Below are 72,089 nucleotides of genomic sequence, written 5' to 3'. Positions count from 1 at the left end.
AGTGCTAAACTTGCCGGGTGTCTAAATAGCTGGCCTGTGATGGCTGGGCTATGTACTTAGAATATTGCAAAATGTGCTTTCACCAAAAAGCTATTTTAAAATCGGACATATCGAGTGCATAGAGGAGTTCTGTATCTATAATTCTTAAAATAATTGTTATGCTTTTTGTGAACGTTTACCGTGAGTAATTTAGTAAATTGTTAGCAAATTCCCCGGAAGTTTGCGGGGGGTATGCTAGTTCTGAACGTCACATGCTAATGTAAAAAGCTGTTTTTTTATATAAATATGAACTTGATTGAACAAAACATGCATGTATTGTATAACATAATGTCCTAGGTGTGTCATCTGATGAAGATCATCAAAGGTTAGTGCTGCATTTAGCTGTCTTCTGGGTTTTTGTGACATTATATGCTAGCTTGAAAAATGGGTGTCTGATTATTTCTGGCTTGGTACTCTGCTGACATAATCTAATGTTTTGCTTTCGCTGTAAAGCCTTTTTGAAATCGGACAGTGTGGTTAGATAAAGGAGAGTCTTGTCTTTAAAATGCTGTGAAATAGTCATATGTTTGAAAAATTGAAGTCTTTGTATTTTTGAGGAATTTGTAATTCGCGCCACGCCTATCATTGGATATTGGAGCAGGTGTTCCGCTAGCGGAACGTCTAGATGTAAGAGGTTAATAGACGCTGTGGGTACGACATCGCCGATGCACTTGTTAATAAACTCGCACATCGAATCAGCGTATTCATCAATGTTGTTGTTCGCCGCATTGCGGAACATATCCCAGTCCACGTGATCGAAGCAATCTTGAAGCGTGGAATCCGATTGGTCGGACCAGCGTTGAACAGACCTGAGGGCGGGAGCTTCTTGTTTTAGTTTCTGTCTATTGGCTGGGAACAACAAAATGGAGTCGTGGTCAGCTTTTCCGAAGGGAGGGCGGGGGAGGGCCTTATATGCGTCGCAGAAGTTAGATTAGAATATTCCACCTGATGTGGAATAGAGTTTCTTTGAGCCAGGAGAGATTGACATGCATATTATTAATGTTTGCTCTCTTTGTACATCCAAGGGCCAGCTGTGATGTCCTTTTCTGAGCCAATTGCAATTTTTCTATGTCCCTCTTTGTGGCACCTGACCACACGACTGAACAGTAGTCCAGGTGCGACAAAACTAAAGCCTGTAGGACCTGCCTTGTTGATAGTGCTGTTAAGAAGTTAGAGCTGCACTTTATTGTGGACAGACTTCCCCCAATCTTAGTTATTGTTAAATCAATATGTTTTGACTATGACAGTTTACAATCCAAGGTTACTCCAAGCAATGTAGTCTGCCCAAATTGCTCAATTTCCACATTATTTATTACAAGATTTTGTTGAGGTTTAGGGTTTAGTGAATGTCCCAAATACAATGCTTTTAGTTTTTATAATATTTAGGACTAACTTGTTCCTTGCCACCCATTCTGAAACTAACTGTTGGTATTTGTTAAGTGTTGCAGTAATTTCAGTCGCTGTAGTAGCTGACGTGTATAGTGTTGAGTAATCAATCCGCACACATAGAAAGACTGGCTTTACTCATAGCCAGCGTTATGTCATTAGTAAAGATTGAAAAAAGTAAGGGGCCTAGACAGCTGCCCTAGGGAATTCATGATTCTACCTGGATTATGTTGGAGAGGTTTCCATTAAAGAACACCCTCTGTGTTCTGTTAGACAGGTAACTCTTTATTCACAATATATAGCAGGGGGTGTAAAGCCATAACACATACGTTTTTCCAGCAGCAGACTATGATTGATAATGTCAAAAGCCCCCACAGTCTTTTTATCATCAATTTCTCTCAGTAATTTGTGTATGTTGGTGCCGGAGGGGATGGCTGCAGTCTTATTGGCTCTTAACCAAACATGCTATTTAGTTTTTTTTTCTTCGTTGTTCTTAACTTGTTTTGTACATAATGTTGCTGCTACCGTCTCTTATGACCGAAAAGAGCTTCTGGACATCAGAACTGCGATTACTCACCTTAGATTAGACAAAGAGTTTTTCTTCAATGAGTCTGACGGGAGGGATATACTAAAGACACCAGACCAGGCCCAGATCCCTGTCATTCGCTAGAGAAGGAAACAGAGATTTCACAGAAAAAGATCAGGGTGCCTTGTGAGGATCAGGCGACGAGTGGCTATTCTGCTTTTGCATTCCGTCCTGCTAGCTAATGATCAATCGCTGTAAAATAAATGGGACGAACTGAAAGCACGTATATCCTACCAAGGTGACATTAAAAACTGTAATATCTTATGTTTCACCGAGTCGTGGCTGAACGACGACATGATTAACATACAGCTGGCGGGTTACACACTGCATCGGCAGGACAGAACAGCAGCCTCTGGTAAGACACGGGGCAGGGGCCTATCCATATACGTAAACATCAGCTGGTGCATGATATCTAAGGAAGTCTCGAGGTTCTGCTCGCCTGTGGTAGAGTATCTCATGATAAGCTGTAGACCACACTATCTACCAAGAGAGTATTTTTCGTTGCTGTTGTCAGGGAAAAATTGCATACTTACCTGATTTGTTTGACATTAATAGTAAACAGTTATATATTTAACTAAGAGTAAGACTGGCCTGCTAATGCTGAGTTTTTATGGTGTCTACTCTAGCTTCCTCCAGTTAGTCTGGGCGTCTGGTTAAGGAAATGGGTTTTGCTAGGGATAGCTTGAGCTGACAATGACTTGGTGATAAAAATCTTAAAGCTGGCATTCTATACACAAGATGTGGTATGTGTGACCTGAGATAGAGATAGCCTGGAAGAGTTTAGAACAATGTCTCATTGTCTCATCTTCCTGGCATCTGGAAAACTAAGCCGGGTTGGAAGTAAAACAACATCCCGTACACATAACCAAGAAATGGCCCAAGGTGGCTTATGGGAACGGTAGAAATGACAGACTGACCATTTAGGGCCTATATAAGATCTCTTTTTTTTCATTATCAGTTAAGCTCTCGGCAACACAACCTAGAGTGTACGGTCGACGGTTTCATTATTGCAATCATTAATCTATGTTGAATAAAGATGATTGTTTGACATATTGTCCAAGTCTCTCTCAGTACTGAAATTTCCACTACACTGTCTACATACCACCACAGACCGATGCTGGCACTAAAGCCACACTCAATGAGCTATATACCGCCATTAGCAAACAGGAAAATGTTCATCCAGAGGCGGCGCTCCTAGTGTCCGGGGACATTAAATGCAGGGAAACTTAAATCAGTTTTACCTAATTTCTATCAGCATGTTAAATGTGCAAGCAGAGGGAAATAAACTCTAAACTACCTTTACTCCACACACAGAGACGCGTACAAAGCTCTCCCACACCTTCCATTTGGCAAATCTGACCATAATTCTATCCTCCTGATTCCTGCTTACACGCTAAAATTAAAGCAGGAAGCACCAGTGACTTGGTCTATAAAAAAGTGGTTAGATGAAGCAGACGCTACGCTACAGGACTGTTTTGCTAGCACAGACTGGAATATGTTCTGGGATTCTTCCCGATGGCATTGAGGAGTACACCACATCAATCACTGGCTTAATCAATAAGTGCATCGAGGAAGTCGTCCCCACAGTGAATGAACATACATACCCCAACCAGAAGCCATGGATTTCAGGCAACATTCGCACTGAGCTAAAGGGTAGAGCTGCCGCTTTCAAGGAGCGGGAATCTAACCCGGAAGCTTATAAGAAATTCTGCTATGCCCTCCGACTAACCGACTAACTGAAACATGCATGAGAGCATCAGCTGTTATGGAAGACTGTGTGATCATGCTCTCCGCAGCCGATGTGAGTAAGACCTTTAAACAGGTCAACATTCGCAAGGCTGCAGGACCAGACGGATTACCAGGATGTGTACTCCGAGCATTTGCTGACCAACTAGCAAGTGTCTTCACTGACATTTTCAACCTCTCCCTGTCTGAGTCTGTAATACCAACATGTTTCAAGCAGACCACCATAGTCCCTGTGCCCAAGAACACTAAGGTAACCTGCCTAAATGACTACCGACCTGTAGCTCTCACGTCTGTAGCCATGAAATGCTTTGAAAGGCTAGTCATTGCTCACATCAACATCATTATCCCAGAAACCCTAGACCCACTCCAATTTGCATACCGCACCAACATATTCACAGTTGATGGAATCTATATTGCATTCCACACTGCCCTTTCACATGTGGACTAAAGGGACACCTATGTGAGAATGCTATTGATTACAGCTCAGCTTTCAACACCATAGTGCCCTCAAAGCTCATCACTAAGCTAAGGACCCTGGAACTAAACACCTCCCTCTGCAACTGGATCCTGGACTTCCTGACGGCCGGCCCCAGGTGGTAAGGGTAGGTAACAACTCATCCGCCACGTTGATCCTCAAGACAGGGGCCCCTCAGGGGTGCGTGCACAATCCCCTCCTGTACTCTCTGTTCACTCATGACTGCACGGTCAGGCACGACTCCAACGCCATCATTAAGTTTTCCGATGACACAACAGTGGTAGGCCTGATCACCGACAACGGTGAGACAGCCTATAGGGAGGATGTCAGAGACCTGACCGTTTGGTGTAATGACAACAACCTCTCCCTCAATGTGATCAAGACAAAGGAGATGAATGTGGACTACAGGAAAAGGAGGCTCGATCACACCTTCATTGTCATCGACGAGGCTGTAGTGGAGTAGGTTGAGAACTTCAAGTTCCTTGGCGTCCATATCAACAACAAACTAACATGGTCATGGTCTAAGCACACCAAGACAGTCGTGAAGAGGGCACGACAAAACCTATTCCCCTTCAGGTGACTGAAAAGATTTGGCATGGGTCCTCAGATCCTCAAAAGGTTTTACAGCTGCACCATCGAGAGGTTGCATCACTGCCTGGTATGGCAACTGCTCAGCCTCCGACCGCAAGGCACTACAGAGGGCAGTGCGTACGGCCCAGTACATCACCGGGGCCAAGCTTCCTGCCATCCAGGACCTATATACCAGGCAGTGTCAGAGAAGGCCCTAAAATTTGTCAAAGACCCCAGCCACCCTATTCATAGACTGTTCTCTCTGATATAGTACGGCAAGCGGTACCGGAGCGCCAAATCTAGGTCCAAGAATCTTCTAAACAGCTTCTACCCCAAAGCCATAAGACTACTTAACAGCTAATCAAATGTTTACACCCACTATTTGCATTGCCCCCCCCCCCCCCCCCCCCCCGCGCCTTTTACGCTGCTGCTACTCTCTGTTATTATGTATGCATAGTCCCTTTAATAACTCTACCTACATGTACATGTTACCTCAATTACCTCAAAACCGGTGCCACCGCACTTTGCCTCTGTACCGGTACCCCCTGTATATAGCCCCGCTATTGTTTTTTACTGCTTGTCTTTTATTATTTGTTATTCTTATCCCTTACTTTTTTTGGTATTTTCTTAAAACTGCATTGTTGGTTAAGGGCTTGTAAGTAAGCATTTCACTGTATTCAGGGCGTGTGACTAATAACATTTGATTTGAAGTGCTTGTTGAATGTCCTTCAGAAAGTCTGTTGTCTGTTTGTTTAATGTAAAATAGCATTGTATCTGGTCAAACACAATTTTTTCCAGAAGTTTACTAAGGGTTGGTAACAGACTGATTGCTCTGTTATTTGAGCCAGTAAAGGGGGCTTTACTATTCTTAGGTAGAGGAATTACTTTTGCTTCCCTCCAGGCCTGGGGGCCCACACTTTGTAGTAGGTTTAAATTGAAGATGTGTCAAATAGGAGTTGCAATATCGTCCGCTATTATCCTCAGTAATTTTCCATCCAAGTTTTCAGAACCTGGTGGCTTGTCACTGTTGATAGACAACAATCATTTTTTTCAACTCTTCCACACTCACTTTACTGAATTCAAAATTACAATTCTTGTCTTTCATAATTTGGTCAGATAAACAGTGCCTTAGGAAGTATTCAGATCCCTTGACTCTTTCCACATTTTGTTAAGTTACAGCCTTATTCTAAAATTGATTCAATATATTTTTCTCTGCAATCTACACACAATACCCCATAATGACAAAGCAAAAATAGGATTTTAGCAATTTTTGCAAATGTATGACCTTATTTACATAAGTATCCAGACCCTTTGCTATGAGAGTCGAAATTGAACTCAGGTGCATCCTGTTTCCATTGAACATCCTTGAGATGTTTCTACAACTTGATTGGAGTCCACCTGTGGTAAATTCATATGATTGGACATTATTTGGAAAGGCACACATCTGTCTATATAAGGTCCCACAGTTGACAGTGCATGTCAGAGCAAAAACCAAGCCATGAGGTCGAAGGAATTGTCCGTAGAGCTCCGAGACAGGATTGTGTCGAGACACAGATCTGGGAAGAGTACCAAAAAATGTCTGCAGTATTGAAGGTCCCCAAGAACACAGTGGCCTCCATCATTCGTAAATGGAATTAGTTTGCAACCACCAATACTCTTCCTAGAGCTGGCTGCCCAGGCCAAACTGATTAATCGGGGGAGAAGGGCCTTGGTCCGGGAAGTGATACTATGTAATTAAGGTCTTTAAGTTTTCTATTTTTAATACATTTGCTGAAGTTTCTAAAAACCTGTTTTTGCTTTGTCATTTTAGAGTATTATGGGTCGATTGATGAGGGGAAAACAACTATTTAATCAATTTTAGAATAAGGCTGTAACATAACAAAATGTGAAAAAAGTCAAGGGGTCTGAATACTTTACATTTACATTCTTCACATACAGTGCATTTGTAACGGGAGAAAAGCTGTACCAACAAAGTTACTGTTGAAGTTTACATACACTTAGGTTGGAGTCATTAAAACTTGTTTTTCAACCACTCCACAAATTTCTTGTTAACAAACTATAGTTTTGGCAAGTCGTTTAGGACATCTACTTTGTGCATGACACAAGTAATTTTAGCAACAATTGTTTACAGACAGATTATTTAACTTATAATTCACTGTATTACAATTCCAGTGTGTCAGAAGTTTACATACACTAAGTTGACTGTGCCTTTAAACAGCTTGGAAAATTCCAGAAAATGTCATGGCTTTAGAAGCTTCTAATAGCCTAATAGACATAATTTGAGTCAATTGGAGGTGTACCTGTGGATGTATTTCGAGGCCTACCTTCAAACGCGGTGCCTCTTTGCTTGACATCATGGGAAAATCAAAAGAAATCAGCCAAGACCTCAGAAAAAAAATTGTAGACCTCCACGTCTGGTTCATCCTTGGGAGCAATTTCCAAACGCCTGATGTTAGCACGTTCATTTGTACAAACAATAGTACGCAAGTATAAACATAATGGGACCACGCAGCCGTCATACCGCTCAGGTGTCACGACTTTCACCGAAGGTGGCTCCTCTCCCTGTTCGGGCGTTGCTCGGCGTTCGTCGTCGCCGACCTACTAGCTGCCACCGATCCCATTTTCCTTTTCATTTAGTTCTGTCTGGTTTTACACACCTGTGTCTTGTTTTTTGATTTCGGTGGGTTTATATTTCCCTGCAGCAGGCTAGGCTGTGTGCGGGATTATTTTGCTGTAGGCAACATGTAAGGGGTGCGTGCCTGCACCACGGGCATTGTTTGTTGTTTGTACGGTATGTGTTTACCGTGGACATTTGGCTTGTGGCATAACGGAGTTGAGATTTCTCCCCTGTATGTGTCGTGGTGTTTTTCGGATCTGCCAAAATAAACTCTGGATTTTCCTGGAACCCTTCTACTCTCCTGCTCCTGATTCCACACACCCCCCTCCATCGAGAGGCATTGTTACATCAGGAAGAAGTTCTGTCTCCAAGAGATGAATGTACTTTGGTGCGAAAAGTGCAACTCAATCCCAGAACAACAGCAAAGGACCTTGTGAAGATACTGGAGGAAACAGGTACAAAAGTATCTATATCCACAGTAAAACGAGTTCTATATCGACATAACCTGAAAGGCTGCTCAGCAAGGAAGAAGCCACTGCTCCAAAACTTCCATAAAAAAGCCAGACTGTGGTTTGCAACTGCACATGGAGACAAAGATCATACACTTTGGAGAAATGTCCTCTGGTCTGATGAAACAAAAATAGAACTGTTTGGCCATAATGACCGTCGTTTCTGTTTGGAGGAAAATGGGGGATGCTTGCAAGCCGAAGAACACCATCCCAACCATGAAGCACGGGGGTGGCAGCATCATGTTGTGGGGGTCCTTTGCAGCAGGAGGGGCTGGTGCACTTCACAAAATAGATGGAATCATGAGGTAGGAAAATTATGTGGATATATTGAAGCAACATCTCAAGACATCAGTCAGGAACTTAAAGCTTGGTCGCAAATGGGTCTTCCAAATGGACAATGACGCCAAGCATACTTCCAAAGGTGTGGCAAAATGGCTCAAGGACAACAAAGTCAAGGTATTGGAGTGGCCATCACAAAGCCCTGACCTCAATCCCATAGAAAATTTGTGGGCAGAACTGAAAAAGTGTGTGCGAGGAAGGAGGCCTGCAAACCTGATTTAGTTGCAGCAGCTCTGTCAGGAGGAATGGGCCAAAATTCACCCAACTTATTGTGGGAAGCTTGTGGAAGGCTACCCAAAACATTTGACCCTAGTTAAACAATTTAAAGGCAATGCTACCAAATTGTATTTATTTTATTTATTTCACCTTCATTTAACCAGGTAGGCAAGTTGAGAACAAGTTCTCATTTACAATTGCGACCTGGCCAAGATAAAGCAAAGCAGTTCGACAACATACAACAACACAGAGTTACACATGGAGTAAAACAAATATACAATCAATAATACAGTAGAAAAATAAGTCTATGTACAATGTGAGCAAATGAGGTGAGATAAGGGAGGTAAAGGCAAAAAAAGTCCATGGTGGCAAAGTAAATACAATATAGCAAGTAAAACACTGGAATGGTAGATTTGTAGTAGAAGAAAGTAGAAATAGAGATAATGGGGTGCAAAGGAGCAAAATAAAATAAATAAATACAGTAGGGGAAGAGGTAGTTGTTTGGGCTAAATTATAGATGGGCTATGTACAGGTGCAGTGATCTGTGAGCTGCTCTGACAGCTGGTGCTTAAAGCTAGTGAGGGAGATAAGTGTTTCCAGTTTCAGAGATTTTTGTAGTTCGTTCCAGTCATTGGCAGCAGAGAACTGGAAAGTGAGACGGCCAAAGGAGGAATTGGCTTTGGGGATGACCAGAGAGATATACCTGCTGGAGCGCATGATACAGGTGGGTGCTCCAATGGTGACCAGTGAGCAGAGATAAGGGGGTACTTCACCTAGCAGGGTCTTGTAGATGACCTGGAGCCAATGGGTTTGGCAACGATTATGAAGCGAAGGCCAGCCAACGAGAGCGTACAGGTCGCAGTGGTGGGTAGTATATGGGGCTTTGGTGACAAAATGGATGGCACTGTGATAGACTGCATCCAGTTTGTTGAGTACGGTATTGGAGGCTATTTTGTAAATGACATCGCCGAAGTCGAGGATCGGTAGGATGGTCAGTTTTACGAGGGTATGTTTGACAGTATGAGTGAAGGATGCTTTGTTGTGAAATAGGAAGCCAATTCTTGATTTAACTTTGGATTGGAGATGTTTGATGTGAGTCTGGAAGGAGAGTTTACAGTCTAACCAGACACCTAGGTATTTGTAGTTGTCCAAATGTTCTAAGTCAGAACCGTCCAGAGTAGTGATGCAGGACAGGCGGGCAGGTGCAGGCAGCAATCGGTTAAAGAGCATGCATTTAGTTTTACTTGTATTTAGGAGCAGTTGAAGGCCACGGAAGGAGAGTTGTATGGCATTGAAGCTCGTCTGGAGGGTTGTTAACACAGTGTCCAAACCAGAAATATACAGAATGGTGTCGTCTGCGTAGAGGTGGATCAGAGACTCACCAGCAGCAAGAGCGACATCATTGATGTATACAGAGAAAAGAGTTGGCCCAAGAATTGAACCCTGTGGCACCCCCATAGAGACTGCCAGAGGTCGGGACAACAGGCCCTCCGATTTGACACACTGAACTCTATCAGAGAAGTAGTTGGTGAACCAGGCGATGCAATCATTAGAGAAACCAAGGCTATTGAGTCTGCTGATGAGGATGTGGTGATTGACAGAGTCGAAAGCTTTGGCCAGGTCGATGAAAACGGCAGCACAGTATTGTTTCTTATCAATGGCGGTTCCGATATCGTTTAGGACCTTGAGCGTGGCTGAGGTGCACCCATGACCAGCTCTGAAACCAGATTGCATAGCGGAGAAGGTGCGGTGGGATTCGAAATGGTCAGTAATCTGTTTGTTGACTTGGTTTTCGAAGATCTTAGAAAGGCAGGATGGATGGATATAGGTCTATAGCAATTTGGGTCAAGAGTGTCCCCTCCTTTGAAGAGGGGGATGACAGCAGCTGCTTTCCAATCTATGGGAATCTCAGACGACACGAAAGAGAGGTTGAACAGGCTAGTAATAGGGGTTGCAATAATTTCGGCAGATAATTCAAGAAAGAAAGGGTCCAGATTGTCTAGCCCGGCTGGTTTGTAGGGGTCCAGATTTTGCAGCTCTTTCAGAACATCAGCTGAATGGATTTGGGAGAAGAAGAAATGGGGAAGGCTTGGGCGAGTAGCTGTGGGGGGTGCAGTCCTGTTGGCTGCAGTAGGGGTAGCCAGGTGGAAAGCATGGCCAGCCGTAGAAAAATGCTTATTGAAATTTTCAATTATAGTGGGTTTATCGGTGGTGACAGAGTTTCCTATCCTCAGTGCAGTGGGCAGTTGGGAGGAGGTGTTCTTATTCCCCAATGACTTTACAGTGTCCCAGAACTTTTTTGAATTTGTGTTGCAGGAAGCAAATTTCCTTTTTCTAGCTAAGGCTAGCTTTTCTAACTGCCTGTGTATATTGGTTTCTAACTTCCCTGAAAAGTTGCATATCACGGGGCTGTTCGATGCTAATGCAGAACGCCATAGGATGTTTTTGTGTTGGTTAAGGGCAGTCAGGTCTGGGGAGAACCAAGGGCTATATCTGTTCCTGGTTCTAAATTTTTTGAATGGGGCTTGCTTATTTAATAAGATGATGAGGAAGACATTTTTTTAAATAACCAGGCATCCTCTACTGACGGGATGAGGTCAATATCCTTCCAGGATACCAGGGCCAGGTCGATTAGAAAGGCTTGCTCGCTGAAATGTTTCAGGGAGCGTTTGACAGTGATGAGTGGAGGTCGTTTGACCGCTGACCCATTACGGATGCAGGCAATGAGGCAGTGATCGCTGAGATCTTGGTTGAAAATGGCAGAGGTGTATTTATAGGGCAAATTGGTTAGGATGATATCTATGAGGGTGACAGTGTTTACGGCTTTGGGGTGGTACCTAGTGGGTTTATTAATAATTTGTGTGAGGTTGAGGGTGTCAAGCTTGGATTGGAGGATGGCTGGGGTGTTAAGCATGTCCCAGTTTAGGTCACCTAGCAGCATGAGCTCTGAAGATAGATGGGGGGCAATCAGTTCACATATGGTGTCCAGAGCACAGCTGGGGGCCGAGGGTGGTCTATAGCAGGCGGCAACGGTGAGAGACTTGTTTTTAGAGAGATGGATTTTTAAAAGTAGAAGTTCAAATTGTTTGTGTACAGACCTGGATAGTAGGACAGAACTCTGCAGGCTATCTCTGCAGTAGATTGCAACACCGCCCCCTTTGGCCGTTCTATCTTGTCTGAAAACATTGTAGTTAGGGATGAAGATTTCAGAGTTTTTGGTGGACTTCCTAAGCCAGGATTCAGACACGGCTAGGACATCCGGGTTGGCAGAGTGAGCTAAAGCAGTGAATAAAACAAACTTAGGGAGGAGGCTTCTAATGTTAAACCTCTCTAGGATATGTCGTCCCACCTAGTCAACAGCCAGTGGAATCGAGTGGAGCGATATTCAAATACCTTAGAAATGCTATTACTTCAATTTCTCAAACATATGACTATTTTACACCATTTTAAAGACAAGACTCTCGTTAATCTAACCACACTGTCCGATTTCAAAAAGGCTTTACAACGAAAGCAAAACATTAGATTATGTCAGGAGAGTACCCAGCCAGAAATAATCACACACCCATTTTTCAAGCTAGCATATAATGTCACAAAAACCAAAACCACAGCTAAATGCAGCACTAACCTTTGATGATCTTCATCAGATGACACTCCTAGGACATTGTGTTATACAATACATGCATGTTTTGTTCAATCAAGTTCATATTTATATCAAAAAACAGCTTTTTACATTAGCATGTGACGTTCAGAACTAGCAAACATACCGAAAACTTCCGGTGAATTTACTAAATTACTCACGATAAACGTTCACCATTCAAAGAGTTTTAGAAACTTTAGGGTGTTTTCTATGCAAATCAAACAATTATATGCATATTCTAGTTTCTGGGCACTAGTAATTACCAGATTAAACCGGTGCGTTTTTTATCCGGATGTGAAAATACTGCCCCCTACCCTAGAGGTTAACATGCATGAAACCAAGGCTATTACGGTTAGAGAAGTCATCAAAAGAGAGTGCCTGGGGAGTAGGAGTGGAGCTAGGCACTGCAGGGCCTGGATTCACCTCTATATCACCAGAGGAACAGAGAAGTATGAGGATAAGGTTACGGCTAAAAGCTATAAGAATTGGTCATCTGTGACGTAGAGATGACAAGGAGCAGTAGAGCAGTAGAGAGAAAAAGGAGCAGGTTTCTGGGGGCGATAAAATAGCTTCATGGTATAATATACAGACAAAGGTATGGTAGGATATGAGTACAGTGGAGGTAAACCTAGGCATTTAGTGATGATGAGAGAGATATTGTCGCTAGAAACATCATTGAAACCAGAAGATGTCACAGCATGTGTGGGTGGAGGAACTGAGAGGTTGGATAAGGTATAATGAGCAGGGCTAGAGGCTCTACAGTGAAATAAGCCAATAAACACTAATCAGAACAGCAATGGACAAGGCATATTGACATTAAGGAGAGGCATGCTTAGCCGAGTGATCAAAGGGTCCAGTGAGAGTTAGATAGCTAGCCGAGCCATAGGTAGCAAGCTGGTAGGAGATGGAGGGAGGTCTGTTTTTAGCCACCTCGTGCGATTCCGTCTGTATATTAGTGGGCTTCCGTGTGGTAGGGGGGACCAGTCCAATTGGCAAAATAGTTAGTTATAGTGGCCCAAGAAAATTGTCCGATAGACCTATTCAGATAGCAGCCGATAAGACAGCTAACGATTAGCGGGCCGCAGATGGGCATTCGGGTTACGTCGCGACGGAGGGGCCAGTTGGATAACTCCCTCGGGCAGATAACGTCGGTGGTCCAGTCGTGAAGGACCGATGGGGCTCCGCATTTACATACACTCAATACAAATTGAGTGTATGTAAACTTCTGACCCACTGGGAATGTGATGAAAGAAATAAAAGCTGAAATAAATCATTCTCTCTACTATTATTCTGACATTTCACATTCTTAAAATAAAGTGGTGATCCTAACTGACCTAAGACAGGTAGGTTTTACTAGGATTAAATGTCAGGAATTGTTAACTGAGTTTAAATGTATTTGGCTAAGGTGTATGTAAACTTCTGACTACAACTGTGAGGGGGGGTGGGGGATAGGCCAATTAAAGTTTAAAAAAATGAAAGGGTAACATGTTTCTATGAAGTGCTGAATTTGAGGTCAGGTACTGGGACTGGACACATGCTGAAACTCTGAAGACAGGAGCAGTAGCTTGTCCTATCAATAACACTTCCTGTATTATGTGTGTTATAGTCCAGATGAAATGTATTTTCTGCTGTGAGAATTTGCTTGAATTCGAATCTGTGTTTTCTGTTGTTGTGTCTACAGGTGCTTATCGTGTGTCTGTGAAGACAGGAGGCTCCATCACCATCTCATGTCCCTATTATCATTATTATATCAAACATTTGAAATACTTATGTAAAGGAGATAATTTTGACAGTTGCTCCCCTGTTGTACATGCTAAACCTCATAAGGGCACAGCTAAGGCCTCAGTCTCTGATGACATTAACCAGCTAACCATGACTGTGACAATGACTGATCTGGAGCCAGAGGACTCTGGACGTTACTATTGTGCTGTGGAGGTCAATGGTGGACAAGATGTCAGGGCAGAATGGTTCCACCTATCTGTCATACCAGGTAAGATCCTGCAACTCTTCCATATGATTACATGACTGGTGTTCTGATTACATTTACTGATATCACTATTATTGTTCAAGTAGGAATGAGGACTGTTGGTATATGTCTACTTTCTGTTCTTTATCCATCATATCATCATTATGATATTTGTGGTCAGTTGTTACAAAAAAAACACTTGATCACTCAGGACCTTCTTTGGTGTCTGTACCATTGTGTTCAGGTACTCCAGAACTCTATGTGGACCAACAGGAGGTGACAGGAGTTGAAAGAGGGACTGTCATTGTAAATTGTTACTATAGTAACACTGGAAATAGGAAGTGGTGGTGCAGTATTGGTGTCAATGGTTCCTGTGTGGGGGGGGATTCTGGGACAATAGATGGAACATTAGTGACCCTACAGCAGACCACTGATGCCACCAGAGGAAACATCTTAATGGTGACTATGAGTGAACTCAAGATGGAGAACACTGGCTGGTACAAGTGTGGAGTGGGAGACCTTATAATGCCTGTTCAAATCACTGTCAGACAACAAACCACCACACAAAGTATCACCACTATGACCAGTGAGTAGAGAGCAATCAGATACTGTAGAATTAACTATTAACCTGGTTTTATCCAGTCTTGCTGGCTGATCATCTAAAACAAATTGGACTTTAACCTGATTAAAAGCCTTTGTGAGTACTTAGCGGTCCTAACATTGGTTTGAACTCAGCAGTGCTAATACTAAGTTAAAATCCACATGTTGGTGTAAATGAAATAAGCTAGACAAGAAGGTCATAGATTATCCACAATGTCTTGTTACAGTTCTGTGTATCTTGGGTACACCGGTCATAATTCCATTGTTTTTATCTCACAGCGACCAAAGCTCCAACCACTGAACATTCCTTTCTCTCCAGCTGCTGAGCCTGTTCAGACTGACAACACAGTCCAAGGACCTGAGGGGGACAAGGAGAAGGACACCATGAGGTAATTATCACCCATTCAGCTGTATTTCACACTTACTCTTCCAAATGGATGACAATAGAAATATGAATAAAGGTAACATTTTCTGGTTTTGACACTAGCGTTTAGGTCACAAAAAGACCCTCCTTAAACGTTTTCACACAGAGTATAGGTCAAGACACTGTTAGAGACATTTACCACTGCCTCATTTCTCTGTGGTTGTAGAAGTAACAGCACTCTATTATTGGATGGTGAAGTTTTACACATAAAAGGTGTGAAGATCTGAACAAATGTTTCCATTTTCTCTTAGCAGTATAAAAAACATCAGAATTGTGTTCTAATCTATAGACTGTATTTTAAAAGAAACGTTCTCTCACCATCAGTTCCATAGATCTAAAAGTCCTACTGATTCCTCTGGGAATGTTGGTGGTGGTGATGTCTGGTGTCCCAGTCACATGGAAGATGTGGCGAAAGTATAGTAAGTATTCATTCTATAATGATTTAATGAAAAAGTGATCAGTTTGATTTTGGAGATATTTTCAGGAGACAGTAAATATTTTCCTTAAAGACAACTGTATTAGCATATGTTATAACCAATGTATCTTGACATAATTGGAGAAGACTCAAAAGTATTACTCTATGATGAATGTATGCAGTATTATTCAAGTATATCTGAGGTCTCTAATACCGCATCTCTTTCTTTATTCCAGAGGACAATAAGGCCATGGACCAGACAACAAACACCTCAGGGGTAGGCTACACTCATGTTCCTCTCATCTGACTCAAGGCCTTGTGGGTAATCCACTGTCTGTGAAAAATGAAAGACATGGCCATGGACAGGACATCAGATGGACTTAAATCACACAGTAACTCTTCAGCTACAGCTTAATGTCCATTGTAACTGTACAATTTAGACATGGTAACTGTATTTTTACAGTCAGTGCTACATACCCAGGACTGTTGAGACAGTGTGATGTCAGTTTGTCAAAGTGGTTTGCAGTGTAGAGCTAATAATAGGATCTGTTGAACAGTCACTGGTTAAAGTACCACTCCAGATATTTCTGAACTATTCCAATTGAAAAAGGATAGTCCAAGCTTAAATACAGTAAAATACACATACTTAAAGGTAAAAAAAAACATGTTCTAAATAAAATAGTATTTTGTATTAGTAGTTTTCTGAACTGTTCTGAGGAAAAAACTTGTGCAGGACCCATTTGCTGCCAATGGTGATGTGACGTACAGCACTGTTGTCACCAAGAGGAGGAACCAGCTAAATGTACAGACCAAGGTAAGGCTGCTATTCTGATCACTATGATGTTAATAGATTAAGTTGTAGCTGTGTTGTACTGTCGGCTATGTAGCAGACTGGTGCATGAGGATAAATTATAGATGAAGTCACATATTTGTTAGACAATTTAAATGTCTTACGCTGTAAACATTTTGGAGTTTTAATGTCTTTATCAAATCAAATTTTATAGGTTGCAAACATATATTTAGCGGATGTTATTGCAGGTGTAGCGTAATGCTTGTGTTCCTAGCTACAGCAGTGCAGTGGTATCTAACAATTCACAACAATAGACACAGATCTAAAAGTAAAATAATGGAATTAAGAAATATTAGGACGAGCAATGTTGGAATTCGGAGTATAAATATATGTGTGTGTGATGGGATGTATATACATTATGGACAGTATGTCGATAGAATAATGACTATATCTGTAGAATATGTGGGATAGAATAGTATATATACAGCAATAGTGGAATAGGATGGCATTGACTAGAATACAGTATATACATTCAAAATGAGTAAAACAGTATGTAAACATTATTAAAGTGACCAGTGATTCCATGTCTATGTACATAGAGCAGCAGCCAAAAAGGTGCAGGGTTGTGTAACCGGGTTGTAGCCGCTAGTGACAATGACTAAGTTCAGGGCAGGGCACTGGGTGGATTTCACCCAGTGATGGCTATTTAAGAGTCTGACAACCTTGCGATAGAAGCTGTTTCAGCGTCTTGGTCCCAACTTTGATGCACCGGTACTGACTTCGCCTTCTGGATGGTAGCGGGGTGTACAGGCCGTGGCTCGGGTGGTTGATGTCCTTCATTATCTTTTTGGCGTTCCTGTGACATCGGGGGGTGTAGGTGTCCTGGAGGGCAGGCAGTGGTGTGCCCCCGGTGATGCGTTGTGCAGACCGCACCACCCTCTGGAGAGCCCTGCGATTGCAGGCGGTGCAGTTGCCAGACCAGGTGCTGATACAGCCTGACAGGATGCTCTCAATTGTGCATCTGTAAAACTTTGAGGGTCTTATGGGCCAAGCTAAAAAAAATTCAGCCTCCTGAGGTTGAAGAGGCACTGTTGTGCCTTATTCACTACACCGTCTGTGTGGGTAGAACATTTCAGATTGTCAGTGACGTGTACGCTGAAGAACGTGAAGCTATTCACTTTCTCCACTGCGGCCCCGTCGATGTGGATGGGGGCGTGCTCCCTCTGCTGTCTCCTGAAGTCCACGATCTGCTCCTTAATTTTGTTAACGTTAAGGGAGAGGTTATCTACCTGGCATCACTCTGCCAGGGCCTTCACCTCCTCCCTGTAGACTGTCTCATCATTGTTGGCAATCAGGCTACTATTGTTGTGTCATCTGCAAACTTGATGATTGAGTTGGAGGCGTGCTTGGCCACACAGTCATGGGTGAACAGAGAGTACAGGAGGGGGCTGAGCACACACCGTGGTGGGGCCCCTGTGTTGAGGATCAGCGTAGTGGAGGTGTTGTTTCCTACCTTCAACACCTGGCCCGTCAGGAAGTCCAGGACCCATTTGCACAGGGCGGAGTTGAGACCCAGAGCTAAATGATGAGCTTGGAGGGTACTATGGTGTTAAAGGCTGAGCCGTAGTAAATTAACAGTATTCTAACACTGGTATTCCTCTTGTCCAGATGGGATAGGGCAGTGTGCAGTGCTACGGCGATTGCATCGTCTGTGGATATATTGGGGCGGTATTGAATTGGGTCTAGGGTGTCAGGTAAGGTGGAGGTGATATGATCCTTAACTAGCCTCTCAAAGCATTTCATTATGACAGAAGTGAGTGCTATGGGGCAAAAGTCATTTAGTTCTGTTGCCTTTGCTTTCTTGGGTACAGGAACAATGGTGGACAACTTGAAATAAGTGGGGACAGCAGACTGGGAAAGGGAGAGATTGAATATATCTGTAAACACCAGCCAGCTCGTCTGCGCATGCTCTGAGGACGCGGCTAGTGATGCTGTGTCGGCCGGCAGCCTTGCAATTCTTTATGTCCCTATTCCATTGTTTCCAAGCTGTAGCCTGCATTCCATTGTCACAAATTGTCCCTCTTCACCTCTCTACCTGTGTGTGTCCCTCTCTTCTAGGTAGAACCTGATGATAATGTGGTCTACAGCTCACTAGCCCTACAGCTGGACCCATTTCCTGCCAAAGGTGATGATGATGTGACGTACAGCAGTGTTGTCCCCAAGAGGAGGAACCACCTAAATGTACAGACCAAGGTAAGGCTGCTCACTATGATGTTAATATATGAAGTTGTATCTGTGTTGTACTGTCAGCTATGTGGCAGACTGGTGGGGTTATAGATGAAGTCACATATCAGGGTTATTGTCCTACAAGAGGAACATCAGGAAACAAACAACAGTCAGACATAAATAGCACCACCCACCTGTCCATAGGAGGAAGATCCATGGAACTGTTTAGAGTTGTGATAGTCCCTGGGATGAAACTCCTCCTGAAGCTCATTCAGGAGGTACAGGATGGCTGTGTCATCAGAATACTTGAACAGGAGGGTTTTGGTCTGTGATTTGTCAGTCATTGGTGTATAAGTTGTAGACACTGAAAATGTGTTATTCTGTAAACATTTCTGAGTTTTAATGTTTATGTGTCTCTTCCTTGTGTCAGCATATTCTGCAACAAATGGTTGAAGTGTTTCCAAGCAGTCTACCTACATTCCATCATCACGAATTGTCCCTCTTCACCACTCTACCTGTGTTTGTCCCTCCTCTCCTCTAGGCGGAACCAGATGATAATGTGGTCTACAGCTCACTAGCATAACACCACACAGGTCAGTGTTGACTTATCTTCTCTCTCATGTACCTACACAGATGATGCTAATCTCTCAACAAAGAAACAAATAGACAAGACCATACATTACTACTGTATGTGTACAATACATCACTCTTTAGTCTCACACTTTTTTATCCTTATAATACAGAGAAGCTGACTACATTGTTATCATTATTTCTATAACATGCCTGTATTGTGCGCCAAACTACTTTCTTTCCAGCAGAGGGCAGCAACACAGCAGTGACTGACAGTGAAGATCTTGGTCCCAAAGAGCCCTTATCCTGGAAGGACATCCCACTCCCCCTCCTGTGTCACAACATGAGTCATGACTATCTATCTGCCTCCAACATGCTTCTTCCCACACCTCCTAACCCACCTGTCTCCTTGTTGTGTCCATAAACTACTGAAGACAGTCTGCTGTGCTTGTTTTGATTATCACCACATACACTATATACAATAGTATATGGACACCCCTTCAAATTTGTGGATTCGACTATTTCAGCCACACCCGTTACTGACAGGTGTATAATATTGAGCACAAAGCCATGCAATCTCATTAGACAAACACTGGCAGTAGAATGGCCTGACTGATGAGCTCAGTGACTTTCAACGTGGCACTGTCATAAGATGCCACCTTTCCAACAAGTCAGTTCGTCAAATGTCTGCCCTGCTAGATCTGCCCCGGTCAACTGTAAGTGCTGTTATTGTGAAGTAGAAACATCTAGGAGCAACAATGGCTCAGTTGCGAAGTGGTAGGCCACACAAGCTCACAGAACTGGACAGACGAGTGCTGAAGTGTGTAGCATGAAAAATCGTCTGACCTTGGTTGAAACACTCACTACCCAGTTCCAAACTGTTAGTAGAGAGCTTCATGAAATGGGTTTCCATGGCCGAGCAGCCGCACTGTCACGGTTGTCGTCGGTGAAGGAGGACCAAAACGCAGCAGGTATGTGCAGGCTCATCTTGATGTTTATTTGCTTTCAAAATGAACATACAAAAATAACAAAACACAAACGATCAACAAAAACAGTCTGGTAAGGCACAAGGCGAAACACAGAACAATCTCCCACAAAATACAAGACAAACACACCCAACTAATATAGGACTTCCAATCAAAGGCAACACCAAACAGCTGCCTTCAATTGGAAGTCCAACCCCAATTAACTAAACATAGAAATACCTAAACATAAACCAAAACCCGTAAATACTAAATCAAACACCCTTTTAACAAACACACCACCCCGAACCACATAAAACGAATACCCTCTGCCACGTCCTGACCAAACTACAATACTAATTAACCCTTATACTGGCCAGGACGTGACACGCACACAAGCTTAAGATCACAATGTGCAATGCCAAGCGTCTGCTGGAGTGGTGTAAAGCTCGCCGCCATTGGACTCTGGATCAGTGGAAACACGTTCTCTGGAGTGAGGAACCACACTTCACCATCTGGCAGTCCGATGGACGAATCTGGGTTTGGCGGATTCCAGGAGAACGCTACCTGCCCCAATGTATAGTGCCAACTGTAAAGTTTGGAATAATGTTCTGGGGCTTTTTAACCTCTATGGGCTAGGTGGGACGCTTGCGTCCCACCTACGTAACAGCCACTGGCAGCCTGTGGCGCGATTTTCAAAACGTTAAAAATCCTATTACTTCAATTTCTCAAACATATGACTATTTTACAGCTATTTAAAGACAAGACTCTCGTTAATTTAACCACACTGTCCGATTTCAAAAAGGCTTTACAACGAAAGCAAAACATTAGATTATGTCAGCAGAGTACCAAGCCAGAAATAATCAGACACCCATTTTTCAAGCCAGCATATAATGTCACCAAAACCCAGAAGACAGCTAAATGCAGCACTCACCTTTGATGAGCACTCACCCCCCCCCTCCTCCCTCTCTGCGGATGACTTCGTCAACCATTTTGAAAAGAAGGTTGACGATATCCGATCCTCGTTTGCTAAGTCAAACGACACCGCTGGTCCTGCTCACACTGCCCTACCCTGTGCTTTGACCTCTTTCTCCCCTCTCTCTCCAGATGAAATCTCGCGTCTTGTGACGGCCGGCCGCCCAACAACCTGCCCACTTGACCCTATCCCCTCCTCTCTTCTCCAGACCATTTCCGGAGACCTTCTCCCCTTCCTCACCTCGCTCATCAACTCATCCTTGACCGCTGGCTACGTCCATTCCGTCTTCAAGAGAGCGAGAGTTGCACCCCTTCTGAAAAAACCTACATTCGATCCCTCCGATGTCAACAACTACAGACCAGTATCCCTTCTTTCTTTTCTCTCCAAAACTCTTGAACGTGCCGTCCTTGGCCAGCTCTCCCGCTATCTCTCTCAGAATGACCTTCTTGATCCTAATCAGTCAGGTTTCAAGACTGCGCATTCAACTGAGACTGCTCTTCTCTGTGTCACGGAGGCTCTCCGCACTGCTAAAGCTAACTCTCTCTCCTCTGCTCTCATCCTTCTAGACCTATCTGCTGCCTTTGATACTGTGAACCATCAGATCCTCCTCTCCACCCTCTCCAAGTTGGGCATCTCCGGCGCGGCCCACGCTTGGATTGCGTCCTACCTGACAGGTCGCTCCTACCAGGTGGCGTGGCGAGAATCTGTCTCCGCACCATGCGCTCTCACCACTGGTGTCCCCCAGGGCTCTGTTCTAGGCCCTCTCCTATTCTCGCTATACACCAAGTCACTTGGCTCTGTCATATCCTCACATGGTCTCTCCTATCATTGCTATGCAGACGACACACAATTAATCTTCTCCTTTCCCCCTTCTGATAACCAGGCGGCGAATCGCATCTCTGCATGTCTGTCAGACATATCAGTGTGGATGACGGATCACCAGCTCAAGCTGAACCTCGGCAAGACGGAGCTGCTCTTCCTCCCGGGGAAGGACTGCCCATTCCATGATCTCGCCATCACGGTTGACAACTCCCTTGTGTCCTCCTCCCAGAGTGCTAAGAACCTTGACGTGATCCTGGACAACACCCTGTCGTTCTCCACTAACATCAAGGCGGTGACCCGATCCTGTAGGTTCATGCTCTACAACATTCGCAGAGTACGACCCTGCCTCACACAGGAAGCGGCGCAGGTCCTAATCCAGGCACTTGTCATCTCCCGTCTGGATTACTGCAACTCGCTGTTGGCTGGGCTCCCTGCCTGTGCCATTAAACCCCTACAACTCATCCAGAACGCCGCAGCCCGTCTGGTGTTCAACCTTCCCAAGTTCTCTCATGTCACCCCGCTCCTCCGCTCTCTCCACTGGCTTCCAGTTGAAGCTCGCATCCGCTACAAGACCATGGTGATTGCCTACGGAGCTGTGAAGGGAACGGCACCTCCATACCTTCAGGCTCTGATCAGGCCCTACACCCAAACAAGGGCACTGCGTTCATCCACCACTGGCCTGCTGGCCCCCCTACCTCTGAGGAAGCACAGTTCCCGCTCAGCCCAGTCAAAACTGTTCGCTGCTCTGGCACCCCAATGGTGGAACAAGCTCCCTCACGACGCCAGGACAGCGGAGTCAATCACCACCTTCCGGAGACACCTGAAACCCCACCTCTTTAAGGAATACCTAGGATAGGATAAAGTAATCCTTCTAACCCCCCCCCCCCCTAAAAGATTTAGATGCACTATTGTAAAGTGGTTGTTCCACTGGATATCATAAGGTGAATGCACCATTTTGTAAGTCGCTCTGGATAAGAGCGTCTGCTAAATGACTTAAATGTAATGTAAATGTAATGATCTTCATCAGATGACAACCCTAGGACATTATGTTATACAATACATGCATGTTTTGTTCAATCGAGTTCATATTTATATCAAAAACCAGCTTTTTACATTAGCATGTGACGTTCAGAACTAGCAAACTTCCGGGGAATTCGCTAACATTTTACTAAATTACTCACGATAAACGTTCACAAAAAGCTTAACAATTATTTTAAGAATTATAGATACAGACCTCCTCTATGCACTCGATATGTCCGATTTTAAAATAGCTTTTTGGTGAAAGCACATTTTGCAATATTCTAAGTACATAGCCCAGGCATCACGGGCTCGCTATTTAGACACCCGGCAAGTTTAGCACTCACCATAATCATATTTACTATTATAAAAGTTTGATTCCCTTTTGTTGTCTTCGTCAGAATGCACACCCAGGACTGCTACTTCAATAACAAATGTTGGTTTGGTCCAAAATAATCCATCGTTATATCCGAATAGCGGCGTTTTGTTCGTGCGTTCCAGACACTATCCGAAATAGTAAAGAAGTGTCGCGCGCATGGCGCAATTCGTGACAATAAAATTCTAAATATTCCATTACCGTACTTCGAAGCATGTCAACCGCTGTTTAAAATCAATTTTTACGACATTTTTCTCGTAGAAAAGCGATAATATTCCGACAGGGAATCTCCTTTTCGGCAAACAGAGGAAAAAATCCCAAAGGCGGGGGCGGTCGGGTCATGCGCCTAAGCCCAGTGTCCCTTGATCGGCCACTTGAGAAAGGCGATAATGTGTTTCAGCCTGGGGCTGGAATGACGACATTCTGTTTTTTCCCGGGCTCTGAGCGCCTATGGACGACGTGGGAAGTGTCACGTTAGAGCAGAGATCCTTAGTAAATGATAGAATTGGAAAAGAAGTTCAAGAAATGGTCAGACAGGCCACTTCCTGTAAAGGAATCTCTCAGGTTTTGACCTGCCATTTGAGTTCTGTTATACTCACAGACACCATTCAAACAGTTTTAGAAAATTTAGGGTGTTTTCTATCCATATGTAATAAGTATATGCATATTCTAGTTACTGGGTAGGAGTGGTAACCAGATTAAATCGGGTATGTTTTTTATCCAGCCGTGTCAATACTGCCCCCTAGCCCTAACAGGTTAATGGTTCGGGCAACGCCCCTTAGTTCCAGTGAAGGGAAATCTTAACACCATGATTTTGTGCTTCCAACTTTGTTGCAACAGTTTGGGGAAGGCATTTTCCTGTTTCAGCTTGACTGGCATGCACAGAACCCTGACCTCAACCCCATCGAACACCTTTGGAATGAATTGGAATGCCGATTGCGAGCCAGGCCTAATCGCCCAACATCAGTGCCCGACCTCACTAATGGTTTTGTGGCTGAATGGATATACTGTCTGACTCTGTAAAGCCAGTTGGGTTCTCAGTATATCGTGCCGACAGGAACAAACATCTCTCCGGGAAGCAGAAGGTTGGAGGTATGTTTTATGATTAATGACTTATGGTGTAACTGTGATAACATACAGGAACTCAAGTCCCGACCTAGAATATCTCACAATCAAATGCCGACCGTAATATCTCCCAAAATAATTTTTGTCAATAATAGGCACAGCGGTCTATGTCCCCCCTCAAGCTGATACCATGACGGCCCTCAAAGACTCTTCACTGAACTTTATGCAAACTGGAAACCACATATCCTGAGGCTGCATTTATTGTAGCTGGGGATTTTAACAAAGCAAATATGAGGAAAAGGCTCCCGAAATTCTATCAACATATTGATTCTTGTACTCGCGCTGCTAAAACTCTTGACCATTGTTATACTACTTTACAGAATACATATAAGGCCCTCCCCCGCCCTCCATTTGGCAAATCGGACCACAATTCCATCTTGCTCCTCCCCTCCTATAGGCAGAAACTCAAACAGGAAGTGCCCGTGGTAAAGTCTAGTCAACGCTGGTCTGACCAATCTGAATCCACACTTCAAGATTGTTTTCACGTGGACTGGGATATGTTCAGAGTAGCATCAGAAAATAATATTGACAGATAAACTCATTCGCCGTATCGGTTTATCAGGAAGTGCATAGGAGATGTTGTACCCACTGTGACTATTAAAACCTACCCCCAACCAGTTACAAATTCAAAACAACAAAAATCTCATAATTCAAATTTCTCAAACATAGAACTATTATATCCCATTTTAAAGATACACTTCTCGTTAATCCAACCACATTGTCCAATTTCAAAAAGGCTTTACGGGGAAAGCATAGCATTAGATTCTGTTAGGACAGCACCTATACAAGAAAAACCACACAGCTATCTTCCAAGCAAGGAGAGGCGTCACAAAAAACAGAAATACTGCTAAAATTAATCACTAACCTTTGATGATCTTCATCAGATGGCACTCATAGGACTTCATGTTACACAATACGTGTATGTTTTGCTCGATGAAGTTCATATTTATATCCAAAAACCCCATTTTACATTGGCGTGTAATGTTCAGAAATCATTTGCCTCCCAAAACTTCCGGTGAATGAGCACATCAATTTACAGAAATACTCATCATAAACGTTGATAAAATATTAAACTGTTATTGAAAGAATGATAGATACACTTCTCCTTAACCTTTTTGGGCTAGGGGGCAGTATTTTCACGGCCGGATAAAAAACGTACCCGATTTAAACTGGTTACTACTCTTGCCCAGAAACGAGAATATGCATATTATTAGTAGATTTGGATACAAAACACTCTAAAGTTTCTAAAACTGTTTGAATGGTGTCTATGAGTATAACAGAACTCATATGGCAGGCAAAAACCTGAGAAGATTTCAAGCAGGAAGTGCCCTGTCTGCGATTTTGTAGTTCTGCTTTTGCTTGTCTATTGAAACTACAGTATCCGTGGGGTTTTGTTGCACTTTCTAAGGCTTCCATTGGCTCTCTAAAGCCGCCAGAAAGTGGATTGGGGCGTCACCTGTCTCTGGGCAAAGTATAGGAGCACAGTTTGTCAGTGGACTGCCTGAGGACAAAGGGAACGAAAATGTGCATTCACGAGACCTCGCCATTTTTTCTTTCCCTCTTTGAATGAATACAACATTGTCCGGTTGGAATATTATCGCTATTTTACGAGAAAAATAGCATAAAAATAGATTTTAAACAGCGTTTGACATGCTTCTAAGTACGGTAATGGAACATTTTGACATTTTGTGTGTCGATATGTGCTCGCGCGTTACCCTTTGGATAGTGACCTGAACGCACAAACAAAACGGAGATATTTGCACATAACTATGGATTATTTGGAACAAAAACAACATTTGTTGTGGAAGTAGCAGTCTTGGGAGTGCATTCTGACGAAGGACAGCAAAGGTAATCCAATTTTTCTAATAGTAATTCTGAGTTTAGTGATCCTTGACGTTGGCGGGTGTCTGAATAGCTAGCCTTGATGGCTGAGCTATGTACTCAGAATATTACAAAATGTGCTTTCGCCGAAAAGCTATTTTAAAATCTGACACCGCGACTGCACAAAGGACTTCTGTATCTATAATTCTTAAAATAATCGTTTTGTTTTTTGTCAACGTTTATCATGAGTAATTTAGTAAATTCACCGGAAGTTTTTGGTGGGTATGCTAGTTCTGAACATCACATGCTAATGTAAAAAGCAGTTTTTTTTATATAAATATGAACTTGATTGAACAAAACATGCATGTATTGTATAACATAATGGCCTATGAGTGTCATCTGATGAAGATCATCAAAGGTTAGTGCTGCATTTAGCTGTGTTTTGGGTTTTTGTGACATATATGCTTGCTTGAAAAATGGCTGTGTGGTTATTTCAGGCTATGTACTCTCCTAACATAATCTAATATTTTGCTTTCGTTGTAAAGCCTTTTTGAAATTGGACAATGTGGTTAGATTAACGAGAGTCTTATCTTTCAAATGGTATAAAATAGTCGTATGTTTGAAATATTGAAATTATAGCATTTCTGAGGTTTTGAATTTTGCGCCACGCTCTACCACTGGCTGTTGAATAGAGTGGGACGCTCATGTCCCACCTAGCCCAGAGAAGTTAATGCAACCGCTATGTCAGATTTCAAAAAAACTTTACAGCGAAAGCACACTTTGCAATAATCTGAGTACAGCGTTCAGACACGAAATCAAACCCGCCATTTTGTGGAGTCAACAAAAGTCAGCTATAATATTATAAATATTCACTTACCTTTGATGATCTTCATCAGAATGCACTCCCAGGAATCCCAGGTCCACAAGAAATGTTTGTTTTGTTCGATAAAGTCCATAATTTATGTCCAAATACCTCCTTTTTGTTTGCGTGTTCAGTCCACTACTGCAAATGCAGGAAGCGCGCACAAAATGTCACGACAAAAAGTCAAAAAAAGTTATATTTACGTTCGTAGAAATATGTCAAACGATGTATAGCATCAATCTTTAAGACTTTTTTAACATAAATCTTCAGTAATATTCCAACCGGACAATTCCAATGTCTTCAGAAAAGAAAAGGAACACAGCTAACTCTCACATGAGTGCGTGCCTCTGAGCTCATGTCATTTTTTCACTCATCTACTTCCAGGAGCTCTTATTCTATCCATATTCACAGTAGAAGCATGAAACAACATTCTAAAGACTGTTGACATCTAGTGGAAGCCTTAGGAAGTGCAAAATTAACCCTAAGTCTCTGTATACTGTATAGGCAATCACTTGAAAAACTACAAACCTCAGATTTCCACACTTCCTGGTTGGATCTTTCTCAGGTTTTTGCCTGCCATATGAGTTCTGTTATACTCACAGACATCATTCAAACAGTTTAAGAAACTTCAGAGTGTTTTCTATCCAAATCTACAAATAATATGCATATCCTACCTTCTGAGCCTGAGTAGCAGGCAGTTTAATTTGGGCACGCCTTTCATCTGGACGTCAAAATACTGCCCCCTACCCTAGAGAAGTTAACCAGTGCAAGAAGACCGGGAATATGTAAGAATACAAACAGTGTAGTTATTCCCTCCGCAAAGCAATCAAGCAGGCTAAACGTTGCCATAGGGACAAAGTTGAGTCCCAGTTCAACGGCTCAGACATGAGATGTATGTGGCAGGGTCTACAGACAATCACGGATTATAAAAGGAAACCAGCTACGTCGCGGACACGCTGAAGACCTTCGCGTGCTTTAAGGATAATACGGTGTCACTGACGCAGCCCGCTATCAAGGAATGTGGGCTTTCCTTCTCTGTGTCTGACATGAGTAAGACATTTAACCTCTATGGGCTAGGTGGGACGCAAGCGTCCCACCCGTGGTGCACTCCATCAACAGCAGGTGCATTTCAAGAGCGGCAAATTTGAATCCAAATAAATGTCAAAATTCACATTTTTCAAACATACAACTATTTTACACCCTTTGAAAGATAAACATCTCCTTAATCTAACCACGTTTTACGATTTCAAAAAGGTTTTACGGCGAAAGCATAAATTTAGAGTATGTTAGGACAGTACATTTACAAGAGTTGTGTGTAATGTTGTGCCAATTCAAAGACAGGCGTCACCAAAACCATAAATCAGCTAAAATGATGCACTAACCTTTTACAATCTCCAACAGATGACACTCCTAGGACATTGTGTTAGACAATGCATGCATTTTTAGTTCTATCAAGTTCATATTTATATCCAAAAACAGCGTTTTACTGTGGCGTTGATGTTTAGGAAATCGTTTCCCTCCAATAACCGGCATTCAAGTCAGCACCACAAATTAAATAATTAAAATTAGAAAACATTGGTAAAATATTATATTGTCATTTAAAGAATTATAGATTTACATCTCTTGAACGCAATCAACTTGCCAGATTTAAAAAAAACCTTACTGGGAAATCACACTTTGCAATAATCTGAGCACTGCGCCCAGAAAAATACGCTTTGCGATACAGACTAGCCGTCATGTTGGGGAGATCTAAAATCGAAAATACTATGTAAATAATCCATTACCTTTGATTCTCTTCATCAGATGTCACTTCCAGGTATCACAGGTCCATAACGAATGTAGTTTTGTTCAAAAAAGCTCATCATTTATGTCCAAAAATCTCCGTCTTGTTAGCACATGATCTAAGCCCGCCGGACTTCACTTCATGAACGAGGGGAAAAAATATATTTACGTTCGTTCAAACATGTCAAACGTTGTATAGCATAAATCATTAGGGCCTTTTTTAACCAGAACATGAATAATATTCAAGGTGGACGAATGCATTCTCTTTTATAACGTATTGGAACGAGGGTACCCAACATGAACTCGCGCGCCAGGTGTCTAATGGGCCATCATCGTTCCATGGCTCTTGTTCGGTCAGATCTCCCTCCAGAAGACTCAAAACACTTTGTAAAGGCTGGTGACATCTAGTGGAAGCAATAGGAAGTGCCAAAATATTCCTCAGCCCCTGTGTTTTTCAATGGCATAGGTTTAACGGTAATACAACACATCAGGTATCCACTTCCTGTCAGAAAATGTCTCAGGGTTTTGCCTGCCAAATGAGTTCTGTTATACTCACAGACACCATTCAAACAGTTTTAGAAACTTTAGTGTGTTTTCTATCCATATATAATAAGTATATGCATATTCTAGTTACTGGGTAGGATTAGTAACCACATTAAATCGGGTACATTTTTTTATCCAGCCATGCAAATACTGCCCCCTAGCCCCAACAGGTTAAGCGTGTTAACCCTCGCAAGACTGTCGGCCCAGATGGTATCCCTAGCTGCATCCTCAGCGCATGCGCAAACCGGCTGGCTGGTGTATTTACAGATATATTCAAAATCTCCCTATCCCAGTCTGTTGTCCCCACATGCTTCAAGATGGCCACCATTGTCCCTGTACCTAAGAAAGCAAAGGTAATTGAACTAAATGACTATCGCCCCGTGGCACTCACCTTTGTCATCATGAAGTGCTTTGAAAGACTAGTCAAGGATCATATCACCTCCACCTTACCTGCCACCCTAGACCCACTTCAATTTGCTTACCGACCCAATAGATCCACAGACGATGCAATCGCCAACACACTGCACACTGCACACTGCCCTGTCCCATCTGGACAAGAGGCATACCTATGTCAGAATGCTGTTCATTGACTATATCTCAGCATTCAACACCATAGTACCTTCCAAGCTCATCAAGCTTGAGGCCCTGGGTCTGAACCCCGCCCAGTGCAACTGGGTCCTGAACTCCCTGACGGGTTACCCCCAGGTGGTGAAGGTAGGAAACAACACCTCTTCGCTGATCCTCAACAAATAATATCAAGTGAAACGCTTACTTACAAGCCCTTAACCAACAATGCAGTTTTAAGAAAATACCAACAAAAAAAGGAAAACTTAGGAACTACAAATAATTAAAGCGCAGCAGTAAATAACAATAGCGGAGCTATATACAAGGGGTACCGGTACAGAGTCAATGTGTGGGGGCACCAGTGTCCAGGTAATTGAAGTACTATGTACATATAGGAAGAGTTATTAAAGTGACTATGCATAGATAATAACAAAGAGTAGCAGCAGCATAGAAGTGGGGTTCAGTCTCCTGAGGGGGAATAGGTTTTGTCGTGCCCTCTTCACGACTTTCTTGGTGTGCTTGGACCATGTTAGTTTGTTGGTGATGTGGACGCCAAGGAACTTGAAGCTCTCAACCCGCTCCACTACAGCCCCGTCGATGAGAATGTGGGCGTGCTCGATCCTCCTTTTCCTGTAGTCCACAATCATCTCCTTTGTCTTGATCATGTTGAGGGAGAGGTTGTTGTTCTTGCACCACATTGTCAGGGCTCTGACCTCCTTCCTATAGGCTTTTTCATCGTTGTCATCAACAAACTTAATGATGGTGTTGGAGTCGTGCCTGGCCGTGCAGTCATGAGTGAACAGGGAATACAGGAGGGGACTGAGCACGCACCCCTGACAGGCCCCCGTGTTGAGGATCAGCATGGCGGATGTGTTGTTACCTACCCTTACCACCTGGGGGCGGCCCACCAGGAAGTCCAGGATCCAGTTGCAGAGGGAGGTGTTTAGTCATTTAGGTAGTCATTTAGGCAGGTTACCTTAGGCAGTGTTCTTGGGCACAGGGTCTATGGTGGTCTGCTTGAAACATGTTGATATTACTGACTCAGACAGAGAGAGGTTGAAAACGTCAGTGAAAACACTTGCCAGTTGCTCAGCTCATGCTTGGAGTACACATTCCAGTAATCTGTCTGGCCCTGTGGCCTTGTTAATGTTGACCTGTTTAAAAGTCTCACTCACATCGGAGGCGGAGAGTGTGATCACACAGTCGTCTGGAACAGCTGATACTCTCATGCATGTTTCAGTGTTACTTGCCTCGAAGCGAGCATAGAAGTTATTTAGCTCATCTGGTAGACTCGTGTCACTGGGCAGCTCTTGGCTGTGCTTCCCTTTGTAGTCCGTAATAGTTTGCAAGCCCTGCCACATCTGATGAGCATCGGAGCCGGTTAGTACAGTTCAATCTTAGTCCTGTATTGACACTTTGCCGGTTTGATGGTTCGTCGGAGGGCATAGCAGGATTTCTTATAAGCATCCGGGTTAGAGTCCCACTCCTTGAAAGCAGCAGCTCTACCCTTTAGCTCAGTGTGAATGTTGCCTGTAATCCAAGGCTTCTGGTTGGGGTATGTACGTACAGTCACTGTGGGGACGACTTCCTCGATGCACTTATTGATAACGGCAGTGACTGATGATCATCGGAAGAATCCCGGAACATATTCCAGTTTGTGCTAGCAAAACAGTCCTGTAGCTTAGCATCTGCTTCATCTGACCAGTTTTTTATTGATCTAGTCACTGGTGCTTCCTGCTTTAATTTTTGCTTGTAAGCAGGAATCAGGAGGATAGAATTTTGGTCAGATTTGCCAAATGGAGGGCGAGGGAGAGCTTTGTATGCGTCTCTGTGTGTGGAGTGTAGGTGGTCCAGAGTTATTTTTCCTCTGGTTGCACATTTGACATGTTGATAGAAATTAGGTGGAACTGATTTAAGTTTCCCTGCATTAAACTCCCCGGCCACTAGGAGCACCGCCTCTGGATGAACTTTTTCCTGTTTGCTTATGGTGGAATACAGCTCATTGAGTTATGAAAAACGTGAAAAAACTAACAAAATAGCACGGTTGCTTAAAAGCATGCTCAGCCCCCTCCTGTACTCCCAGTTCACCCATGACTGTGTGGCCAAGCACGCTTCCAACTCAAACATCAAGTTTGCAGGCAACACAACAGTTGTAGGCTTGATTACCAACAACGATAAGACAGCCTACAGGGAGGAGGTGAGGGCTCTGGGTGTGTGGTGCCAGGAAAATAACCTCTCACTCAACGTCAATAAAACTAAGGAGATGATTGTGGATTTCAGGAAACAGCAGAGGGAGCACCCCCCTATCCACATCGATGGGACCGCAGTGAAGAAGGTGGAAATATTTCAAGTTCCTCGGCGTACACATTGAAATGGTCCACCCACACAGACAGGGTGGTGAAGAAGGGGCAGCAGCATCTCTTCAACCTCAGGAGGCTAAAGAAATGTGGCTTAACACCTAAAACCCTCAAAAACTTTTCCAGATGCACAATTGATGCACAATCACCGACCTGGTACACCAACTGTACCGCCCACAACCTCAAATCTCTCCAGAGAGTGGTGCGGTCTGCCCAACGCATTACCGGGGCAAAACTTCCCGCCGTCCTGGACACCTACAGCACCCAATGCCATAGGAAGGCCAAAAAGATCATCAAGGACATCAACCACCCGAGCCACTGCCTGTTCACCCCGCTATCATCCAGAAGGTGAGGTCAGTACATGTGCATCAAAGCTGGGACCGAGAGATTGAACAGCAGCTTCTATCTCAAGGCCATCAGACTCCTAAACAGCCATCACTAGCACATCAGAGGAGGCTGCAAAAAGTAGATTAGGAATCACTGGCCACTTTTAGAAATGGATCACTAGCCCCCTTAAAAATGTTTCTGTATCTAGCATTACTCATCTCATTCGTATAAACCGCACTCCACACTATTCTACGGTATCTTAGCCACTTTTAAAATGTGTTCACATATTGCATCACCCATCTCATATGTATATACTGTATTGTATTCTATACTACACCACTGACTATTAAACAGCCATCTCCAGCACATCAGAGGATGCTGCCTATAGACATAGATTAGGAATCACCGGCCACTTTAAGGAAATGAAACACTAGCCACTTTAATAATGTCTCCATATCTTGCATTACTCATCTCATATATGTAAACTGTACTCTATACTATTCTACGGTATCTTAGTCACTTTAATTGTGTGTAAATATTGCATCATCCATCTCATATGTATGTACTGTATTCTATACTATGCCACTGTATCTTAGTCCAATGCTGCTCTGACATATATGCATATATTCCTAATCCATTCCTTAATTAGATTTACGTGTATATGTTGTGAAACTGTTAGATATTACTGCACTGTCGGAGATAGAAGCACAAGCATTTCGCAACACCCGCAATAACATCTGCTAAACACGTGTATGTGCCCAATACATTTGATTTGATTTGACTAGAAGTCACGTATCATAGTAAAAGTAAATCCAGGACAAGCAAATTAGTAAGATATCTTACGTTTCACATGGTTACATAAGGTTGGTCTGGGTGGATGGGTGGGCTGGATGGGTGGGCATACACCCAAATGTCTGGCAACCCAAAGGTTATGTGTTTGAATCTCATCCTGGATAAATGTAGCATTTTAGCTAATTAGAAACTTTGCAAGTATTTAGCATCTTAGCTAAACCTAACCTTACCCCTTTAACCTAAACATAAATCTCACCTTAACCTTAACCATAACCTAACCTTAACCCCTAACCCTAAATTAACTAGCTAAAGTTCGCCACCTAGCTAACGCTAACGTTGGCGAAATGTTGATTAATGTGCACTGTCCCTCAACTCAAAACTCAAATGTTAGCCACCTAGCTGACATTAGCCTCAACAAATTAGAATTCGTAACACATTATATGCATTACAAATTCATAACATATTGTACGATTTGTAATTAGTAACATATCATACGTAATGGATGATGGACATCCACAAATTAATACATACCATACCATACAAAACATAACATATACTAAATGGAGTGTCTTGTATTTACCTACAGAATCATACAAAATCATACGAAATGCTGACAAGGTTGCATCTCTCCCTCATCTTCTCCAGACTCAGGCAAGGGCACCATATGATGGAATTCAATCATGGTTTAGTTCATTGCTGCTTGCAATCAGGGTCTGGGTATATGCTGAAACTCTGAAAACAGGATTATTGTCTGTTTGTTGTCATGTGTGTCCTTTTATTTCTTTTTTTGGATCTATATTTTGAGTGAGGACTTGCCATTGGCTTTCTGGTTTTCAATCACATTTGTCCTGTAAAAAGTAAAAGTACCCTTTAGTCAATTGCACTGCAGGTGCAATGTGATTTCTCTGTATTGTGTTTTTTTCTTAAATTCCAGTCAATAATGTGTCTGTTTTATGTGTCTGCAGGTACTGGTGGTCACTTGTGTGTCTGTACAGACAGAAGGCTCCATCCCTATCCTATGATAGTGATGGAGTGGGTCGAGAGTTTCAAGTTCCTTGGTGTCCACATCACCAACAAACTATCATGGTCAAAACACACCAAGACACTTGTGAAGAAGGAGACGGAAAAGATTTGGCATCAAAAGTTCTACAGCTGCACCAAGAACATCCTGACCGGTTGCTTCACTGCCTGGTACGGCAACTGCTCGGCATCCGATCGTACGGCGCTACAGAGGGTAGTGCGTATCGCCAAGAACATCACTGGGGCCAAGTTTCCTGCCATCCAGGACCTACGTAAATACTAGGCAGTGTCAGAAGAAGGCCCGAAAATTTGTCAAAGACTCCAGTCACCCAAGTCATAGACTGTTCTCTCTCGTACCTCACGGCACACGGTACCGGAGTGCCAAGTTTAGGTCCAAAAGACTCCTTAACAGCTTCTACCCCCAAGCCATAAGACTGCTGAGCAATTAATCAAATGGCCACGCGGAATATATACATTGACCCCCCCCGCACTTTACCCTTACCTACATGTACAAATTACCTCGACAAACCTGTAACCCCGCACATTGACTCGGTACCGGTACCACCTGTATATAGCCTCGTTATTGTAATTTTATTGTGTTGCTTTTTAGTTTAGTTTTTACTTTTGTTTATTTGGTAAATATTTTCTTAACTCTATTTCTTGAACTGCATCATTGGTTAGGGGCTCATAAGTAAGCATCTCATGGTAAGGTCAACCGCTGAGGGACAGAAAGGAGGGAACTACATTTAACACCTGTTGTATTCGGCACATGTTACAAATAAAATTTGATTTGATGTCACTATCATCAGGATTACATCAAAAACGTGAAATACTTGTGTCAAGGATATTACCAGGATATGTGCTCTTATGTAGTGGACACTGACCATCCCAAGAGCACTGATAAGGCCTCAATCTCTCATGACATCAACCAGAGTACCTTCTCTGTTACCATGAAAAGTCTACAACAAAGGTATTTCATAGTTTATTCCTGTACCAAAAAGATGATCTGCACTTTTAAATGATTTAAATTATTTTTGCACCTGAACCTCTGACTCCATCTCAACTGTTGCTGCTCAACACCAACTAAATAGGCTGCCGGGTCGTCCATCTTTATTAACATTATAAGTGATTTTATTTGATGTAAGATCTAAAAATGTGCTAATAAAATACAAATATCAATTGTAGTGCTTTAGAGCCTTATGTTACAACTAGTTGATAGAATGTAATAGTTTCTATCTGCCACTGAGGGGGGCATATACACTCTAACAGAAGCAGGAAGAGAGTTAAAGACAGTTATAGCTATTAGGAAGTTCAGTCATTCTCTTTGGTGCCTGCGTCCTTTTCACACACATCGTGCATTGGTGGCATATAACATACGGAGACACAGACCCAGAAATTGATTCTCATCTCTCCCTCTCCCTCCTCCTCCTCATCTTCTCCAGACTCTCAGGTAAGGGTAACATGTTTCTATGAAGTGCTAAAGTTAGGTTAGGGACTGGGACTGGACACATGCTGAAACTCCGATGACAGGAGCAGTAGCTTGTCTTATCAATAACAATTCCTGTATTATGTGTGTTAAAATCCAGATGGAATGTCATTTTTCTGTTGTGAGAATTGCAGGTGCTTATCGTGTGTCTGTGAAGACAGGAGGCTCCATCACCATCCCATGTCACTATCATCATTATCATATCAAACATTTGAAATATTTGTGTATAGAAGATCATTTCGATAGTTGTTCCCCACACACTGACCCTCCTAAGAGCACAAATAAGGCCTCAATCTCTGATGACATTAACCAGCTAACCTTCACCTTGACCATGACTGATTTGGAGCCAGAGGACTCTGGACGTTACTGGTGTGCTGTGGAGACCAATGGTGGATCAGATGTCAGGACAGGATGGTTCGAGCTATCTGTCAATCCAGGTAGGATCGCTGCAACTCTTCCATATGATTACATGACTGGTATTCTGGTTTAATTTACTGCTATCACTATTATTGTTGAAGTTGACATGAGGAATGTTGGTATATGTCTACTTTCTGTTCTCTATACATCATATCATCATTATGATATTTGTGGTCAGTTGTTACAAAAAAACACTTGATCACTCAGGACCTTCTTTGGTGTCTGTACCCCTGTGTTCAGGTACTCTAGAACTCTATGTGGACCAATGGGAGGTGACTGGAGTTGGAGGGAGTGTCATTGTACATTGTTACTATAGTGACATTGGACGTATGTGGTCCGGGATTGGTGGCAGTGTCTCCTGTGTGGAGAGGCATTCTGGGAATATAGATGGAACATTAGTGACCCTACAGCAGACCACTGATGCCACCAGAAGAAAAGTCTTAATGTTGACTATGAGTGGTCTGAAGATGAAGATCAATGTTTTTCACACTAGAGTTTAGGCACAAAAACACCCTCCTTAAACATCTTCACACTGAGTATAGGCCAACACACTTCCTCAGACTCTGTTATAGAGACATTTACCATCATAGAGACAGAGACATTTACCACTTCCTCATACCTCTGTGGTTGTAGAAGTAGCAGCATTCTATTCTTGGATGGTCACTTTCCACACATAAAAGGTGTGAAGAGCTGAACAAATATTTTCCATTTGTCATAGCAGCACAAAAAATATTATTTAAAAAAAAGATCATAAAAAAAATGTATTTATCTGTGATGTTTTATGGACTGTATTTTACAATGAACATAGTCTTTCACCATCATTTCCATACATCTAACAGTCCTACTGATTCCTCTGGGCAGGTTGGTGGTGGTGATATCTGGTGTCCCAGTCACATGGAAGATGCCTACACTACCAACTTCATTGATCCACACTCATTTAATACCTTGTGCAGTCAAAATCATCACAGCCGCAGCAAACTATTAAATGGCTCTTGAAAAAAGAAGGCTTCCCTTTACAATTATCCTTAAAAAAAATTCATTGTACTGCAGATATTTACAGAGGAACATATTGTAAATGTTTTAATTCTTCTACAGATGGGGGCGAACATTCTTCTACATACCAAAAATGGGTAATGCATTCATGCTGTGGACAATCATTGCTGTGGTGAAGTTTTGTTCAAACTGATTCTGTGGTGAAACTAAAGATGAGTAGAAACCAGACAGGTCTCTCTGGTGAGACAATGGGACAGATTACTTCTGCCTAAATACATTGTTTCTGAGTTGTGCATGTTTACAAGCACTATATATGATTGAACTGTTGATGATTGTGCATACATTATAGACATCTATTTAAAAAAAAAATGGAAATCAACATATGTTCACCCCCTACTAAAGGGTGGAGACCCTTCAGATGTGAATAACTATTGCCCTATTTCCAAGCTCCCTATCCTGGTTAAAGTCTTTGAATCCCTAGTGAACTCTCAGCTAAATAAATTCCTACTTGAAAACAACCTCCTATGTGGGGTTCAGTCTGGCTTAGTTGACGACAAACTGTTGCTAGCCAGACTCAATAATGTTGCTCTCAGTGGCTGTCCATTGGTTTAGAAAGTATTTCACAGACAGAACAAAATGTGTCTATGCTGAGAATCACAAGTCTAGCTTCCTTCAGATAACTAGAGGTGTACCTCAGGGCTCCATTTTAGCTCCAATAAAAAAGTGTCATCTTACAAATACCTAGGTATATGTTTGGAAAAGAAGCTGTCCTGCAAAGTTCATATTGATAATCTTGTGAGGAAGATTAAACTGAAATATATATTTATTCATTTTAGCAACAATGCTTGTTCAAGCCACTTTGCTTTCATTGACTATGGTGACTTAATGTACATGCATTAAGACTCCTCTGTGCTACAGAGACTGGACTCAGTCTGTCATGCATCCTTGTGCTTACAGCTACATTGGTATGTGCACATTTACAAAGCCCTTCTGGGTAAACTCCACCACTACCTCTATAGCCTGTACTCCTTCACCACTAGCAGTTAACAGACACAGTCTACTAGGTGGATGTTACTAAAGTCCCCAGGGCCGTTACCCAGTTAGGCAAGACGGCCTTAGACTATTGCTCACCAGAGACATGGAATAGTCTGCAAAGTATACTTCACCCCTCAGTGAGTTTACAACTCTGGTGCTAAACTCTATTCAGGAGGACTAGTGTAAATGTTTCATGTAGGCTGTTTTGCCTTAGTCCTTGATTTGAGGTTTTATATTGCTATTGGCCAAGTAAATGTACTATTTTTTTATTGTTCATTATTTTTGTCATCTGTACATTTTTGTAAATACAACCTCTGGATCCAGTCTTCATCACCTAAACTGTAAAATATATATTTAAGCAATAGGGCCCGAGGGGGTGTGGTGTATGGCCAATATACAACGGCTAAGGGCTGTTCTTAGGGAAAAAGAAACGCAGAGTGCGTGGATACAGCCCTTAACCTTGGTATATTGGCCATATACCATAAACCCCTGAGGTGCCTTACTGCTATTACAAACTGGTTACCAACGTAATTAAAACAGCAAAAATAAATGTTTTGTCATACCTGTGGTATACGGTCTGATATACCATGGCTGTCAGCCAATCAGCATTCACAGTTCGAACCACCTAGTTTAAAAATGTATTTCGTACACCTGAAACTCTGACTCCATCTCAACTTATGCTGCTTATCACCAACTAAAAAGGCTGCTGGGTCATCCATCTTTATTAACACTATATGTCATTTTATTTGATATAAGATATAAAAATGTGCTAATTAAATAAACATACGGAGACACAGACCCAGAAATGGCTTCTCATCTCTCCCTCTCCCTCTCCTTCGTACTCCTCATCTTCTCCAGACTCTCAGGTAAGGGTAACAAGTTCTTTAGGGGGGAAATTATGTGGGAATTGGCAGTGTGGTAGACACAGCTTGTCCCATGAATTAATCGTAAAATTGAGGATTAACTGATAACTTCAAACCAAGCATTCTGAATAATGTAGAGAACCTGATTGAACTATCTATCAATCAACACTTTGATATGCTCCAACAAGAATCATACACATCGAAGCGAACAAGAACAGATCTCTCCTCGAGTGAAACTGAAGGGAAGCCACCTTCTAAACTTCCAAATGTAACAATGGAAGAGGAGGTTTTTATAACAATGGTTTACAGCAATAATGGGTTTACAGCAATAAAATAATGGAAGAAATACGAGCTGAAAATAAGTTATTGAAAACGACCGTGGACTCCCTAAAAGCCATCAACTAGATTCAGCTGCGGCCTGATCTTTTCTTGAGTGGATGGTCAGAGGGCCGGAATATAATTACAAGATGCCGAAACAGATGACTAAAACATAATCACTTCAAACCTTGCTTACATGTGTATACAATCACATATATCTCTCTATTATGCATGGTAATACTATGGAACAGATATCCAAAATTAAAGTCACTTTGAGCTGATTTGCTGGTCTCTTTACAGTCTCTAAATACATTTTGTTCAGAAAAATTGGGGGGCAAACTGGGTAGAGAGCTGAAGAACACACCGTTCTCTATTAATGAGCATTTCCCCCATGAAATAGTGGAGAGAAAAATAGATAAGATCTTGCTAGCATGGACAGGTAAATACTTATCTATTTGTGGAACAATCACCCTGATTAATTATTTAGTCATATCCCAGTTGACTTATTTACTTATGGCCCAGCCTATGCTGAATAATTTGTTTTTAAAATTATATGAGCAAAAAATATTTCACTTTATTTGGAATGGCAATCCATACAAAATTAAAAATGCTTATTTTTATAATTAATTTCAGTTTGGGGAGATAAAATTATTAAATGTTAAAGCATTAAACCTCTTACTAAATTATCAGTCACACAAAAGGTGTACTTAAACCAGATCTTGTTATCAAGTAGATTAGTAAGGGAGTGAGGGAGGCCCTGCTCTCTCGCTTCCCCAGTTGTTTAGTTAATGTTCATGCCAATCTCCTTTGCATTAGCGTAGCCTCTCCTGTAGCCTATCAACTATGTGTCGGTCTATCCCTGTTCTCTCCTCTCTGCACAGGCCATACAAACGCTTCACATCGCGTGGCCGCTGCCACTCTAACCTGGTGGTCCCAGCGCGCACGACCCACGTGGAGTTCCAGGTCTCCGGCAGCCTCTGAAACTGCCGGTCTGTGGCCAACAAGGCAGAGTTCATCTCAGCCTATGCTACCCTCCAGTCCCTCGACTTCTTGGCGCTGACGGAAACATGGATTACCACAGAAAACACTGCTACTCCTACTGCTCTCTCCTCGTCCGACCACATGTTCTCGCACACCCCAAGAGCATCTGATCAGCGGGGTGGTGGCATTGGAATCCTCATCTCTCCCAAGTGGACATTCTCTCTTTCTCCCCTGACCCATCTGTCTATCTCCTCATTTGAATTCCATGATTTCACAATCACTAGCCCATTCAAGCTTAACATCCTTACCATTTACCGCCCTCCAGGTTCCCTTGGAGAGTTCATCAATGAGCTTGACGCCTTGATAAGTTCCTTTCCTGAGGATGGCTCACCCCTCACAGTTCTGGGTGACTTTAACCTCCCTACGTCTACCTTTGACTCATTTCTCTCTGCCTCCTTCTTTCCACTCCTCTCCTCTTTTGACCTCACCCTCTCACCGTCCCCCCCCCCCCTACTCACAAGGCAGGCAATACGCTTGACCTCATCTTCACTAGATGCTGTTCTTCAACCAATCTCACTGCAACTCCCCTCCAAGTCTCCGATCACTACCTTGTATCATTTTCCCTCTCGCTCTACTCCAACACTACTCACTCTGCCCCTACTCAGATGGTATTGCGCCGTCGCAACCGTCGCTCTCTCTCTCCTGCTACTCTCTCCTCTTCCATCCTATCATCTCTTCCCTCTGCTCAATCCTTCTCCAACCAATCTCCTGATTCTGCCTCCTCAACCCTCCTCTCCTCCCTTTCTGCATCCTTTGACTCTCTATGTCCCCTATCCTCCCGACCGGCTCGGTCCTCCCCTGCTGCTCCGTGGCTTGACGACTCATTGCGAGCTCACAGAACAGGGCTCCGGGCAGCCGAGCGGAAATGGAGGAAAACTAGCCTCCCTGCGGACCTGGCATCTTTTCACTCCCTCCTCTCTACATTTTCCTCCTCTGTTTCTGCTGCTAAAGCCACTTTCTACCACTCTAACTTCCAAGCATCTGCCTCTAACCCTAGGAAACTCTTTGCCACCTTCTCCTCCCTCCTGAATCCTCCTCCCCCCCCTCCCTCTCTGCGGATGACTTCGTCAACCATTTTGAAAAGAAGGTCGACGACATCCGATCCTCGTTTGTTAACCTGTTATGGCTAGGGGGCAGTATTTTCACAGCTGGATAAAAAACGTACCCGATTTAATCTGATTATTACTCCTGCCCAGAAACTAGAATATGCATATAATTATTAGCTTTGGATAGAAAACACTCCAAAGTTTCTAAAACTGTTTGAATGGTGTCTGTGAGTATAACAGAACTCATTTGGCAGGCCAAAACCTGAGAAGATTCTGTACAGGAAGTACCCTGTCTGACCATTTCTTGGCCTTCTTTGTCATCTCTATCCATTACAAAGGATCTCTGCTGTTACGTGACACTTCCCACGGCTTCCATGGGCGCTCAGAGCCCGGGAAAAAGCTGAATGACGTAATTCAAAGCCCTGGCTGAAACACACAAGCGCTTTTGCTAAGTGGTCTATCAGAGGACAAAGGGCTTAGGCGCGTGCCCCCGTCTTTCTTTTTTTCCCTCTATTTACCGAAAAGCAGATTCCCGGTCGGAATATTGTCGCTTTTTTACGAGATAAATTGCATAAAAATTGATTTTAAACAGCGGTTGACATGCTTCGAAGTACGGTAATGGAATATTTAGACATTTTTTGTCACGAATTGCGCCATGCGCACAACCCTGATTTACCATTTCGGATAGTGTCTGGGACGCACAAACAAAACGCCGCTATTCGGATATAACGATGGATTATTTTGGACCAAACCAACATTTGTTATTGAAGTAGCAGTCCTGGGAGTGCATTCTGACGAAGACAACAAAAGGTAATCAAACTTTTATAATAGTAAATCTGATTTTGGTGAAGGCTAAACTTGCCGGGTGTCTAAATAGCTAGCCCGTGATGGCTGGGCTATGTACTTAGAATATTGCAAAATGTGCTTTCACCAAAAATCTATTTTAAAATCGGACATATCGAGTGCATAGAGGAGTTCTGTATCTATAATTCTTAAAATAATTGTTATGCTTTTTGTGAACGTTTATCGTGAGTAATTTAGTAAATTGTTAGCAAATTCCCCGGAAGTTTGCGGGGGGGTATGCTAGTTCTGAACGTCACATGCTAATGTAAAAAGCTGTTTTTTGATATAAATATGAACTTGATTGAACAAAACATGCATGTATTGTATAACATAATGTCCTAGGTGTGTCATCTGATGAAGATCAAAGGTTAGTGCTGCATTTAGCTGTCTTCTGCGTTTTTGTGACATTATATGCTCGCTTGAAAAATGGGTGTCTGATTATTTCTGGCTTGGTACTCTGCTGACATAATCTAATGTTTTGCTTTCGCTGTAAAGCCTTTTTGAAATCGGACAGTGTGGTTAGATAAAGGAGAGTCTTGTCTTTAAAATGCTGTGAAATAGTCACATGTTTGAAAAACTGAAGTTTTTGTATTTTTGAGGAATTTGTAATTCGCGCCACGCCTATCATTGGATATTGGAGCAGGTGTTCCGCTAGCGGAACGTCTAGATGTAAGAGGTTAATGAATACTGGATAAGGTTAAGTACTATCTATCCAGATGTAATGTATATCTAATAACTATATGTTGTTGTGTAACTACTGTGTAACAAAAGTGCCATGTATATAAGATATGTCTAGAATGTAAAAGTAACGGGAAAAATCTGCACAAACAATAACAAAAAAAATCTTACATGTTTCTGTGAAGTGCTGATGTTGAGGTCAGGGACTGGGACTGGACACATGCTGAAACTCTGAAGACAGGAGCAGTAGCTTGTCTTATCAATAACACTTCCTGTATTATGTGTGCTATAGTCCAGATTAAATGTAATTTTCATGCTATGAGAATTTGCGTGAATTCCAAACTGAGGTGTTTTCTGTTGTTGTGTCTACAGGTGCTTATCGTGTGCTGTGAAGACAGGAGGCTCCACCACCATCCCATGTCTCTATGATCAGAAATACAAAACCAATATGAAATACTGGTGTAAAGAAGATTTTTTGAAAAGATGCTCCCTTGATGTACATACTAAGAGCATATATAAGGCCTCAATCTCTGATTACATCAACAAGCAAACCTTCACTGTGACCATGACTGATCTGGAGCCAGTGGACTCTGGACGTTACTGGTGTGCTGTGGAGATCATTGGTGGATCAAATGTCATGATAGAAACATTTCAACTATTTGTCACTACTGGTAAGATCCTTGCAACTATTCCATATGATTACATGACTGGTGTTTTGGTTACATTTACTGGTTTCACTATTAAGTTAACATATGGGATGTTGGTATATGTCTACTTTCTGTTCTCTATACATCATATCATCATTATGATATTTGTGGTCAGTTGTTACAAAAAAACACTTGATCACTCAGGACCTTCTTTGGTGTCTGTACCTCTGTGTTCAGGTACTCCAGAACTCTATGTGGACCAACAGGAGGTGACTGGAGTTGAAGGAGGGAGTGTCATTGTAAAATGTTACTATAGTGACACTAGAAATAGGAAGTGGTGGTGCAGGATTGGTGTCAATAATTCCTGCGAGAGGAATTCTACGACTATAGTGACCAGACAGCAGACCACTGATGCCACCAGAGGAAACGTCTTAACGGTGACTATGAGTGGACTGAAGATAGAGAACACTGGCTGGTACAGGTGTGGAGGGGGAGACCTTATGATGCCTGTTCACATCACTGTCAGACAACAAACCACCACACAAAGTACCTCCACTATGACCAGTGAGTAGAGAGCAATCAGATACTGTAGAATTAACTATTAAGCTGGTTTTATCCAGTCTGCTGATCATCTGAAACAAATTGCATTGTAACCTGAATAAAAGCTTTTTGGAATAATTAGTGGTACTACCACTGGTTTGAACTCAAGAGTACTAAGTTAAAATCCACGTTGGGGTAAATGAAATAAGCTGGACAAGAAGGTCATAGCATAGCCACAATGTCTTGTTACAATTCAGTCTATATTGTGTCTCTCTGGTACACCAGTCATCATGGCATTGTTGTTTTTACCTCACAGCAACCCAAGCTCCAACCACTGAACAATCCTCTTTCTCTCCAACTGCTGAGCCTGTTCAGACTGACAACACAGTCCAAGGACCTGAGGGGGACAAGGAGAAGGACACCATGAGGTAATTATCACTCATTCAGCTGTATTTCACACTTACTCTTCCAAATGGATGACAATAGAAATATGAAGAAAGGTAACATTTCTGTTTTTCACAGTAGTGTTTAGGGCACAAAAACACCCTCCTTAAACGTTTTCACACTGAATATAGGCCAAGACACTTCCTCAGACTCTGTTATAGAGACATTTAACATCATAGAGACAGAGACATTTACCACTTCCTTGTACCTCTGTGGTTTGCAGAAGTAGCAGCATTCTATTCTTAGATGGTCAAGTTTCACATATAAAATGTGAGAAGAGCTGAACATATGTTTCCATTTTGTCATAGCAGCACAAAAAAACAATTAAAAAATAATAATAATCTATATATCTGTGATGTTTTATGTACTGTATTTTACAATGTGATGGTCTTCCACCATCAGTTCCATAGATCTAAAAGTCCTACTGATTCCTCTGGGCATGTTGGTGGTGGTGATGGCTGGTGTCCTAGTCACATGGAAGATGTGGAGAAAGCATAGTAAGTATTCATTCTATAATAACTGTAATGAAAAATTGATATTTTTATTTTGGAGATTTTTTCATGAGACAATCAATATTTTCCTCGAAGACAACTGCCTTAGCCTATGTTTTATTTTATTTTTTTCACCTTTATTTAACCAGGTAGGCCAGTTGAGAATAAGTTCTCATTTACAACTCCGACCTGGCCAAAATAAAGCAAAGCAGTGCGACAAAACACAGAGTTACACATGGGATAAACAAACATACAGGATGTGCAAGTAGAAATTCTGGTGTGCGAAAGAGCAGAAAAACAAAAACAAATATGGGGATGAGGTAGGTAGTTGGTTGAATGGGCTATTTACAGATGGGCTGTGTACAGCTGCAGCGATTGGTAAGATGCTCTGACAGTTGACGCTTAAAGCTAGTGAGGGAGATATAAGTCTCCAACTTCAGTGATTTTTGCAATTCGTTCCTTTCATTGGCAGCAGAGAACTGGAAGGAAAGGTGGCCAAATTAGGTGTTGGCCTTGGTCATCCGACCAGTGAAATATACCTGCTGGAGCGCGTGCTACGGATAGGTGCTGCTATGGTGACCAGTGAGCTGAGATAAGGCGGGGCTTTACCTAGTGTAATACCCTTGTTTGAACCAAGTATTGAGTTTATTTGTTATAATTAATTGGTTATATATTTAAAAGATGATTGAATTGCTCCTAAACTGTAATGTTGTTAATGCATTATGCTTTTTGAAGAAATATTTATTTCATGTATACGTGAATAGTTTGGTTTACTTTGAAGTTTAAGTTTGACCAATAAGGTTGCTTGTTAAGTTGTGGCCAATGGGAGTTGACTTGGTTAACAGGAGGCCTGGGGAAGAAAGACGTTAACGAAAGGATGGACGTTTTACCTTAGGACGGTTGGTGAAGAAAAATTATAAAAGACGACAGAACTAGAACAAAACCCATAGACATGAAGGGAAATACCAATTTTATTTTATAAAAGAGTTGTTATAATTTTGTTAAAACTTAGTAAAGACTGAAGCTACCGTCTCGTCGTGGAGGTATTTGCCAGCCTTGAGGTTAACCTAGCATCGTGTGACACCGGGAGATAATTGCTTGGGAAGCTTAACGAGTTCGTGTTCCCATGGGATATCGGTTACGGCTAAGGAGTACTGTCTGCATGGGTAGCTGTGCTTGCCTTGGACTTTGTGAGGAAACCTGCATGGAACTGTCATCCTCTCCTGAGGGAATATCTACGAAGAGGTGAGTAACCACAACGTGAGGTGCTTCTGGATATTTTTGGGTGTCGTCAATTTTTTTTGAGCTCCAACGCGCGCCAACGGTTTATTTAAGCAAACTTGAAATAATTTGGACACGGGTTGTGCACGACTCATTGGGGTTTATTGGTTTTTATTTCTTTTGATGTTGTGTCTGAAAATGTATGTGTTTGAAAATGTTTTAATACCGTCACAGGCCGGCTCATAGCCTGTGGCAAAAATGAGGGGACATCAACAACAGGTACAGGCCAATTCAAAAGGTTCTTTATTGTAAACAAAACTATTAACGTTAAACAAAGAAAAAAGGAATGAGGTGTGGAAATGTCATAATGTAGGGTGTATGTAAGGTGCATGGATGAGTGAATATGTGTGTGTGAACATGACTGAGTGGAAACTACATAAAACTACAAAGGAACAAACAAACAAAACAGGATCATACCTGGAGGAGCAGGGGGAGAGAGGTTAGTGGAGCAGTTTTATTCCCTGAGCCCAGGTGGCGCCAATCACGCCAGCTCCAATCACTAATGACCCTCCTCTGCCTGCAGGAGGAACCGCCCCTGCACTGCAGAGGAGGAGCCGTGACAATACACATATGGAACCTTATGTATGTTGCCTTGGTAGAGTCATTGCTTGTTTCAATTTAGTTTAATGCATGGGATAGTTTATCCTGATTCAATAACAGAAACCTTTAATCATTTCTGTTATGTATGGTACGACGTGCTGTACGTCATACTGTACGTTGTTATGGTTTAGGACAGTGTGCTGCTTTACGGATTAATGGGTTGTCAGAATGAGTGGCACATGTCATTAAACGACAGAGTGATGTACAATGTGAAACTGTGCAGATGTGCGTTCTTCTACAGCTAGGCTAGATATAACATTGGCGACGAAGATGGCTGAATTCAGTTTACCACCGCCAGCACCATTCCTCGCCGTGCCTGGTGAACCTCCAGTCCCGTGGAATAACTGGCTTGAAAGCTTTAACACTTATCTCGAAGCTATGGACTTTTCTACTATCTCCGACAAGCGGAGGACAGCACTGCTCCGTCACTGCCTCGGTACAGAGGGACAGAGGATTTTAGGAGCGCTTGGATCGGCTCCTACATTCACTGCTGCAGTCAGCCTCCTACGGAACCACTTCGCCGGGAAAGAGCGAGTGCTCCTCCGACGCTACCGGCTACGGAAGAGACACCAACGGCCGGGTGAGTCCATTCAAAGCTGCGTGGCTAATCTGAGGGATTTAGCTAGCTCTTGTAACTACGGGACACTTCAGGACGAGATCATCAGGTATCAGTTGATAGAGGGGACGTTATGTGAAAAGACAAGGGAGAAACTACTTTTGGAATTGGATAATTTACAAATAGATGGAGCTATTAAAATAGCACTCCAGGTTGAATCGGCATTGGAATGCTCTACTATGCTAACAGACAGCTCTGCAGCATACACTCGGCCCCCAGCCATTCTCACACAGCAGCTTCAGCCCGAGCAGGTGCACTACAACGATCACGCGCTGTGCACTGCCTCCCACATCGATAGCTGCATGGACACAGACACCGGCATGCCCATGCAGCAGGCACACAGACAAACAAACAGAAGTAGCTGTGGCAACTGTGGGGCTAGCTCTCACAATTCAAGGGCTTCAAACTGCCCAGCCCGTGGGAAAATATGCAAGAACTGTTCAAAATACAATCACTTTGCGAAAGTGTGTTGTTCTGCCCCAGCTCCTTGCTCCACCCAGCACAGGCCCTTAGTTTCATCTCACTCTCAACATGAACACACGGAAATCCGAACTGTCTCCACCAACCATGTGTCATTCAGGACATGCACTGTGCAGCTGGGTGAGGTGGGTTTGCCTTTGCTGCTGGATACTAGCGCTGCGGTGTCGTTGCTCAACCTTGCCACTTACTACAAGTTTTTCAGTCACCTACCAATCCAACAGCCCTCCACTGCCCTGTGTGGGTACGGCAGATCCAAGATAGACATTGTAGGCACCCTCCAGGTCCCAGTACACTACGGCACCAAGCATCTGCCATCATTCACATTTCATGTTGCAAAGCGGGGTGCCAACCTCTTGGGCCTCGACCTCTTCACAGGCTTGGGATTCACACTGAGAGATGACAGTGGGTTAGCTATCCACCAGGTTACCTGCACATGGCAACAGAACTGGCCAACTCTGATTGATGGACTGGGCTGCCTCACAGTCTTTACTCACAGGCCCCTAGTGAATCCGGAAGTGACCCCAGTCATGCAGCCCCTGCAGCGCATTCCCTTTGCACTGCGTGATGACATCACAAAAGATCTCCAGGCACAGTTGGATGCAGGCATCATTGAGCCAGTCAACGCTGCCCCCTGGATTTCAAACTTGGTCATTGCAACCAAAAAGTCAGGTGGAATCCGGACCTATGTGGATCTCCGTGCTGTGAACAAGGCCGTTGTCCAGGATAAGTACCCCTTGCCTACAGCTGAGGAGCTGACCGCACAATTCCATGGCTCCACGATCTTCATGAAGCTTGACCGTCGTCAGGGTTATCTTCAGGTACCCCTCCATGCAGTTAGCAGAGACCTCACGGCCTTTGTCACACATGCTGGCGTGTTCAGATATACACGCATGCCTTTTGAACTTAGCTCCGCCCCCAGCTGCTTCCAGAAGGTGATGAGCACCATCCTCACTGGAATACCTGGGGTGGCGGTCTATCTGGATGACATCGTGGTCCACGGCCCTGACCTCCACATCCATGATTATCGACTCCACAGAATATTCAGCGCTCTACTGCAGAACAACCTTTGCAGCTCCAGCCGTCGAGTTTGTGGGGTTCCGCCTGTCGGCCAAAGGCATTGCCCCACTCATGTCGAACATTGAAGCCGTCCACCAGATCCCGGAACCGACCTCAGCCTCTCAGGTGGCCTCATTCTTGGGCATGACAGCTTACTTCCTCCGGTTTCTGCCCCACTACTCCCAGACCACAGCGCCCCTTCGCCGGCTCCTCAAGAAGGATGAGCCATGGGCCTGGACAGCAGCCTGCTCAGACGCGGTCCGCTCACTGAAGAGCCAGCTCACCACAGCCCCAGTCTTGGCTCACTTTGACCCCGTCACATGTGACGCCTCAGCTGGAGCACTAGGAGCTGTTCTCTCACAACTGCAGAAGGCCATTGAGAGGCCCGTCGCCTCGCCTCAAGGGCCCTGAGCCCCACAGAACAACGGTACTCTGTGGGCGAACGAGAAGCACTGGCCTGTGTCTGGGCGTGCGAAAGGTGGCACCTCTACCTATATGGCCGTCTGTTCACGCTCCGAACCGACCACCAGTCCCTCACAACGCTACTGTCGGCATCAGGAACTGGCCACAAGCCACTTCGGCTGCACAGATGGGCCGACCGCCTCAGACAGTACGACTATCAGCTGAAGTTCACTCCGGGGAGGGATAACGTGTTGGCAGACCTCCTCTCACGCTCCTTTGACGCTCCTACTCTGACCGTCTTGCCAGACGACAACGAAACAGAGCTTGTACAAATGCTTTACGCTCCTCTTCAGTCAGTCGTCTCACTGGAGGAGCTGAAGCAAGCTTCGGAACAGGATCCCACACTGTCTACCCTGCGCACTTACATACGCACTGGATGGCCAGCACACGTGCCGGAAGAGCTGGCGACTTTCGCCAGGGTGAAGCACGAACTTTCTTGCTGGGAAGAAGTCTGTGTCTCTCGAGGGTTTTGCACTGTGGTCCCGAGTGGTCTGCGTGCGCGTGTTCTATCCATGGCGCACAAGGGGCACTTGGGCATAGTGAAGGTCAAACAGCGATGTCGAGACCTTGTGTGGTGGCCAGGCATCGACCACGACATTGAAGCCCTGGTCAGGGATTGTGCTGCATGCCTCCTCAGTGGGAAAACAGGACAGTCCGCCACACTCCCCCCCCCCCCCCCCCCCCCTGCAGCCTCTCGCATGGCCATCCCGCCCCTGGGAGCACATCCAACTGGACATCTGTGGCGAGATCCATGGACACGCAGTCCCTCACCATCAGCGCTTCCTGGTGGTGGTGTATGACCTCCACTCTAAGTGGCCAGAAGTGGTTCCTGTCGGAACTGTCACAGCACAGGCCATCGTGGACATCCTAGACAGCCTGTTCACAAGGTGGGGCCTACCCCTCACCCTTACCACGGACAATGGGCCCCAGCTAACCTCTGCCGAGTTCTCCTCATATCTCAGCAACAAGGGAATCAAACACATCCGCACGGCCTACTACAACCCACAAGCTAACGGAGGGGTGGAACGCTTCAACCAAACGCTGAAGAACGGCATCAGAGCGCACCTGGTCCAGGGGTGCACGTTCCAAACTGCTTTGAATCAAACGCTAATGCACTACAGAGCAAGCAAACACACAACAACACAGGCCTACCCGGCATCCCTCATGCTAGGTTGTGAGATGGAACTGCCACTGGACAGACTCAGAACACAGAGAGTAGCAGAACCGACGACTAGGTGCACCCAAGAACAGCAGGCAGTGACCAGGCACCAAAGAGCAATGAAACAGCGTTTTGACAAGGCACACAGGGTGAAGAAGTCGATCATCCAAGTGTCTGACTGGGTCCGAGCCCGACGGCCTCAGCGGTGCAACAAAATGGCCTCATTCTGGTCGGAACCCCTGCAGGTCAGTCGACAACTGGGGCCCGCCACATTCATGTTGAGCAATGGATCACGCTGGCACGCCAGCCGCCTCAGAAAAGTCCCTGCCCCTCGAGGAATACGAATGCACACAAAACAGACATGCAGGCCAGAGACGCCACCGGATGGACCTCCCCCACCACTACCACCCGAGCCCCTACCTCTGTGGGCTCCCCAAGGCCAGAGCCACAAGCGGTGGCGGTTGAAGAAAGGCCTATGCGGGCACGAACTCGCCCTGCTCATCTGGGGGACTACTTAACCTCTTTTCATTCTTAGGCTCCGGTAGGCGTCTTAGTCAACCTCCAGGTTAATGGACTGAACGGGCTAGTTTGGAGAGTCCTTCCGTTTAAGGGTTAATGTTTATTTCTTACAGGTATCACTCTAGGTTCTAGCCCTATGGACATTTTATATATGGTACCAGTCCCTGGTTTTGGAAAGGCGGGGGAAATTTGATGTATGGTTCGACGTGCTGTACGTCATACTGTACGTTGTTATGGTTTACGACAGTGTGCTGCTTTACGGATGAATGGGTTGTCAGAATGAGTGGCACATGTCATTAAACGACAGAGTGATATGCAATGTGAAACTGTGCAGATGTGCGTTCTTCTACAGCTAGGCTAGATATAACAATTTCATCTAAAGTTAATACCCTATTGTCATAACCCTAGATAGTTTGCAATAGGAAGTCTTATTGGAGATGTCCTTCTCACTTAACATCCCATGCTGTTGAGACACTCTACATAAGTTAATATTGTGAGAGTCATATTCGAGCCTGGTGAGAGGGTTACACTTACCTCTGCAGGGTGTTTCAGCATCTGGAATCTTACACGCTGAGTCCTTGTGACTCAAGACTGTATTGGACTTTCCGCACCACTCTGAGGAGCACACAAATGCATCTCATTGCAAAGCACAGTCTTGTTAAGCAAGCTATTATACCTGAGGAGGATCATGGCACTCGTGTTGTGCTTACCATCTTGCACAGCCTGTAGCAAGCCCCATTTAGCTACAGCCAAGTTCACAAGCTGTATTAGTTTTGCAAACTATCTTGGCTGGTAAATCAAGAGACTGAACAGTGTGGAATTGGTGTTTTGTTTTTCTGCACAGGGCACACAGCGTTATTATGTTGTACATTTTGTTGAAGTTGTACCAGAGCAGCGGGTGGAGAAGAGAGATGGGGTGAGTTGATCAGTTAAATGGTTTACCCTTTTCAGCAAAGGGATGGATAAATAGTTAACTTTAGGCAGTGTCTCATATCTTGCAGGTCCTGTGTTGCTACTGGCCAAGAAATGCCAGCGCAACAATGATTAAGAGAGGAGACCGGCCTCACAAAATATTACGGGAGAGGTACAGAATTTCCATCTTTTCATCCACTGGTAAAATAATATTTTACTGTATCCATCCACTCCCGTTTATATTGCAATGTATGCTTAGTTGTGTGGCTCTGGAGCAGGTTGCATCAGTTGAACATACTCCTATACGTAAGGCTAGTTCCAACGTAGAATATGTTCTAAGCCAGGCGTAAACCTGTGTCACCACCTGGTTGAAAGTAATAGCTTTTGCTACACCTGGGTGTAAAAACGAAGTGTAATGTGGAGTAGACGTATAGTATAAATCTATAACTAGTTTCCAAGGTAAGTGTTTCATGACTAGTCATGTCGCATCTTGTTCAATTTTCTAAATCATTATGTCGGGCGTAGGTAGGCCCAACTTATCTCTTACACCTTATTTGCGTCAAACTGGTGCAACCCACTCCTGGTCAGTAGAGTCAGGAACTTCCCCCTCTTAAGTACTATATGTATTTGCTGAAAGTGTTACTATGTGAATTACAAATACTCAATACCCTGTTTTGCCAGTGTTAATAGGAAAGTATTTATGACTATGTTTATTGCACGTACAGACAATTACTCTGTGGCAGAGCAACGAGCCAAACGGGGGTTTGACACCTCCAATGTTGAATCTGACGAGAAACCAGCGAAGAGGGTGAGGTGGGGATTTCTTAACTACTCTTATTCCATTGTTTGTATTACATGCATCAGGAAGTAGATGAAATAAATGTAAAACAAATGTAGTATTGTGCTTCGTAAGATGATGATGGAAGTGAAGCACTCCAGAAAGAGACAAATGAACCCAGACAAGCCCAGCTTCCAGTGCCCCAGCTTCCACCAGCCCCCAGTGGTAAGATCCTGCATTAGGCAACTGGGTCATTAAATGTATTATCAACAAGTTGATGGGAAGTTTGACACACATTCAAGTATGTGGGTGAAGAAAAGCTTACAGTTAATGCAAGTACTAGTCTTAAATTGAGACGGCATGAAATCATAACCTAATGACAGTTGATATGACAAGAAATTACCACACCCATCTGATCTTGACATACTTGATTATTAGTCACATTACCAAAGTGTAACAGTTCTTTATTTTATTAGCAACTTCAAGAGCCAGTGTCTTTGAAAAGACCCTACAAGGTACATAATGTTTCAAGTCTGATAAACAAGCCTACTTTCTAAAAGTTCTGTTCCCACCAACTGTACGGGATGAACAGGGAAATCTGTTAAGTGTGTACTGTAAATGTGGTAACGGTTTGACATCTGTGATATTCTCTGACGTTGCAGATGCAGAGGACTTGAGGCCATGTGCCACCTCAAGCCAGAGCGACAGTAAGTATCTGGTTGTAGTTTGTTAGGGTAAACAATTGAATTGTATGAAGTATTACAGCTTTACAAACCTTTCAAAGCCACTCAATAGAATACAATTACCATCACATTTTTGCATATTAGGTTATTTCAAGTCTTATTTCTACTTTGTGCATACTGTTAGAACTTTCCAAATACTTGTGGTGCTGTGTATGGGTGAAACTTGTATTTACAACAGTAGTGAAATGACCATATTCTTCTTGGGTAAAACACAAGTGTGATGCCATGTTTGTAAATATCTGTATGTATTTGCCATCACACTAAAAGCATTATTTAAAACAAAAAATTATGCTTAGCATTTCATTAACCTTCCCACTGAGCTCCTGACTGACATCCCTTCACTGTGGCTTCTGAGATGCCCGCTGGATACATTAAAGGTATATTATGTTAGCCTATATGTTACAAAATGTTGCTTCTCTTGTATTATCAACATCAATTCCAAATTGTATGGCTGTCAGCAGCTATATGGTTATCAATACTACTAATATATATGAAGGGTGGATATTTTGATCGAGGTATTTCACATGGCCTTGATACATGTCCTGCCTGGTACTCATGGCTTCTATCGTCAAGCTGCTTGCAACTAAACTGCTCAGTCTTTTATTATTTTGCAGATCTTCAAGCAGTGGAGATGAGGATAATGGTGAAACTGGAGATGATCCGTACAGAGTTCAAGACTGTTCTGAACCAAGTTATGGAGGCCATAGAGGCCCAGCAGCCAAAGGAGTCGGAATCCTTGGGGCAACTTGAAATGCTGCAAAACCCTGCAGAAACAAATGAGGAACTGAAGGATATCTGTGAAACACTTAGACTCCCACTATCGAAAGAAAATGGTAAGGATGGCCATTTAAAATGTATCTGTTTGTAAAAAATGGGAAATCTACATCAAGTATTTTAACAGCAATTGACAAAAATAAGTTAGCTGTTTATCAAGAGCCACTTGAATGCGTCCAGATTTGAGAGAAGATTGCAACCTGCAATCTTATTGAATCTAAATATCTTAATGTCAACGAAATGCAGTTGCCATATGCCTATTTAGTGTTTGGATTGATTTCCCAATTAACACTTAAGTTATCTTAAGAAGAAACGATCAGCCTGTTTACACAAGTTTTAGCCCATGATTACATGATATACTACAAAAATGATTTCTCATTACTATCAATCAGAACTTTATGGCCAGCTGTTTTAGCTGAGGAACACACAAATGAGTGGGAATTTTTTAAATATTGTTAATTTTATCAGATCCGATACCTGACCCTCTGCTGTGGCCTGGACCTGGGCTCAGGAATCAGACGAATGATGAGAAAAATTGGAACACAGGAGCTGTGGACAGGTTACTCCTTGAAGGGGAAGAGGGCCTTTAATGAGCTATCAATCTATGATGCTGTCACAAGTAAGTAAATGCACAAGTTTAGATAGTATTATTGGTCAAGTGATGGTAAGTCAAATGTGTATTTATTAACATTTCAAATGAATTAAATCAGTAACAAGGCAGTTACAAGCTAAATGTGAAATCCTACCACCTGTTAAGATCGGCGAGAGGACAAAGGAAAGGTGAAGGAGAGAGGTCTCATGGCCAAAACTGCCTATGAGGGACGAGAGGGACAGTACCCAACCTCTGTCTCAGCCAGCATAGGTGGAAAAGTAATGATATGACATGGAATGTACCATTTCAATTCTTTTTCACAACATAGGAGCGTCCCTGAAAGCACACCCCAAGGCTACCTACCAAGAGGTAGATGACAAAATAGCAGACTGTCACGTCCTGACCAGCAGAGGGAGTAATTGTATTAGTATTTGGTCAGGACGTGGCAGAAGGGTATTTGTTTTGTATGGTTGGGGTTGTGTGTATTATTTAAGGGGTGTTTGGTTTATGTAGTCTGGGGTTTTAGTATATGTTCTAGTGTTGGTTTTCTATGGTTTTCTAGTCTGTCTATTTCTGTGTGGTCTGTGTGGCTCCCGATCAGGAACAGCTGTACGTCGTTGTTCCTGATTGGGAGTCATATATTAGTTGCTTGTTTTCACCTGGGGATTTGTGGGTAGTTGTCTTTAGCACTGCTGTTGTGAGTGTAGCATGTTAAACTGTCGTTTTGTTACTTTTTTTCCGTGCTCTCTGTGTTAATAAATATTCAAGATGAGCATCCACATTCCTGCTGCGTTTTGGTCATTACAATACGATGACACCCGTGACACAGACGCTCTCAAACATGCACCAGCTCGGCTCAAGAGTAAGAAAGGTATGATTAAATATAACTTTTTTTTTGCTTCACTTTAATCCAGTCGGTCAGTATAGGTAAATGATTGTGCTAGTACAAAAGGAATGTATTAGGGAATTGACGTTAAACCGGCATTTTGATCATTTGTTTATGGAAAATAATGACCAATTTCTGTTATTGTGACTTCCAGGAGTGGGTCGAGGAAGCAACAGTGGATGAGGATGGAGCAGTAGCACCTGAATAAACATAACATAACATAGTTATTCACTTTTACCTTTAAGGAGTTTTAAAGTTCTTGATTGGAGTGCAGTGTTCATGTTTTTACTGACTTGTTATTTTGATTTTGAGGTTATTGCTATGATTCTGTTCATGAATCTATTGTGATACAGTTTAAGTAAAAAATAAAATTGTATTTTCTGGAATTTTGCATATTTCGTCAGTGGACACCTACCGACAGGATACTGTGTATATGTTCAGGGTAGATTAAATGTTGTGTCTTAAGGGGCCTCCTGAGTGGTGCAGTGGTCTAAGATAGTGCAAGCTGTGTTGCTACGATACCTGTCTGTGTCGCAGCCAGCCGCGACCGGGAGACCCATGAGGTGATGCACAATTGGCCCAGTGTCGTCCGGATTAGGGGAGGGTTTGGCCGGCCGGGATGTCCTTGTCCCATCACACTGTTACGTGCCTTATTGGTATTGTAGGTACCCACTGACGAAAGTTACGTTCCCAGTGGTTCCCAGAAACTGCATTTTATGGGGCTCTCAATGTACTTTCTGACATTAAGCAACATTATGAGATTGACCTAAAAATACACATATTTAACCTGTCTGGGCTAGGGGGCAGTATTTTCACAGCCGGATGAAAAACGTACCCAATTTAAACAGGTTACTACTCTGGCCCAGAAACTACAATATGCATGATATTAGTAGATTTGGATAGACAACACTCAGAAGTTTCTAAAACTGTTTGAATGGTGTCTGTGAGTATAACAGAACTCATATGGCAGGCAAAAACCTGAGAAAAATCCAAGCAGGAAGTGGAAAGTCTGAGAATTGTAGTTATTTTGATTCTCTATCGAAACGACTGTGTCTGTGGGGGATGTTGCACTTCCTAAGGCTTCCATTGGCTGTCAACAGCCTTCAGAAAGTGGTTTGAACATTCTCCTGTCACTAGGCAGATAATAGGAGCTCAGTTACTGAGTGGTCTGCCTGGCAACAAAGGGATTGGATATGCGCAGTCACGTGAGCACACCGTTCCTTTTTTTTCTTCTTGAATGAATATGCTATTGTCCGGTTGGAATATTATTGCAATTTTACATAAAAAATACCATAAAGATTGATTTTTAAACAGCGTTTCACATGCTTCTAAGTACGGTAATGGAACATTTTGAATTTTCGTCTCTGGTTCTGCGCTCGCGCGTTATGCCTTTGGATAAGTGAGCTCTACGCACGAACAAAACTGAGGTATTTGTACATAAATATGGATTATTTGGAACAAAAACAACATTTCTTGTGGAAGTAGCAGTCCTGGGAGTGCATTCTGACGAAGATAAGCAAAGGTAACAGAATATTTCTAATACTAATTCTGAGTTTAGGTTGCCCCGAACTTGGCGGGTGTCTGAATAGCTCGCCGTGATAGCTGAGCTATGTACTCAGAATATTTAAAAATGTGCTTTCTCCGTAAAGCTATTTTAAAATCTGACACAGCGGTTGCATCCAGGAGTAGTCCATCTATAATTGTTATATATTTTGTCAACATTTATGATGAGTATTTTTGTAAATTGATGTGCACATTCACCGGTCGTTTTGGTGGGAATACATTTTCTGAACATCACACGCCAATGTAAAATGCTGTTTCTGGATATAAATATGAACTTTATCGAACAAAACATTCATGTATTGTGTAACTTAATGTCCTAGGAGTGTCATCTGATGAAGATCGTCAAAGGTTAGTGCTTCATTTAGCTGTGTTTTGGGTTTTATTGACACATGTCCTTGCTTGGAAAATGGCTGTGTGATTATTTTTGTCTATGTACTCTCCTAACATAATCTAATGTTTTGCTTTCGCTGTAAAGCCTTTTTGAAATCGGACAATGTGGTTACATCAAGGAGAAGTGTATCTTTTAAAATGGTGTAAAATAGTTGTATGTTTGAGAAAGTTGAATTATAACATTTTTGTTGTTTTTGAATATTCCGCCCTGATATTTCACTGGCTGCGTCCCACGTAGCTCATAGAAGTTAACTGTTTAAAATCCACCACATTTCTACATCCTGAAAAGACTTGGGACGTAAGTTTTGTCAGCAGACACCACAGCTACGTAGAAGGCACGTTTCACAATAACGTTATCATGACTTATGTAGGGACTAAAATAACTTTGGTCACATCCTGGAACATAATTTTGTAGCGACTCCTGTGGCAGGCCGGGCGCATGCACGCCATAACGTCGCTTAACGTCAGAAAGTACGTTGAGAGCACCATAAAATGCAGTTTCTGGTAACCACTGGGAACGTAACTTTTGTCAGTGGGTACCTACAGTACCAATAAGGCACGTTAGTGTGCACGTTCAGGGAAGATTCAAGGACATCTCTTATAACGTTATTTAGCTGTTTAAAATCCCCCACATTTCTACATCCTGAAAAGACTTGTGATGTAAGTTTTGTCAGCGGACACCACAGCTACGTAGAAGGAACATTTCACAATAACGTTATCATGACTTGTGTAGGGACTAAAATAACGTTCTTGTCACGTCCTGGAACGTAATTTTGTTAGCTGGTAGCCTGTCAAGCATTACATGTAAACAATATTACATATACAGTAGTATATAGAAAAGTACATTTTTGTTTGTGAAGCTTGCATTCAATTGCCACACCCTTTTCACATGAACTTCCATTCTTGTAAAAAGCGAATAAAAATAACCATCAAAATTGAAATAGCAAATTATTTTAAAGTAACTTAGTAACTTTTACTGAGTACATTTTGAATGTGCTACTTTTTACATTTACTTCAGTAGTTTTTTACACCAGCACTTTTACTTCTACTTGACTACAATTTCATTAAAGTAACAGTACTTCTATTCCAAATGGATGACAATAGAAATATGAAGGTAATATTTTCTGTTTTTCAGAGTAGAGTAAAAACACCCACCTTAAACATTTTCACACCGTGTATAGGCCAAGACACTATTGTCATAGAGACAGTCATTTACCACTTCCTTGTTCCTCTGTAGTTTGTTGAAGTAGCAGCGTTCTATTCTTGTATGGCCACATTTCACACACAAGGTGTAAAGAGCTGAACAGATGTTTCCATTTTGTCATAGCAGCAGAAAAATATATAATAAAAACATGTATATTAATCTATTTCTCTGTGATGTTTTATGGACTGTATTTTACAATAAACATAGTCTTTCACCATCAGATCCATAGATTTAACAGTCCTACCGATTCCTCTGGGCATGTTGGTGGTGATATCTGGTGTCCCTGTCACATGAAGCAGTGGACACATCAATTCAGTCTACAAGTGTAGACCTAATGACAGTCACAAATTGTCATTACAATCCACGTAGGTGTTGTGTAACTGATGTTTCTTTCCATTCATCAAATTGCAGGTGCGCAGTGGACTGTTTGGATGCTGGAATGATTTTGTGATTGGAGGAACGTTAGCAGGCCGCCTACAGGAGCACCTTATTGAAGTGATTGTTTGACATTCAGATGGAAACATCATGACTGGTTGTAATTCTGTCACATTAAAAGGGAGTGCATGTTAATAGTGATTTGACAAATCTTTACTAGTCTTAGACTACTAGGCCCACAGAGATCATATATGAATACAAAATGTATATGTAATTCTACCAAGGCTTTAAAAAATAAACTTTCACCCCAGTTAAATAATATTATTACAATATAGATCCTTAACACTTCTCTGAGGGCGTAGAATGCCCTCATTGTTCCCCACTGTGTTTTGGTTGGTAATAATTTGTAGAGTAGCTCTGTTTGTCATCAACATGCATTTTTTTCACCATTCTAAATGTCTGAAGAATCCATATGTTCTTCTGAAATAGAAATACTGGCCATTTTAAACTCTTATGAAGGCTATTTAACAAAATGACAATTATGGTCATGATTCATATTTGCATTTTTCTGGTCTCAGTTTTGCCTCAGTCTCGAACACCTTGTCCCGCTTCAGGTCTCGGGTTTTGACTCAGTCTCATAGCAGCACAAAGAATATCATAAAAAATATATATTTATCTGTGATGTTTTATGGACTGCATTTTACAATGAACAGTCTTTCGCCATCAGTTCCATAGATCTAAAAGTCCTACTGATTCCTCTGGGCAAGTCTTCCCTTTACAATTCCCCTTAAAGAAATGCATTGTACTGCAGCAATTTACAGAGGAACATGTTCTAAATGTTGAAATTATTTTGCAGATGGGAGAGAACGTTCTTCTACCTGCCAAAAAATGGTAATGCTGTGCTCTTCCTCCTGTCCACCATCATTGCTGTGGTGAAGTTCAGGGCAAACTGACTGCGATGTGAAATTAAAGATGACTAGAAACCAGACACGTCTCTCTGGTGAGACCAACGGATAGATTTACTTCTTGCACCTGGCTTTTCAGGGATAAAACACACAAAATAAGAAACTGTTCATTTTATGGTACATTTTACCTGTCTTTGACCTAATTTGACTTTTTAGTCCATATGTTGTAGCTCACATGAGTTCTTTCATAGCTGATCTTATTTATTGAATCATAGAATAGTACAGTAAGACTTTATATGTTAAAAATGCATGCCTTGTTAATAAACTCTAAAATAAATTAAGATATTCTTATAAAGTTGTGTCTCTGCCCAAATACATTGTTTCTGTGTTATGGTGTTTGCAAGCACACATACCCTTCAACTGTAAATTATTAAGCACAAATTAAATAAATGTATTTAAAAAAGGTGAATTAACTATTTAATCCCCATAATTTGGAAATCAACATATGTTCACACCCTGCTAAAGTGTGGACATCCTTCAGATGTGAATAACTATTGCCCTATTTCCAAGCTCCCTGTCCTGGTCAAAGTCTTCTCAAGTGAACTCTCAGCTAAATATATTCTTACTTGAAACAGCATCCTGTGTGGGGTTCAGTCTTGCTTTTGTTGACCACAAACTGTTGCTAGCCTGACTTAATAACGTTAGTGTCAGTGGCTGTCAATTTGTTTACAAACTATCGCTCAGACAGAACACAATGTGTCTATTCTGAAGATCACAAGTCTGACTTTTATGTTTTCTGGAGGTGTACTCCAGGGCTCCATTTTATCTTCATTAAAAAGGTGTCATCCTACAAATACCTAGGTATATGGTTGGAAAAGAAGCTGTAATACAAAGTTCATATTGATAATCTTGTGAGGAAGCTTAAACTGAAATTGGGTTTACATTTTTTAGACACGGTCAACTAGGTGGTTGCTAGTCCCCAGGGCCGTTACCCAGTTAGGCAAGACTGCCATTTCCTATTGTGGACCAGAGACATGGAGAGAGAGACAGTCTGCTTCACCTAGATGTTCTAGTGCCCCTCAGTGAGTTTAAAACGCAAGTGTAAATGTTTCTTTCAGGCCGTTTTTCCTTAGTCCTCGATTTTGGCCAGGTATGTGTATTCATTTTTCCAGTTAATAATTTATCATTCTTGTCATCTGTACATTTTTGTAAACACAACCTCAGGATCCAGTCTTCATCACATTCACTGTAAAATAAAATACAACACCAATTAAATAGGCTGCTGGGTCATCCATTTTAATTAACACTATACATGATTTTATTTGATATAAGATATACAAATGTGCTAATTAAATAAAGTAATCAATTTTAGAGCCTTATGTTACAACTAGTTGATAGAATGTAATAGTTTCTATCTGCCACTGAGGGGGGCATATACACTCAAACAGAAGCAGGAAGAGAGTTAAAGACAGCCATTGCTATTAGGAAGTTCAGTCATTCTCTTTGGTGTCTTGGTCCTTGACACGCACATTGTGCATTTGTACCATAGAACATACGGAGACACAGACCCAGAAATGGCTTCTCATCTCTCCCTCTACCTCCTCCTCATCTTCTCCAGACTCTCAGGTAAGGGTAACAAGTTATTTAGGGGGAAATGATGTGGCAAGTGGCAGTTTGGTAGGCACAGCTTGTCCATGAATTAATCGTAAAATTGAAGATTAGCTGATAATTGCAAAACAAATATGATGGATAATACAGAGAACATTTATTGATCAACACTTTGAAATTATCGAACCAGAATGGTACACATCAAAGCAAACATGCACTACAATTGATTATTTAATTTGTATATCATATATCAAATAAAATCACTTATAGTGTTAATAAAGATGGAGGACCTGGCAGCCTATTTACAGTAGTTGGTGTTGAGCAGCAACAGTTGAGATGGAGTCAGAGGTTCAAGTGTTTTTTAAAGTATATTTTACAGTTTAAGTCAAGGATCATCAACTAGATTCAGCTGCGGGCTGATCTTTTCTGGAGTGGATGGTCAGGGGGCCGGAATATAATTACAAGTAATTTATAGACTGCAAATTGACCGCAAGAAGCCCAAACAGATGACTAAAACATAATCACGTCAAACCTTGCTTACATTTGTATACAATTACATACATCTTACTATTATGCTTGGTAGTACTTCGGAACAGATTTCCAAAATTAAAATGACTTTGAGCTGATTTGCTGGCCTTTTTACAGTCTTTTATGTCAAACAATAAATATTTTTTGCTCAGAAAAATTGGGGAGCCAAATAAAATCACCCGCGGGCCAAATTCGGGCGTGGGCCACCAATTGATGAACCAACCCTGCACTACTGAGGCTACAGTATGATAATAATGCAATAAAAGCAGAATTACTTGATCTGAAGTCCAGAAGTAGCCTATGAAGAATAATATTGTCATAATGTAAATAAAGGAGGATGAAAACTATCAGGCAACAGAGGATGAATTAAAGGATTTCATGACATCTAATCTCAAGATTATGGAGGAAAAGGGGGATACAATTTATTTTCAAAGGGCTCAGCATTTTGTTGGCAAAGGGGAGGGAAGGTACTGTCAGTAGTGTAAAAAGTACCCAATTATCATACTTGAGTTAAAGTAAAGATAGCTTAATAGAATAATACTTAAGTAAAAGTGAAAGTTACCCAGTAAAATACTACTTGAGTAAAAGTCTAAAAGTATTTTGTTTAAAATATTCTTAAGTATGAAAAATAAATGTAACTGCTAAAATGTACATAAGTATCAAAAGTAAAAGTATAAATCATTTCAAATTCCTTATTTTAAGCAAATCAGATGGCACCGTTTTCTTAATTTTGTTGTTTAAATGTATGGATAGCCAGGGACACACCAACACTCAGACATCATTTACAAATGAAGCATGTGTGTTTAGTGAGTCTGCCAGATCAGATGGGTAGGGAGCTGAAGAACACACCATTCTCTATTAATGAGCAATTTCCCCAAGAAATAGTGGAGAGACGATGTGCCCTGTATCCGACTTTCAAAGCAGAATGTTCTTCTGGTTATCGATAAATTGTATGTAAACAACTAATTGTTCAATCATTTGAAGATAACAATTTGGCTGTGAGTGATACCTCATGCTGAAGTAGTCCTGATACACATTGCACCTCACTACACATTATAATCCTATATTATTATTGTACTTTTTAATGCATGATGGTCATCGTTTTTTACTCATGCGATACAGAACCTTGGACTATGTGGACTTATAATTAGATTTAGATTTATGGGAAGGCAAAAATGGGAATTGCTTACTTTTTTATTTATTTATTTTGAAGACTGCACAGGCGTTAAAATGGAAAAACCAAGGTTGGGTTTTGACTTTGATCTGATACAAGCTAATTGCAGAGATTGGGTTTATTATGACTTGAATGCTGTTATAGCCTACTGTGCTGCCCTTTTGGTGGATGAGAATTAGAACTAATATAATTGAATAAGATAAAAAAAATATTGACAGGTGAGAGATCTAATGTGGGGCTAGGATAGGATGAAGTATTGATAGAGGAGGATGGTTAATAACTTGTCTAGGTTCTCTACTGGAGTAGGAATATAGGATCCTATAACAATTGGTATCACTATCTTTTTGACACCATGTAAACAATAAATCTCCATCTCAAACATGCAAAGGACATATTATTGTTCCGATACACAATGGCAAATGGGTTTGGTGTTATCAACAGGGTCTGTTATTTTCTGCTAGCGAGCGTCTGGTTAACACTGGGTTAAACCGATTATAGCCAGAATTAACACAATAGCTGGCTTATGGAAGTATATTATATTTTTACACAATCTATATACGTGACTCTTATCTTTCAATGCTATAGGCCTATGTGTAAAACAGCCAACTTGATAGATCAACTATAAATGTGTGTCTGTGGAGAGAAGGTTGGTTTACAGGTTTACTTGCTCTAGATTGTCAGAACTGCATGTTCTTTATTGCTATCTCCCCCTGGCTGTGTCAGGGTTTATTATAAAATAAATGTATCTATCCCTTTATGGGTAGTGTGATGCGGAGGACAAATATTTACTCGCAGTCAATAGCGGCTCTTAAAATGTATTTTCCATCTTCTTTCTTGAAATATGTCTCTCTGCTGACAGGCAGCATGCATGTAACTGACATTAACAACTGTTCTTGTGATATTATATAGAAGGACCCTTCTCTTTTTACATTATAAAAAATGTGTTATTCGGAACCAATGAAATAAACAGACTGGGCTGACATGCCTATAGCCTTTTCGACGATTATCTTAATATGAACATGAAAATATAATATTCCGCCTGTATTATTATATTATATTATTATTTTTATATATTATTTTATTATATTTTCTCTCTCTTTTTTTACTACAACAATTCTGTATAGAAAGTTAGCAAAATAGATCTTCCTACCATGGAATGGAAAATACTGTAATTGTCTATTTTTGGAAAAATATGCCAGATTAATTATTTAGTCATATCCCAGTTTATGACTAAATAATAATAATTAAAAAAGTAAGTTAACATGTTTCTATGAAGTGCTGAATTTGAGGTCAGGGACAGGGACTGGACACATGCTGAAACTCTGAAGACAGGAGCAGTAGCTTGTCTTATCAATAACACTTCCTGTATTATGTGTGTTATAGTCCAGATGGAAAGTATTTTTTCTGCTGTAAGAATTTGCTTCCAATCTAATTTGTTTTCTGTTGTTGTGTCTACAGGTGCTTATCGTGTGTCTGTGAAGACAGGAGGCTCCATCACCATCCCATATCTCTATGATCTGAAGTTCAAAACCAATGTGAAATACTTGTGTAAAGAAGATTATTTGAAAAGATGCTTCCCTGATGTACATACTAAGAGCATAGATAAGGCCTCAATCTCTGATGACATCAACAAGCAAACCTTCACTGTGACCATGACTGATCTGGGGACAGAGGACTCTGGACGTTACTGGTGTGCTGTGGAGATCAATGATGGACCAGATAAATGGCTGGCACAGTTCGATCTATCTGTCACTCCAGGTAAGATCCTGCAACTCTTCCATATGATTACATGACTGGTGTTCTGGGTACATTTACTGCTATCACTATTATTGTTGAAGTTGACATATGGGATGTTGGTATATGTTTACTTTCTGTTCTCTATACATCATATCATCATTATGATATTTGTGGTCAGTTGTTACAAAAAAACACTTGATCACTCAGGACCTTCTTTGGTGTCTGTACCTCTGTGTTCAGGTACTCCAAAACTCTATGTGGACCGACAGGAGGTGACTGGAGTTGAAGGAGGGAGTGTCATTGTAAATTTCTATTATAGTGACACTGGAAAAAATAAGTGGTGGTGCAGGATTGGTGGCAGGGGTTCCTGTGTGGGAAGGAATTCTGGGACTATAGATGGAACATCAGTGACCCTACAGCTGACCACTGATGCCACCAGAGGAAACATCTTAATGGTGACTATGAGTGGACTGAAGATGGAGAACACTGGCTGGTACAGGTGTGGAGTGGGAGACCTTATGATGCCTGTTCACATCACTGTCAGACGACAAACTACCACACAAAGTACCACCACTGTAACCAGTGAGTAAAGAGCAATCAGAAACTGTAGAATTAAGTATTAACCTTGTTTAATCCAGTCTTGCTGGCTGATCATCTAAAATAAATTGATTGTAACCTGATTAAAAGCTTTTAGTGGTCCTACCATTGGTTTAAACTCAACAGTGCTAATACTAAGTCTACATATTGGGGTAAATTAAATAAACTGAACAAGAAGGTCATAGCCAGTGGGGTAAAGTACTTAAGTAAAAATACTTTTAAGTACTTCTTAAGTAGTTTTTGAGGTATCTGTACTTTACTATTTATATTTTTGACAACTTTTACTTTACTACATCCCTAAAGAAAATAATGTACTTTTACTCCATACATTTTCCCTGAAACTCAAAAGTACTCGTTACAATTTTAATGCTAAGCAGGTCAGAAAATGGACAGAAAATTCACGCATTTATCAAGATAAAATCCCTTGTCATCCCTATTGCCTCTGATCTAGCGGACTCACTAAACACAAATCATTCATTTGAGTGTTGGAGTGTGCCCCTAGCTATCCTTACATTTAAAAAAACATGGCAATTGTGCCGTCTGGTTTGCTTAATTTAAGGAATTTGAAATTATTCATACTTTTAAATTATTCATACTTTTACTTTAACTTTTGATACTTAAGTAAATTTTAGCAATTACATTTACTTTTGATACTTAAGTATGTTTAAATAATTTTTTACTTTTACTCAAGTAGTATTTTACTGGGTGACATTCACTTTTACTTGTCATATTCTATTAAGGTATCTTTACTTTTACTCAAGTATGACAATTGGTTACTGGTCATAGATTAGCCATATTGTCTTTTTACAGTTCAGTCTACCCTGTGTCTCTCTGGTACACCAGTCATAATACCATTGTTGTTTTCACCTCACAGCAACCCAAGCTCCAACCACTGAACAATCCTCTTTCTCTCCAGCTGCTGAGCCTGTTCAGACTGACAACACAGTCCAAGGACCTGAGGGGGGCAAGGAGAAGGACACCATAAGGTAATTATCACTCATTCAGCTGTATTTCACACTTACTCTTCCAAATGGATGACAATAGAAATATGAAGAAAGGTAACATTTTCTGTTTTTCACAGTAGTGTTTAGGGCACAAAAACACCCTCCTTAAACGTTTTCACACCTAGTATAGGCCAAGACACTGTTATAGAGACATTCACCATCATAGAGACAGAGACATTTACCACTTCATCGTACCTGGGTGAGATGAAGAAGTCTTAGATGGTAAAGTTTCACACATAAAAGGCGTGAAGAAATGAACAAATATTTCCATTTTGTCATAGCAGCACAAACAACATCATAAAAAACATCTGTGATGTTTTATGGACTGTATTTTACAATAAATATAGTCTTTCACTATCAGTTCCATAGATCTAAAAGTCCTACTGATTCCTCTGGGCATGTTGGTAGTGGTGATGGCTGGTCTTGTAGTCACATGGAAGATGTGGAGAAAGCATAGTAAGTATTCATTCTATAATGATTTAATGAAAAAGTGATCAGTTTGATTTTTAGGATTTTTTTTTCTGGAGACAATAAATATCTTCCTTGAAGAGAGCTGTATTAGCCTATTTTATAAACTATGTATCTTGACATAAGAGGAGGAGCCTCAAAAGTATAACTGTTCTATGATGAATGTATTCAGTATTATTCTAGTGTATCTCAGAGGTCTGTAATACTGCATCTCTTTCTTTATTCCAGAGGACAATAAGGCCATGGACCAGACAACAAACACCTCAGTGGTAGGCTACACTCATGTTCCTCTCATCTGACTCAAGGCCTTGTGGGTAATCCACTGTCTGTGAAAGATGCAGGCATTAGATATTAGCACTTCAGCTAAAGCTTCATGTCCACTGTGTTGTAACTGTACAATTTATACATGTTAACTCTATATTTCAGTGTGATTTCAGTTTCTCAAAGTGGTTTGCAGTGTAGAAATAATAATCAGGTCTGTAGCTAGGTCAGTGGTTAAGGTGATGTGATTTCCTGTTCAGCTTTGTAGACACAGTAGGCCTATGTTGCTTCTCTGTCCTGTTCCTATTTGACCTGACTGACACTGTGCTGTTTGAGATTAAGAAAGCTCATATCTCAATGTTGTTAAAACAAATACATGCCTTATATTGTGGATTATGTAAATGTACAAGGTATCTCATACATGTAGACTGATGATGAGTTTTTATCATTAACCCCCTTTGTGTGTCTCTACCAGCAGGACCCATTTCCTGACAATGGTGATGTGACGTACAGCACTGTTGTCACCTGTCACCAAGAGGAGGAACCAGCTAAATGTACAGACCAAGGTAAGGCTGCTGTTCTGATCACTATGATGTTAATAGATGAAGTTGTCGCTAAGTTGATCTGTCGTTTATGTGGCAGACTGGTGCATGGGGTTATAGGTGAAGTCACATATTTGTAAAACACTGAAAATGTGTTATGCTGTAAAAACATGTATGTACCTCGTCCCGTGTCAGCTATTCTGCAACAAATGGTTGAAGTGTTTCCAAGCTGTCGCCTGCATTCCATCATCACAAATTGTCCCTCTTCACCTCTCTACCTGTGTGTGTCCCTCCTTTCTTCTAGGTAGAACCTGATGATAATGTGGTCTACAGCTCACTAGCCCTACAGCTGGACCCATTTCCTGCCAAAGGTGATGATGATGTGACGTACAGCAGTGTTGTCCCCAAGAGGAGGAACCAGCTAAATGTACAGACCAAGGTAAGGCTGCTTTTCTGATCACTATGATGTTAATAGACTGAACAAGAATATAAATGCAACATGCAACAACGTCAAAGATTTTACTGCATTACAGTTCATGTAAGGAAACCTGTCAATTGAAATAAATTAATTGACCCTCATCTATAGATTTCACATGACTGGGAATACAGATATACATCTGTTGATCAGAGATATGTAAAAAAAAAAAAGGTAGGGGTGTGGATCAGAAAACCAGTCAGTATCTGGTGTGACCACCCTTTTCCTCTTGCAGCACTACATCTCCTTCACATAGAGTTGATCAGACTGTTGATTGTGGCATTTGGAATGTTGTCCCACAAGTTACTTAATATTGGTGGGAAATGGACCACGATGTCGTGCAGCATCCCAAACTAGCTCAATGGGTGACATGTCTGGTGAGTATGCAGGCCATGGAAAAACGAGGCCATTTTTAGCTTCTAGGAATTGTGAACAGATCATTGCGACATGGGTTTGTGTATTATCATGCTGAAACATGAGGTGATGACGACGGATGAATGGCACGACAATGGGTCTCAGGATGTATCTCTGGACATTCAAATTTCCATCGATAAAATGCAATTGTGTTCATTGTCTGTAGTTTATGCCTGCCCATACCATAACCCCACCACCACCATGGGTCACTCTGTTCACAGCAAACCGCTCGCCCACACGACGGCATACACGTTGTCTGCGGTTTTGAGGCCGGTTGGACATACTGCCAAATTTTCTAAAACGACATTGGACGTGGCTTATGGTAGAGAAATTAATATTAAATTATCTGGCAACAGCTCTGATGGACATTCCTGCAATCAGCATGCCAATTGCACGCTCCCTCAAATCTTGAGACATCTGTGGCATTGTGTTGTGACAAAACTGCACATTTTACAGTGGCCTTTTATTGTTCCCAGCACTTTTATTGTTCCCATCACATATCAGAATCAGGTTTATTGTCCATCAAGAGGAACATCAGGAAACAAACAACAATCAGACATAAATAGTACCACTCACCTGCCCATAGGAGGAAGATACCTGACATATGTCAAGATGGTGCCGACGGAGTTGGCAACATCATGACTAGCTCTTAGAAAACTTTGCAGTATTTAGTTTTTTTATGTACTAATTTTTACATTATTAACTTCACTAGGATAGGGGGCAGCATTCGGGAATTTTGGATGAAAAGTGTGCCCAAACTAAACTGCCTGCTACTCAGGCCCAGAAGCTAGGATATGCATATATTCATAGATAGGCAAAAACCTGAGAAAAATCCAACCAGGAAGTGGGAAATCTGAGGTTTGTAGTTTTTTTTAAGTGATTGCCTATCCAATATCCTTTGTCTGTGGGGTCAGATTGCACTTCCTAAGGCTTCCAGTAGATGTCAACAGTCTTTAGAAGTTGTTTCAGGATTCTATTGTGAAAGGGGAGAGAATAAGACCACCTAGAGTAAGTGGCTCAGCTGAAAGCCATGAGTTGTTTATCGCGCATGGCCGTGCGCACGACATTCGTTCCCTTTCCTTTCTAATGACAACGGAATTGTCCGGTTGGAATATTATTGAAGATTTATGATAAAAAACATCCTACATCATTTGACATGTTTCTACGAACTTTAATTGACTTTAATTGACTTTTTGTCTGGACTTTGTGCCCGGGCTTTGTGCATTTGGATTACTGGACTAAACACGCAAACAAAAAGGAGGTATTTGGACATAAAGATGAACTTTATGGAACAAAACTAACATTTATTGTCTAACATGGAGACCTGGGAGTGCCATCAGATGAAGATCATCAAAGGTAAGTGATTCATTTTAATGCTATTTCTGACTTTTGTGACACCTCTCCTTGATTGGAAAATGGCTGTATGGTTTTCTGTGGCTAGGCGCTGACCTAACATAATCGCATGGTGTGCTTTCGCCGTAAAGCCTTTTTGAAATCGGACACAGCGGCTGGATGAACAACAAGTGTATCATTAATCCTATGTATAACACTTGTATCTTTCATCAATGTTTATGGTGAGTATTTCTGTAATTTGATGTGGCTCTCTGCAATTTCACCCTGATGTTTGTTTGAGACGATGCATTTCTGAACATAACGCGCCAAATTCAAATGAGGTTTTTGGACATAAAGATGAACTTTATCGAACAAAACCAACATTTATTGTCTAACATGGAGTCCTGGGAGTGCCATCTGGTGAAGATCATCAAAGGTTTGTGATTAATTTTAACGCTATTTCTGACTTTTGTGACACCTCTCCTTCTTTGGAAAATGGCTGTATGGTTTTCTGTGGCTAGGCGCTGACCTAACATGATCGCATGGTGTGCTTTCACCGTAAAGCCTTTTCAACATTGGACACTGTGGCTGGATTACCAAGAATTTTATCTTTAAAATGGTGTATAATACTTGTATGTTTGAGGAATTTTAATTATGACATTTCTGTTGTTTGAATTTGGCGCCCTGGAATTTCACTGGCTGTCGGGAGGTGGGACGCTCACGTCCCGAACGATCCTAGAGAGGTTAACCTCTCTGGGCTAGGCGGGACGAAATCGTCCCACCTACGCAACAGCCAGTGTAATCCCGTGGCGCGATTTTCAAATACCTTAGAAATGCTATTACTTCAATTTCTCAAACATATGACTATTTTACACCATTTTAAAGACAAGACTCTCGTTATCCTGTTAGGGCTAGGGGGCAGTATTGACACGGCTGGATAAAAAACGTACCGGATTTAATCTGGTTACTACTCCTGCCCAGTAACTAGAATATGCATATAATTATTGGCTTTGGATAGAAAACACTCCAAAGTTTCTAAAACGGTTTGAATGGTGTCTGTGAGTATAACAGAACTCAAATGGCAGGTCAAAACCTGAGAGATTCCTTTACAGGAAGTGGCCTGTCTGACCATTTATTGTCTTTCTTTGACATCTCTTCACAAAACTTAGGATCTCTGCGGTAACGTGACACTTCCCACGGCTCCAATAGGCTCTCAGAGCCCGGGAAAAACCTGAATGTCGTCATTCCAGCCCCAGGCTGAAACACATTATCGCCTTTCTCAAGTGGCCGATCAAGGGACAGTGGGCTTAGGCGTGTGCACTGGCCGCCCCCGTCTTTGTGTTTTTTCCTCTGTT

The 72,089-nt window shown here is 42.1% G+C and overlaps 2 protein-coding genes and 1 pseudogene across 3 annotated transcripts; all 3 read left to right on the top strand.

Annotated features, from left to right (window-relative positions):
* The first annotated feature begins 14,795 nt into the window (after positions 1 to 14,795).
* On the top strand, positions 14,796 to 19,568 carry LOC106571203 (uncharacterized). Of its 2 annotated transcripts, none has more exons than XM_014143988.3 (7): positions 14,796 to 15,075; positions 15,435 to 15,529; positions 15,762 to 15,802; positions 16,259 to 16,339; positions 18,434 to 18,568; positions 19,083 to 19,134; positions 19,360 to 19,568. In XM_014143988.3, the coding sequence occupies exons 1-6, from the start codon at positions 14,900 to 14,902 to the stop codon at positions 19,122 to 19,124; spliced, it is 570 nt and encodes a 189-aa protein (XP_013999463.2). In that variant the 5' UTR covers positions 14,796 to 14,899; the 3' UTR covers positions 19,125 to 19,134; positions 19,360 to 19,568. The 2 variants fall into 2 exon arrangements, with proteins under 2 accessions (XP_013999463.2, XP_045549473.2); XM_045693517.2 differs by having other exon boundaries at positions 19,357 to 19,568.
* A 33,729-nt stretch (positions 19,569 to 53,297) lies between these two features.
* On the top strand, positions 53,298 to 67,461 carry LOC145879313 (polymeric immunoglobulin receptor-like). The gene is made up of 6 exons (XM_082974862.1): positions 53,298 to 53,387; positions 55,148 to 55,298; positions 65,363 to 65,662; positions 65,882 to 66,223; positions 67,113 to 67,224; positions 67,368 to 67,461. The coding sequence occupies exons 1-6, from the start codon at positions 53,298 to 53,300 to the stop codon at positions 67,459 to 67,461; spliced, it is 1,089 nt and encodes a 362-aa protein (XP_082830988.1).
* A 1,897-nt stretch (positions 67,462 to 69,358) lies between these two features.
* Positions 69,359 to 72,089, top strand: part of LOC145879299 (polymeric immunoglobulin receptor-like) — a 19,934-nt pseudogene continuing 17,203 nt past the window's right edge.

This window comes from Salmo salar, chromosome 01, assembly GCF_965601325.2.
Source record: "Salmo salar chromosome 01, fSalSal1, whole genome shotgun sequence".
Lineage (NCBI taxonomy): Eukaryota > Metazoa > Chordata > Actinopteri > Salmoniformes > Salmonidae > Salmo > Salmo salar.
Note: the sequence above shows the minus strand (reverse complement) of the source record. Positions and strands in the feature narration are given on the sequence as shown.

What these genes read in the sequence shown, in the direction of transcription:
- LOC106571203 (XM_014143988.3), top strand. Translation starts at nt 14,900, where the DNA reads ATGTCTTGTTACAGTTCTGTGTATCTTGGGTACACCGGTCATAATTCC. An exon ending in AAGGAGAAGGACACCATGAG is followed by an intron (nt 15,076 to 15,434) that starts GTAATTATCACC and finishes TCTCACCATCAG; the next exon opens with TTCCATAGATCTAAAAGTCC. An exon ending in AGACAACAAACACCTCAGGG is followed by an intron (nt 15,803 to 16,258) that starts GTAGGCTACACT and finishes AAACTTGTGCAG; the next exon opens with GACCCATTTGCTGCCAATGG.
- LOC145879313 (XM_082974862.1), top strand. Translation starts at nt 53,298, where the DNA reads ATGATGATGGAAGTGAAGCACTCCAGAAAGAGACAAATGAACCCAGAC. An exon ending in AATCTATGATGCTGTCACAA is followed by an intron (nt 55,299 to 65,362) that starts GTAAGTAAATGC and finishes TTGTGTCTACAG; the next exon opens with GTGCTTATCGTGTGTCTGTG. An exon ending in AAGGAGAAGGACACCATAAG is followed by an intron (nt 67,225 to 67,367) that starts GTAATTATCACT and finishes TTTCACACCTAG; the next exon opens with TATAGGCCAAGACACTGTTA.